This window comes from Anomaloglossus baeobatrachus, chromosome 4 (genome assembly GCF_048569485.1).
Source record: "Anomaloglossus baeobatrachus isolate aAnoBae1 chromosome 4, aAnoBae1.hap1, whole genome shotgun sequence".
NCBI classification, from domain to species: Eukaryota; Metazoa; Chordata; class Amphibia; order Anura; family Aromobatidae; genus Anomaloglossus; species Anomaloglossus baeobatrachus.
The window spans coordinates 689,596,199-689,668,287 of record NC_134356.1 but is presented as its reverse complement, the minus strand read 5'-3'; the positions used below and the strand labels follow the sequence as shown (position 1 = coordinate 689,668,287).

The following is a 72,089-nucleotide window of genomic DNA, read 5'->3' as shown; positions in this document are numbered from 1 at the left end:
GTAGCTGGGTGACAGTTAGAAAGGGGGTAAAGGGAAAAGTGCTAGGAAGGCTAGTCCTGAACTGACACACCCCAATAGGTTTGCAAACTTGGCAGATGAGAGTGATGTCATTACAGGGGTAGCATTGCTGCAGCAAGGCATGACCTCTGAATGCCAGAGGAGTGTCTGCTCCAGTAAGGGGGGGAATAGGAGTGCAGGGCAGGCAAGACAGGTACTGGTAGTGGGGGACTCAATTATTAGGGGGACAGATAGGGCAATCTGTCACAAAGACAGGGATCGCCGAACAGTGTGTTGTCTTCCTGGCGCTCGAGTTCGGCACATCGCTGATCGGGTTGACAGATTACTGGGAGGGGCTGGGGAGGACCCAGCGGTCATTGTACACATTGGCACAAATGACAAAGTTAGAGGTAGGTAGAAGGTCCTTAAAGATGTTTTCAGGGAATTAGGTTGTAAGCTTAAAGCATGGACCTCAAAGGTGGTATTTTCGGAAATACTACCTGTGCCACGAGCCACACCAGAGAGGCAAAGAGAGATCAGGGAGGTTAACAGGTGGCTCAAGAATTGGTGTAGGAAAGAGGGTTTTGGGTTCCTGGAGAATTGGGCCGACTTTTCAGTTGGCTACAGATTCTATGCTAGGGATGGGCTGCATCTTAATGGGGAAGGTGCAGCTCTGCTGGGGCAGAAAATGGCTAGAAGGTTGGAGGAGTGTTTAAACTAGGAATGGGGGGGAGGGTATTCACTTTATAGAAGGGGAATGTAGTGCAGATAGTGACCAGAACACAAGTAATGAAATTGGGGATGGTACGGGGGGAAGGGTTAGGACAGTTAATACAGTAAGCAGGAATACAGGTACAGAGTCATACGTAACGTGCATGTACACTAATGCCCGAAGCCTCACAAATAAGGTGGAGGAATTAGAATTAATATTGTTGGAAGAAAATTATGATATAGTGGGGATATCAGAGACATGGCTGGATGAGAGCTATGACTGGGCTGTTAATTTACAGGGTTATAGCCTATTCAGGAATGACCGTACAAATAAGCGAGGGGGAGGTGTGTGTCTATATGTAAAATCATCCTTAAAACCCATCCTGCGTGACAACATATGTGAGGGTACTGAGAATGTAGAGTCCCTATGGGTGGAGATAAGGGGGGGGAGAATGAATAATAAAATACTGATAGGGGAGTGTTATAAGACGCCGAATATTATGGAAGAGGTAGAGAATCTCCTTATAAAGCAAATTGATAAAGCAGCGAGTCTCGGAGAGGTAATTATTATGGGGGACTTTAACTATCCTGATATAAATTGGGGAACAGAAACTTGCAGTTCCAGCAAAGGAAATAGATTTTTGATAACAATGAAAGATAATTACCTTTCACAAATGGTCCAGGACCCCACAAAAGGGGGAGCACTACTAGACCTTGTACTAACCAATAGGCCAGACCGCATATCAAATATACAAGTTGGGGGTTACTTGGGGAATAGTGATCACAAAATAATATGTTTTCATGTATTCTTTAGTAAGATGTATAGTAGAGGGGCTACAAGGACACTAAACTTCAGGAAAGCAAATTTTAAACGGTTGAGAGATGATCTAAGTGCAATAAACTGGGATGATGTACTAAGTAATAAAAGTACACAAAGCAAATGGGAGACTTTTATGAGCATCCTGAATAGGGCTTGTGCAGAAAATATACCCTATGGGAACAAACATGCTAGAAATAGGAGGAAACCCCTATGGCTAAATAGAGCTGTAAGGGAAGCAATAAAAGAAAAACAGAAAGCCTTAAAAGAATTAAAGAGGGTAGGTAGTGATGAGGCATTATATAATTATAGAAAATTAAATAAAATATGTAAAAAGCAAATTAAGTTAGCTAAGTTTGAGACAGAGAGACTCATTGCGAGAGAAAGTAAAAATAATCCTAAAATATTCTTTAACTACATAAACAGTAAAAAGCTGAAAAGCGATAGTGTTGGCCCCCTTAAAAATAGTCTTGGTGAAATGGTGGAAGGGGATGAGGGTAAAGCCAACCTGCTGAATGACTTTTTTTCTACGGTTTTTATACAAGAAAATGCCATGGCAGATGACATGACCAGTGATACCATAAATTCACCCTTGAATATTACCTGCTTAACCCAGCAGGAAGTACGCCGCCGCCTCGAAATCACTAAGGTTGACAAATTTCCGGGCCCGGATGGCATACACCCCAGAGTACTACAGGAATTGAGTTCTGTGATAGATAGACCATTATTTTTAATCTTCTCAGATTCCTTAATAACAGGGTCGGTACCGCAGGACTGGCGCATAGCAAATGTGGTGCCAATATTCAAAAAGGGGACAAAAACTGAGCCGGGAAATTATAGGCCGGTAAGTTTAACCTCTACGGTTGGTAAAATCCTTGAGGGTTTCTTGAGAGATGCTATACTGGAGTATCTCAAGAAAAATAACCTTATGACAGAGTATCAACATGGGTTTATGAGGGATCGATCCTGTCAAACTAATTTGATCAGCTTCTATGAAGAGGTAAGTTCAAGCCTGGACCAGGGAAATGCAGTGGATGTTGTGTATATGGACTTTTCAAAAGCTTTTGATACGGTGCCACACAAAAGGTTGGTACATAAAATGAGAATAATGGGGATAGGGGAAAATATGTGTAACTGGGTTAAAAACTGGCTCAGTGATAGGAAACAAAGGGTGGTTATTAATGGTACGTACTCGGACTGGGTCTCAGTTCATAGTGGGGTACCACAGGGGTCAGTATTGGGCCCGCTTCTTTTCAACATATTTATAAATGACCTTGTTGGGGGCATGCGGAGTAGAATTTCAATATTTGCAGATGATACTAAACTCTGCAGGGTAATCAATACAGAGGAGGATAATTTTATATTACAGGGAGATTTATGTAAATTGGAGGATTGGGCTGAGAAGTGGCAATTGAAGTTTAATGTAGATAAATGTAAGGTCATGCACTTTGGTAGAGGAAATAACATTTATGATTATGTACTTAATTGTAGAACACTGGGTAAAACAGACACAGAAAAAGACTTGGGTGTATGGGTGGATGGTAAACTTCACTTTAGTGGACAGTGTCAGGCAACTGCTGCCAGGGCTAATAAAATAATGGGATGTATTAAAGAGGTATAAGTGTTCATGAAAAAAATATAGTTCTACCTCTGTACAAGTCACTAGTGCGACCGCACTTATATACTGTGTACAATTCTGGTCACCGATATATAAGAAGGACATAGCTGAACTGGAGAGGGTGCAGAGAAGAGCGACCAAGATTATTAGAGGAATGGGGGGGCTGCAATACCAAAACAGGTTATTAAACTTGGGGTTATTTAGTCTGGAAAAACGAAGGCTTAGGGGGGATCTAATCACAATGTATAAATATATGAGGGGACAGTACAGAGACCTTTCCAAAGATCTTTTTACACCTAGGCCTGCGACTGGAACACGGGGGCATCCGCTACGTCTTGAGGAAAGAAGGTTTAATCATAATCACAGACGAGGATTCTTTACTGTACGAGCAGTGAGACTATGGAGCTCTCTGCCGCATGATGTTATAATGAGTGTTTCACTACTAACATTTAAGCAGAGCCTGGATGCCTTTCTTGAAAAATTTAATATTACCAGTTATGTATATTAGATTTTATGACAGGGTATTGATCCAGGGAACTAGTCTGATTGCCGGATGTGGAGTCAGGAAGGACATTTTTTCCCCATTGGAACTTGTTTGCCACATTGGTGGTTTTTTTGCCTTCCTTTGGATCAACATGTTAGGCTACGGGTTGAACTAGATGGACTTAGAGTCTCCCTTCAACCTTAAAACTATGATACTATGATACTATGATATAATTTTTATATTAGCAAAGCAGATATATGGGTTAAAAATAGAGAAAAAAGTTTTTTTTTAAAAGAAGTCATCTTTTCGTCCCTATATGATGATATTAATTTTCAAAATTATTTTTTTGCCATCTTCAGTAAGAAGTTAGATTGAAATGTTCCGAAAGCTTTCATTATTTGTGCGTTCCTTAAACTGTATATCACAGGATTCATCATCGGTGTCCCAACCGTGTACATCAAAGATAAAAATTTTGTAATATTCAATGATTTTCCTTTGGTTGGAAGAACATAAACACCAAATAATGTTCCGTAGAATATGGAGACCACAATAAGGTGCGAACTGCAGGTGGAGAACGTTTTCTGTCTACCGGTAGCTGAAGGAATCTTTAGTATGACAAAGATGATATAAGTATAAGATATTATAACAATTAAGAATGGGCAGAGAAGAACCGGCACACCAGTTAGCATAATTTCCAACTGGACTCCACTGACATCTGAGCATGAGAGCTCAAGTATTGGTGGCAGATCGCAGAAGAAATGGTCAATGTCATTAGGTCCACAATAATCTAACGAGGATGTTGACGCTATTTCAACTGTCGATATAGAAAAACTCGTTACCCAACTAATAAAGACCAGTTTTAGACATAAACTTTGACTCATAATGGTGGTATACCGTAAGGGGTTACATATGGCCAAATATCTGTCATAAGACATCACCGTCAGAAGAAGACATTCTGAACATTCACAGAAGGCAAATACATAAAACTGAACAATGCAGCCAAAAAAAGAGATGACGGCAACTTTATGAAGAAGATTATGGAGCATGATTGGGACAATATCTGAGGTCAGTAAGATGTCCGCTATGGACAACTGTGTGAGGAAGAAGTACATGGGCCGGTGAAGGTCTCTGCTGTACACCACCAATATTACCATGAGGAGATTGCCACAAAGTGTCATGCAATAGATCAGCAGAAGTATGGGAAAGTATAAAAAATTCACATTTTGTGAGCTGTGAAATCCCAAGAGGTGGACTTTTGTAATCATGGAAATGTTTTGTTGATACATAGCCTAAAAAAAAAAATTCTTATATTTTATTATGCTTACATATAAGGAGTGAAATGAGAGCACTTGCAAAACTATTTACCAGTAAGGTATCAAACTCCTATTCTAACAGGATGGAGGAAAGTTTACTGGACATTGAAAAACTTTCAAAAAAAAAATGGAAAACCGTGACCTTTAGGCATAATGAAATGGATCTTGTAGACACCATGAGCCCCGGCACTATCGGTGGGTAAGCGTATCCAAGGGCTTTGACAAATTTTCCTCCATTCTATTATCCATTATGGTTTAGTTTGTATAATAATCTAGAAGGGAAAACGATTTAAGAAAATCACTAAAAATACAGCGACTCCTGAATCAGTGGACAATAAGCACAAAATATAAAACAACTGCGAATCCATCACACAAATCATTGTCTGGATGAGAGATTGGTCTTGTGGAAGACGTTCCCTTTTGGAGAGGTTTTATTGTAAATTATTATTATTATTATTATTATTATTATTATTTAGACTTTAGTGATACTGTTGATATCATTCTTCAAAAAATATTAAAACAATTCTAAGGTTTCTTTTTAATTTGGATCTAAACAGATTAATAATTTCTGATATCGGTAGAGACAGAAAATAAGTAGTACTTACACATACAGTGTGGCGCGTGTCTGCAGAGTTTTCTAGGTCTTATCTGTTCAGCCTCCATCTTATCCTTTTATAAAGTAATGCAGAAAATAAAAAAAAATCTGTTGGGGAAACAGGGGAGTCTTGACTATTCTCCCGTGCTTTATTAAAATGTAATGAAAGTAAAATCAAATCTCATGAATACAATTATTTATTGATTGAATATTTAGACTCACAATACTTGAGATTTTATTTTTCTTATATTTATTATAGTTTCGTAGTATCTCCTGCTATTAGTACGATGCGGCAAACGTCTTCTCGTGTGTTGTGCTCATTCGCCGCTGTCTTCATTATGGCTTTTGGGCTTTCCATGCAATTTTAACCCTTGTTAAGTCTTCTGAAAATTTTCCAACAATACATTGCTAAGGTTCTCTTTTGGATACCCTGTTACTGACCCGGATTGTTTTCCAGCCTTTTTTACTACCTGTCCTAAACTTCTGCTCTCTTTATGTCGAGAGATAAGTCTGCCTTTCTGACCTCTTTCTACTGTGTGACATGTTTTTCAGTTTACAGTATGTACAAACCATTAAAGTTTCCTACCCATCGGCTGAGACTACACGTATAAGGGTAGCAAGTTAGATGTCTTAAGCAATTAATTTCTTATCCTTATATAAGGGTTAAAGGATTACAAGATAAAAACCTTAAAATCACTTGGACAACGTATCAATATTACTTAAGACCCCGTCACATTTAGCGACTTACCAGAGATGCCGAAAACGATGCGACGTGATAAGGATCGCTGGTAAGTCGCTAGGAGGTCGCTGGGGAGATGTCACACAGTCAGACCTTACCAACGACTCAGTAATGATACAGGTCGCAGTAGCGACCTGTATAACGATCTCTGCTGTCATTGGGACCCTGTCACACAGTGTCAAACACAGCGATGCGTCCTGCTCAGCAGGACATCACCTTTGAAGAAAATGTTCCCAACCATTCAGCAACAACTAGCGATCTCACAGCAGGGGCCTGATCGCTGGTAGGTGTCACACATAACGAGATCGTTGCTGCGTCACAAAAACGGTGATGCAGTAACGACCTCGTTTGCGATCTCGTTGTGTGTGACAGGGCCTTTACACCAGCACTATTCTGTACTCCGTATGACACCGTCTTCTATGATGACCCTCCTTTCCATGCTGAACACTTGTTCAGACCTTACATTTTAGCAGGGGAGGCCAGAACCTCAAGTCGTATTGTACAAGCTCAGACCATGTATTCAGTTTTGCCATCCAGGAATAAATTAGTGCAGAACCATCAGCTAACATTGCGAAACGTCTGGACACATCCTCTTACACTATGTTTAATAAACGTTGACTCTTGGTAATACGCACCATAGCAGATGGTGTTGTTGGATGGTGTGTTGGACAGCACGTGAAATGTTGCCACATTAAGGCCATGATAACCCCCTCTGTTATTATTTATTTATAATTGTAATTTAATTTAATTATGCACTGAGAGGAGGAGCTGGACTTCAGCTGAGAGCCGCGGGACAAATCGGGACCTCTAAATCAGAGCAGTTCACGGAATGAGGCTGCATTGCTCTCTCCTCTCTCTCTCGTCTCTCTTCTCTCTCTCTTTCTCTCTTTCTTTCTCTCTCTCTCTCTTTTTCTCTTTTTTATCTCTCTCTCTTTCTCTCTCTCTTTCTCTCTCTCTTTCTCTCTCTTTTTCTCTCTCTTTTTCTCAGTCTCTCTTTTTGTTTTTCTCCCTCTCTCTCTCCTCTCTCTTCTCTCTCTCTTCTCTCTCTCCTCTCTCATCTCTCTCTTCTCTCTCTCCTCTCTCTTCTCTCTCCTCTCTCTCTTTTTCTCTTTCTCTCTCTTTTTCTCTCTCTTTTTCTCAGTCAATCTTTTTCTCTTTTTCCCTCTCTCTCACTCCCCTCTCCTCTTTCCTCTCTCTCGTCTCTCTCTTCTCTCTCCTCTCTCTCTCTTCTCTCTCCTCTCTCTCTCTTCTCCCTCCTCTCTCTCTCTTCTCTCTTATCTCTCCCTCTCTCTTCTCTCTCCTATCTCTCTTCTCTCTCTCCCTCCCTCTCTCTCCCTCTTCTCTCTCCTATCTCTCTTCTCTCTCTCCCTCCCTCTTTCTCTCCTCTCTTCTCTCTCCTCTCTCTCTCCTCTCTTCTCTCTCCTCTCTCTCTTCTCTCTCTCTTCTTTCTCTTCTCTCTCTATCCTCTTTCTCTTCTCTCTCTTCTTTCTCACTCTTCTTTCTCTCCCCTCTCTCTCCTCTCTCTCTTTTCTTCTCTTCTCTCTCTTTTCTCCTCTTCTCTCTCTCTTCTCTCTCTCTCCCTCTCTCTCTTCTCTTTTCTCTCTTTCTTTTATCTCTCTCCTTTCTCTCTTTTTTTCTCTATCTTCCCTCTCTCTTTTCTCTCTCTCAGACCTGGCGATGATCAGCTGATGCGTTCACCTGACGGCATCAGCTGACAATATAAGTCGAGCAGTGAGGCTGTCGGACAGGAGTCTGCACAGAAGTGTGTAGTTTTTTTTGTTTTTTTTGCACTGATGCATCAGCTGTTTGTATAAAAGCCATTTATACAATCAGCTGTTGTGTCATGTGATTCAGGCCCTTGAACCTGACACATTATCTGATCGCTTTGACTTCCAGCAAACCGATCAGATGATATTGGATCCGGATTGAATGTCGCGGGACCCTTGACCCAGGATTACTGCGGAGGTTTTTTTTTATTTTAATAAAGATGGAGTCACTAATTGTGTTGTGTTTTATTTCTAATAAAAATATTTTTCTGTGTTGTGTTTTTTTTTTCTGTACTAGAAATTTATGGTGGCCATGTCTAATATTGGCGTGACACCATGAATTTCAGGCTTAGGGCCAGTTTATAATATACAGCTAGCCCTAACCCCATTATTACCCAGCGAGTCACCCATCACCAGGGCAACTGGAAGAGTTGGATACAGCGCCTGAAGATGGCGATTCTATGAAAGCACCATTTTCTGGGGCGGCTGCGGACTGCAATTCGCAGCAGGGGTGCCCAGAAAGCTTGGGCACCCTGCGCTGCGGATTCCAATCCCCAGCTGCCTAGTTGTACCTGGCTGGACACAAAAATTGGGCAAAGCCCACGTCATTTTTTTTTTAATTGTTTCATGAAATTCATGAAATAATTTTAAAAAAAAAAGGGTTTCCCTATATTATTGGTTCCTAGCCGGGTACAAATAGGCAGCTGGGGGTTGGGGGCAGTACATAGCTGCTGGCTGTACCTTGCTAGCATACAAAAACATGGCGAAGCCCACGCAATTTTTGGGGGGGGGCAAAAAACTCCTGCATACAGTCGTGGATGGAGTATGCTGAGCCTTGTAGTTCTGCAGCTGCTGTCTGTCTGTATGGAGGAGAGCAGACAGCAGCTGCAGAACTACAAGGCTCAGCATCCTCCATCCAGGACTGTATGCTGGAGGGAGAGGCAAGGGGAGCAGAACTGCAAGGCTCAGAAATCTTCATCCACTAGTGTATAAAAAACAAAAAAGCTAACACTAAATGTGCACTGCAGCACTAAAAATTCCAACTGTACTTATAAATTTGAGATTTTTGGCAAAAAATTGCAATTTCTTGAGCCACCCCGCCACTCCACGGCAAATCTCATTTGGGGCAGTCCTAACACTAAAATATTTTTTATAAAATGTGCCAAATGGCCTCACATATGAAATAGTAGAACTGCTCTTAGCAGCATTCACCTGGTCAATTTCAGTCCCGTACCCATGACTGAATCATGGCTGTGGGCGGGACAGGTCGAAGCAAATGCTGCATGAAGTAAATAGCCTGTGGACAGGGTCTGATGACTGAATGTGAACAGTCACCTATCGCCAAAATCTAGACAGGTGGAATACATCCCAAATTGGAGTGCATAGCAAGGTGGGGGTCAGCCACCGACCAAGTCAATGAAGAAAAAACAAAAAAACTAGCACTAAATGCGCACTACAGCATTAAAAATTCCAACTGTACTTATTATACACTTGAGATTTTTGGCAAAAAATTGCAATTTCTTGTGCCACCCCGCCACTCCACGGCAAATCTCATTTGGGGCAGTCCTAACACTAAAATATTTTTATAAAATGTGCCAAACGGCCTCACATATGAAATAGTAGAACTGCTCTTAGCAGCACTAGCCTGGTCTATTTCAGTCCCGTACCCATGACTGAATCATGGCTGTGGGCGGGACAGGTCCAAGCAAATGCTGCATGAAGTAAATAGCCTGTGGACAGGGCCTGATGACTGAATGTGAACAGTCACCAATCGCCAAAATCTAGACAGGTGGAATACATCCCAAATTGGGGTGCATAGCAAGGTGGGGTCAGCCACCGACCAATTCAATGAAGAAAATAATGTGTGCAGGGGAGCAGACAGCAGCTGCAGAACTACAAGGCTCAGCATGCTGCATCAAGGACTGTATGCTGGAGGGAGAGACAGGGGGAGCAGAACTACCAGGCTCAGCATGCTCCATTCATTAATGTATGCAGGAGAGCAGACATCAGCTGCAGAACTACAAGGCTCAGCATACTCCATCCAGGACTTTATGCAAGAGTTTTTGCCCACCAAAAAAATGACGTGGGCTTCGCCATATTTTTGTATGCTAGCCAGGTACAGCAGGCAGTTACGGCTGCCCCCAACCCCCAGCTGCCTATTTGTGCCTGGCTGCGAACTAAAAATATAGGGAAGTCCTTTTTTTAATTATTTCATGAATTTCATGAATTAATTAAAAAAAAAAAAATGACATGGGCTTTGCCCCATTTTTGTGTCCAGCCAGGTACAACTAAGCAGCTGGGGATTGGAATGCGCAGCATAGGTTGGCCCGAGCTTTCTGGGTCCCTCTGCTGCGAGTTGCCGTCATAGAAGCGCCATTATATGGCGTTGCATCCAACTCTTCCAGCAGCCCTGAAGCCGGGTGGCTTGCTGGGTAATAATGCTAGCTTAGTTTTACTAGCTAGTATTAAGCCAGAGATTCTTAATGTCAGGTAAGTTTGACCCGGCCATTAAGAATATCCAATAAATTGTTAATAAAAAGACACCACACAGAGAAAAAAATAGTTTAATAGAAATAAATACACAGACACACTTAGAGACTCCAAGTTTATTACTCCCTCTCATTCCTCCACGATCATGGTCTTCTGTCTTCTTTCTCCTTCAACCCATGCAGCTCTGCTAAATCAGACAGCACTGCATGGGAGGAAGAACGCTGCTGCTCTCGGGCAGTCTAATCACTCAGTGAGGGAGCAGAGGCTGTGGGCTGTAAGCGGTGACGTCACCGTTGACACGCGGGTTACTATAGCAACGGTGATCTCCGATACTCACCAGATGTGGGCTGACTCTGTAAAGAGCGCCCACATGCAGGAACAGGGAAGCCAACCATGTGCCAGAGCATGTCGCCGGTACACGGAGATGCTGGAACGAGCACCGCGTTCCGGAGAGATGCACTGACAGGACCTAGCATGATGTCTAGCCATGTAACCAGTCTGTAGCCAATGAGATAATACACACGTGACTGGTCACATGCTATTTTGACATCACGGAAGGTCCTATCATGAGTGCTGGTTACCGGGAGGACGCAGCGATTATCGGAAGGAAAAGCGGCGGGAGACCGAGTGCAGGAGCCTCCGTTCGATGAACCGAACCGAACTCGAACGCTAGGGGATGGCTCATCTCTAATTGTTAGTAACATCAGTATTAGTGGAAGCAACAGAAGACACGAGACAGACTGTAATTATGTGAGATCAATTCAGTACACTGAAAACTTCACCATCACCTAATCTTCACAGTCTTTAACTGGGGGGGGGGATTTGGAGATCAAATTTTGAGCTGGACAACAGATATGGCACTTTTCAGATGCTGGAATAAATATTTTGAACTGGACAACAGATCGGGCACTACTTCAAATCTGAAATAGCAAAATTTAGCTGAACAACAAATTTGGCAATATTTTGATGCTGAAATAGCAATTTTGAGCCAGACAATGGGCTGACGAGGCCTTGGGGCTCAGTTACATTGATCAATGCGATTGCTAAATATCTCCTTTTTCCTAATATTCATGGCAGGTATGCAATTCATTATTCACATGTTCAAATTAGCAAGTAGCATTTTTCATTGTATATTCCAATATTTTTCCATATGCTTGAGGCATTATACCATTATCTAAGTTTGATGTGCAGCCTTATTCTTATATATAGTATGTATTTTTGGCTTGCACTCATATATATATATTAGTGCTCACTTCAGTTATCCTATTCAGTTATATGTGGTTTTTTTTCTGAATGTGAACACAGCTCCGCCCTTTTCGGCCATGTTTTTTCCATCTCCTATATAAGAAAGTCCTTAGTTACCCCTCTCCACCCATAGCAGTTTTTAATTGCAATGAGATGACACACAGTTAGGGTCACAGAGCTAGGGACCCCAATATAGAGATATGCCTTGACGAGGCCTTGGGGCTCAGTTACATTGATCAATGCGATTGCTAAATATCTCCTTTTTCCTAATATTCATAGCAGGTATGCAATTCATTATTCACATGTTCAAATTAGCAAGTAGCATTTTTCATTGTATATTCCAATATTTTTCCATATGCTTGAGGCACTATACCATTATCTAAGTTTGATGTGCAGCCTTATTCTTATATATAGTATGTATTTTTGGCTTGCACTCATATATATATATTAGTGCTCACTTCAGTTATCCTATTCAGTTATATGTGGGTTTTTTTCTGAATGTGAACACAGCTCCGCCCTTTTTGGCCATGTTTTTTCCATCTCCTATATAAGAAAGTCCTTAGTTACCCCTCTCCACCCATAGCAGTTTTTAATTGCAATGAGATGACACACAGTTAGGGTCACAGAGCTAGGGACCCCAATATAGAGATATGCCTTGACGAGGCCTTGGGGCTCAGTTACATTGATCAATGTGATTGCTAAATATCTCCTTTTTCCTAATATTCATAGCAGGTATGCAATTCATTATTCACATGTTCAAATTAGCAAGTAGCATTTTTCATTGTATATTCCAATATTTTTCCATATGCTTGAGGCATTATACCATTATCTAAGTTTGATGTGCAGCCTTATTCTTATATATAGTATGTATTTTTGGCTTGCACTCATATATATATATTAGTGCTCACTTCAGTTATCCTATTCAGTTATATGTGGTTTTTTTTCTGAATGTGAACACAGCTCCGCCCTTTTCGGCCATGTTTTTTCCATCTCCTATATAAGAAAGTCCTTAGTTACCCCTCTCCACCCATATCAGTTTTTAATTGCAATGAGATGACACACAGTTAGGGTCACAGAGCTAGGGACCCCAATATAGAGATATGCCTTGACGAGGCCTTGGGGCTCAGTTACATTGATCAATGCGATTGCTAAATATCTCCTTTTTCCTAATATTCATAGCAGGTATGCAATTCATTATTCACATGTTCAAATTAGCAAGTAGCATTTTTCATTGTATATTCCAATATTTTTCCATATGCTTGAGGCATTATACCATTATCTAAGTTTGATGTGCAGCCTTATTCTTATATATAGTATGTATTTTTGGCTTGCACTCATATATATATATTAGTGCTCACTTCAGTTATCCTATTCAGTTATATGTGTTTTTTTTTCTGAATGTGAACACAGCTCCGCCCTTTTCGGCCATGTTTTTTCCATCTCCTATATAAGAAAGTCCTTAGTTACCCCTCTCCACCCATAGCAGTTTTTAATTGCAATGACATGACACACAGTTAGGGTCACAGAGCTAGGGACCCCAATATAGAGATATGCCTTGACGAGGCCTTGGGGCTCAGTTACATTGATCAATGCGATTGCTAAATATCTCCTTTTTCCTAATATTCATAGCAGGTATGCAATTCATTATTCACATGTTCAAATTAGCAAGTAGCATTTTTCATTGTATATTCCAATATTTTTCCATATGCTTGAGGCATTATACCATTATCTAAGTTTGATGTGCAGCCTTATTCTTATATATAGACAATGGGTTTGGCCTTATTTAGGTACTAAAATAGCAAATTTTGGAAGGACCACACATTTAGCAATCACTAGATGATGAAATGCCAATATGTGCACACAACGTTCCCTTCACCACATGCCCATGGACTTCCCTATTCTATGTGATCGCCCACCTAAGTATATCAACTACCTAAAAATAAACTCCCTAGCTAAGGTAACTAGTTGTGCAGCAGCAGTGATAGCAGTACCATCCATAAGCTTTAGCAATCACAAAATGGCAGCAATGCTGCATGTTCGCATTTTGTATGCAAAGTGACATGTGACTTAGGCATCCATTGACATAAACCCAAAAAAAAAGGGGAGCCAGCACTGCTTACGAGTGGCATGCAACAATGAGAAAATAAAAAGTGTATATTCACAAATTCATTCCTACTGTAACAATTCAATGAGATTTTTTTGCAAATAATTGATCAATGATTTGAGCCCCCCTGCCCCGTCATGGCAAATCTCTATAAGGGGGGTCCCTACACTATATTTATAATTTATTTACGTACCATGAGGTCTCGTGTAATGCGCAGGACCATATAAGAACATCACCTACCTGAGAAATGTCAGAACTGCTCCCATGCTGCAAGGGCTGACAACTGCGAGTAAAAGGGCAGCCCAGGTGCCAGTGTGTGGCTCATAAGCTCATAAGCTCATAAGCAGTGCTGGCTCCCCTCCTTTTTTGCGATTGACATAAACCCTTGTGTCTGAATTTTGTTGATGCTTTTTGGGGACTGATTTGCTGCCAGAATCTAAACACAAAAAGTTAACAGAAAATTATAAATCAGTCCGCCGCACCTCTGACCTCTTTCTACCCCCTCCCCTTATCAAAGACGTCTTCCTCGTCATAGAGCACCACTATCATAGCTGCAGTCAAGTTGTCCCGCAAGATTCGGAAGGATCCCCATGCACATCCATCTTTTGCGGTGCATTCTGTGCATTCCATCCTGCCTGAAGAACAGTTACCACCTACACCAGAGTGTACCGCTGACCCCTGCACCATAGATGCCCCTGTTGGATTGTATGGCCTCCGGCCTTTGTCACCAGGTTCTCCTACTGCCTTCTCCAGAATGCACATTGGAAGGAGTATGACGCAGAGGAGATGTTATCGATGTAGGCAACCTGGGCATTTGCAAAACACTTGCCCTGCTGGTCGATTGATGAATGACCTTGCACCAAATGGACCTGTTCATTCTCTACAGCTGAACTACCATCAAAGTAAGCACTTACAGGAGGTTGTGCTGGATGGACAGAGAGTCATTGGATTTTGTGACTCCGGGACATTTCTCACAATAGCTAATCCCCGAGTGGTTCAGCGAGAGGCGATAGATCATGGACCAGGGATTGTTATTGAATTGGCTGGAGGGCAAAGGAGGAATATCCCAAAGGCGACTGTAGATCTGGTCTTTGGCTTTGGGGTCAAGCAATGTGTGGTTGGGGTGATGAGCAGCCTGCCTGCAGATATTCTCCTAGGAAATGATGTGGGAGATCTACAATGTTGATTTGTGGGTGCAGGAAACACAGTTTGAGTGGAGGACACAAAGGGAAGCTTGTCCTTCCAACCCTACTGCTGTACAAGGGACTATCCACAGCTGAGCAACATGGACTTAAGTGAGATGGCCAGAGGTCTGTGTAGACCTCATGGCATACTCACTAACTCAGAAGGAGGGAGAAGTTGGGATGGTGGAATATTGTGGATTATGTACCATTTTATGTGGGTTAATGTTTAGGTGTGGTTCACTGTCCATTCTGTATTCCTTGTGTGTACATTGTCATGTTTGCAGGTTTAATTCCTTCCCTGCCTGGCGTTTGTCAGGGGAGGGGGCATGGGATCAACCTAACTTGTTTGCTTTCCTAAGGGGATGAGTGTGTCTGCTTGAGAACTTCAGGAGAGAAGGATTGATCCTATGGGAGAAGCTGTGGCTTTTCAGAGAGACCAGGAGATTTATCGCCTATTGGACTATATTTGTGTTTCTTTACTAATTTTACCCTCTGTTTTATGGATTATGTTATGGACCGTCTGATTTTGCTTGGAATAAATGCTCTTTGGATTGTACATCCATCTCTCACTCTGTTGATTGTGTAATATGGGAGAAGGACCCATCACAAAAGCTATATCCGGCATAGAGCCCCAGTCTCCAGAAGCTTTGAAAGGATGAGGGCAGCAGTTAGTGATTAGCAGCATGGCCTACCATGGCAGAAGATCACAAGTCAACAGGAGTTAACTCCCGCTGAACTGGAGAGAAGTGAAACCAGAACCAGCTGACGTCCAGTACACCTGTGTACCTAAGTGATCCCAGGCTGTTTGTCAGACTCTGCAGTGTGAACAGAGTGTGACGCCGCCAAGACACCCAACAAGTGTAACGCAGAACATTGCACAACAGCAGATTTTTTTTTTACTTTGTAAGCAAAAAAATCTTTGTCACCTAAACCTCTGTGTGACTGTTACTTCTTTCTTTTTTTGTCACTGAACCACCTACAGTGATAAGGGTGCTTTACACGCTGCAACATCGCTAGCAATCTCGTTAGCGATGTGACACACCAGATCGCAGATACGATTTGCCAAGATCGCACATAAGTCGTTTTTATAGCGCCGGTCACATGTGCGATCTCGGCAAATCATATCTGCGATCTGGCGTGTCACATCGCTAACGAGATTGCTAGCGATGTCATAGCGTGTAAAGCACCCTATAGACTAGTGTGCACTACTCGATCGAGCATCAAAGTGCTAGGGCACGACTGGTAACCTATCGAGTAAAAAGTCCTCATCTCGTATATTTCGTGACTGTTAGAAAGCCAATCAACATGCAGGGATTTCCTGCCATACTCATTTATGCCGTAGCTATGTCTTATATAAGACCGGGCACATGATGTTCGGCACACTTTTTTCTGGAAACAGTTCAGGGAGGCTTGATTTAGCAGAGAGAGCTTACTAAGAGCAGTCATATATGCAGTGTTTAACCCCTTCACCACCCTTCCTTTTTTCACCTTTCTAACCAGGCCAATTTTGTTTAATTCTGACCAGTGTAAGTTTATGAGGTTATAACTCTGAAGCGCCTCAGTGGATTCCATTGACTTGAAGATTGTTTTTTTTTTCATGACATGTTATACTTCATGATAGAGGTAAATTTATTTATTTTTTAGTTTACTTGTGAAAATATCACAAACCAAGAGAAAAGTTTTAGGCTCTGTGCGCACTGGGAAGTGGAATTTTCTTGAGAAAATTCCGCATGCCCTCAAAGATTACCGCACCCGCGGTAAAAAACCGCGGGAAACCGCACCCGAAAACCGCATGCGGTTTGCCGCGGTTTGCTGCGGTTTTACCGCGGTATTGTTCGCGGTATTGCCGCGGTTTTGCCGCGTGCGGGTTGGGATGTGCTTTATTGCTTTCAATGCAATAAAGCACATTGAAGAAAAAAAAAAAAAAAAAAAAAAGTCATTTAATTCTGAGAGTAGATAGACAGAAGAATAGATAGAGGGATAGATAGAGAGAGGGATAGATAGATAGATAGATAGATAGATAGATAGATAGATAGAGGGATAGATAGATAGATAGATGACAGATCGCTGCATTTCCCACGGTCGGCAGTGAGTTCACATTACCGGCCGTGGGAAATGACCGGTAATTACCTCTGCTGCATTCAGCCTGTCTCTGTGACAGTCGCGGCTGGATGGAAGCAGCGCTGGACGTCGGACCTGGATTATGCCGGAGCTTTGGTGCGGGAGGGGTTAATAAAATGGTGAACGAGGCTTGTTTGTTTTATTTAAAATAAAGGATTTTTCTGTGTGTTTTTTTTCACTTTACTTACGGGTTGATCATGTCAGCTGTCACATAGACGCTGCCATGATCAAGCCTGGGGTTAATGGCGGTGGTCCCCCACCATCATTAACCCCTTGTATTACCTTGCCACCACTGCTACACGGCGGCAGGAAGAGCCGAGGACACGCCGGTATTGTCGCATATTGCATGCGACAGTGCCGGGGCAGCTGCGGCTGATATTCTCGGCTGCCGGAGGGGGAGTGAGGCGGGGGACATTATCCCTGCCCCTCTCCCTCCCCAGCCTGAGGATACCGGGCCGCCGCTGTGTGCTTACCTCGGCTGGAAGGTAAATATGCAGCGGAGCCCACGTTCTTTTTTTCCTATATTTCCGTTTTCTTTCTATGTGTGTTCTATGTGTCTGTGTCTATGTGTTCTATGTCTGTGATGTCTGTGTCTGTGATGTGTTTGTGTTTACTCTCTGCACGGCTTCCTCTTCCTGTAATGACATCACTTCCCTGCAAAACCGCAGACAAGCGATGCACATTACCGGAGGTAAACCGCGAAATACCGCAGGGAATAACGCAGGAAAACGCAGTGAACCGCACAGAATTTGCTGCCTGCGTTATTCCCTGCAGGATTTCATGATTAACATTGAGTCAATGGAGAGAAATCCCGCAGCGATGTGCGGAAAAGAAGTGACATGCACTTGTTTTTGCTGCGGGATTCCCGCAGCAAAACACGCAGCTGTCAAATTCCGCCCAGTGCGCACAGGATTTTTTTTCTCCATAGGATTTGCTGGTGATTCACTGCAGAGATGTTATGAACATTTTCTGCAGCGAAACATGCAGCAAATCCGCGGCAAAATCCGCGAAAAATCCGGTAAGTGCGCACATAGCCTTAATCAAGAAATCCCGCAGGGAATAACGCAGGCAGCAAATTCTGTGCGGTTCACTGCGTTTTCCTGCGTTATTCCCTGCGGTATTTCGCGGTTTACCTCTGGTAATGTACATCGCTTGTCTGCGATTTTGCAGGGAAGTGATGTCATTACAGGAAGAGGAAGCCGTGCAGAGAGTAAACACAAACACATCACAGACACACATCACAGACACATAGAACACACATAGAAAGAAAACGGAAATATAGGAAAAAAAGAACGTGGGCTCCGCTGCATATTTACCTTCCAGCCGAGGTAAGCACACAGCGGCGGCCCGGTATCCTCAGGCTGGGGAGGGAGAGGGGCAGGGATAATGTCCCCCGCCTCACTCCCCCTCCGGCAGCCGAGAATATCAGCCGCAGCTGCCCCGGCACTGTCGCATGCAATATGCGACAATACCGGCGTGTCCTCGGCTCTTCCTGCCGCCGTGTAGCAGTGGTGGCAAGGTAATACAAGGGGTTAATGATGGTGGGGGACCACCGCCATTAACCCCAGGCTTGATCATGGCAGCGTCTATGTGACAGCTGACATGATCAACCCGTAAGTAAAGTGAAAAAAAACACACAGAAAAATCCTTTATTTTAAATAAAACAAACAAGCCTCGTTCCCCATTTTATTAACCCCTCCCGCACCAAAGCTCCGGCATAATCCAGGTCCGACGTCCAGCGCTGCTTCCATCCAGCCGCGACTGTCACAGAGACAGGCTGAATGCAGCAGAGGTAATTACCGGTCATTTCCCACGGCCGGTAATGTGAACTCACTGCCGACCGTGGGAAATGCAGCGATCTGTCATCTATCTATCTATCTATCCCTCTATCTATCTATCTATCTATCTATCTATCCCTCTCTCTATCTATCCCTCTATCTATTCTTCTGTCTATCTACTCTCAGAATTAAATGACTTTTTTTTTTTTTTTTTTTTTTCTTCAATGTGCTTTATTGCATTGAAAGCAATAAAGCACATCCCAACCCGCACGCGGCAAAACCGCGGCAATACCGCGAACAATACCGCGGTAAAACCGCAGCAAACCGCGGCAAACCGCATGCGGTTTTCGGGTGCGGTTTCCCGCAGTTTTTTACCGCGGGTGCGGTAATCTTTGAGGGCATGCGGAATTTTCTCAAGAAAATTCCACTTCCCAGTGCGCACAGAGCCTAACATTGAGTCAATGGAGAGAAATCCCGCAGCAATGTGCGGAAAAGAAGTGACATGCACTTGTTTTTGCTGCGGGATTCCCGCAGCAAAACACGCAGCTGTCAAATTCCGCCCAGTGCGCACAGGATTTTTTTTCTCCATAGGATTTGCTGGTGATTCACTGCAGAGATGTTATGAACATTTTCTGCAGCGAAACATGCAGCAAATCCGCGGCAAAATCCGCGAAAAATCCGGTAAGTGCGCACATAGCCTTAATCAAGAAATCCCGCAGGGAATAACGCAGGCAGCAAATTCTGTGCGGTTCACTGCGTTTTCCTGCGTTATTCCCTGCGGTATTTCGCGGTTTACCTCTGGTAATGTACATCGCTTGTCTGCGATTTTGCAGGGAAGTGATGTCATTACAGGAAGAGGAAGCCGTGCAGAGAGTAAACACAAACACATCACAGACACACATCACAGACACATAGAACACATAGACACAGACACATAGAACACACATAGAAAGAAAACGGAAATATAGGAAAAAAAGAACGTGGGCTCCGCTGCATATTTACCTTCCAGCCGAGGTAAGCACACAGCGGCGGCCCGGTATCCTCAGGCTGGGGAGGGAGAGGGGCAGGGATAATGTCCCCCGCCTCACTCCCCCTCCGGCAGCCGAGAATATCAGCCGCAGCTGCCCCGGCACTGTCGCATGCAATATGCGACAATACCGGCGTGTCCTCGGCTCTTCCTGCCGCCGTGTAGCAGTGGTGGCAAGGTAATACAAGGGGTTAATGATGGTGGGGGACCACCGCCATTAACCCCAGGCTTGATCATGGCAGCGTCTATGTGACAGCTGACATGATCAACCTGTAAGTAAAGTGAAAAAAAACACACAGAAAAATCCTTTATTTTAAATAAAACAAACAAGCCTCGTTCCCCATTTTATTAACCCCTCCCGCACCAAAGCTCCGGCATAATCCAGGTCCGACGTCCAGCGCTGCTTCCATCCAGCCGCGACTGTCACAGAGACAGGCTGAATGCAGCAGAGGTAATTACCGGTCATTTCCCACGGCCGGTAATGTGAACTCACTGCCGACCGTGGGAAATGCAGCGATCTGTCATCTATCTATCTATCTATCCCTCTATCTATCTATCTATCTATCTATCTATCTATCTATCTATCCCTCTCTCTATCTATCCCTCTATCTATTCTTCTGTCTATCTACTCTCAGAATTAAATGACTTTTTTTTTTTTTTTTTTTTTTCTTCAATGTGCTTTATTGCATTGAAAGCAATAAAGCACATCCCAACCCGCACGCGGCAAAACCGCGGCAATACCGCGAACAATACCGCGGTAAAACCGCAGCAAACCGCGGCAAACCGCATGCGGTTTTCGGGTGCGGTTTCCCGCGGTTTTTTACCGCGGGTGCGGTAATCTTTGAGGGCATGCGGAATTTTCTCAAGAAAATTCCACTTCCCAGTGCGCACAGAGCCTAACATTGAGTCAATGGAGAGAAATCCCGCAGCAATGTGCGGAAAAGAAGTGACATGCACTTGTTTTTGCTGCGGGATTCCCGCAGCAAAACACGCAGCTGTCAAATTCCGCCCAGTGCGCACAGGATTTTTTTTCTCCATAGGATTTGCTGGTGATTCACTGCAGAGATGTTATGAACATTTTCTGCAGCGAAACATGCAGCAAATCCGCGGCAAAATCCGCGAAAAATCCGGTAAGTGCGCACATAGCCTTACAATGTTTCAGTTTTCAAATGTAATATTTATGCTTTTCAACTTAAGAGTTATTGTCACACAAAATAATTACTAAATAACATTTCCCACAAGTCTACTTTATCATTTTTTTAAGCAGCATTTTTTTGTTAGGAATTTAGAAGAGTTTAATATTTAACAGCAATTTCTCACTCTTCCAAGAAAATTTACAAAACAATCTCAAGTGAAGTGACTTTCAGAGGCCAATGTAACAAAAAAATACCCCAAAGTGACCCAATGCTCAAAAACACATGCAACAGGTTTATTAACCCTTTACGTGCTCCACATAAACTAAATTAATGTGTAAGAAAAATATGAAAATTTAAAATTTTTCTACAAAAATGTTAATTTATCCCCAAAGTTTGAATTTCTTTAAAGGGAAAAGGAGAAAATGCACCACGTAGTTTATTATGCAATTTCTCCTGAGTTCGTTGATATCTCATATGTGGTGAAAAACTACTGTTGGGACGATCGGCAGGGCTCGGAAGGGAAGGAGTGCTGTTTGACTCTTGGAAAGAAAAATTTGTCAGTGATCAATAGTGGACCCTATGTTGCGTTTCTAGAGCCCCTAATGTGCCTTAAGAGTAGAAACCCTCCACAAGTGACACCATTTTGGAAGCTAGAATCCTCATGGGACTTATCCAGATGTGTGGTGAGCACCTTGAATACCCAGCTGCTTCACAGAGTATTTTAATTTTGAACAATGAAAGTAAAAAAAAAATCATATTTTCCCCCAAAAAATTATGTTTTAGCCCCAAATTTTTCATTTTCCACAAGGGTAACAGGATAAAATGAACCAAACAATTTGCTATTGAATTTGTCTTGAATACATGCACTGTATATTGGTGTACAGCAGGGCTCAGAAAGGAAAGAGCATCATTTGTCTTTTAAAACACAAAATTGACTGGAATTGATAGACTACACCATGTAACATTTGAAGAGCCCCTGACATGCCAAAACAGTAGAAACCCCCACATGTGACCTCATTTTGGAATTTACCCTTCTCAATGAATTAATCTATTTAGAGATGGGTGAATAGTCAAATATTTGGGTTAGGATCCTACGTGCCCAACAATTTCTATTATTCGTACCAAATAACAAGCCTAATGCTAGTCAATGGGAACCTCAACAAAATTTCTGAAGGACCTTGGAAGTAGGTCTTGGAGGTCTGTAAAACTGCTGCAATGGATGGGAAAGGGATGAAACTAAATGGGAACAGCATGAGGAAAGATGCCTGGATGCAATTCTGACTCACATTTGGTTTCTGGAAAAAATGTTGTCAGAGTATTATGGGGATCAAAGCAGGAAAAATATACTTACTGTGTTTCTCGCGGCTGTCACACTGCTTCCTGGACTGATCATAAAAATTCATGAATATACACTGAATCTCCCACCCACCTTCTCTGACAGTGTCTGTTATTAGTTGCAGTCCTGCTTCCCCCGCCCAACCTCTGTGCTTGCATCTGTGATTGGTTGCTCTCACAGTATCTTTCTGGGTCCCCGAAGTGGAGTATAAAAATAAATAAATAATTGGAAAAAAATGGCACAAGGCCCCCGTATATTGATGCCTAGGGCAGATAAAGCAAACAGCTGCAGGCTGGGATGTAGGGTGTGGTGGTGTGTGACCTGTGTCCCCTGGCTTGCCCAGGGCGACACATTCCCCCTTAGCAAAATGCAGACCGTCCGCGGGCTGCCGTCCAACACCGGTTTTATTTTTCTGTAAAAGATAACATGGTAAAATAATAACTTATGTACATTTTTAATAAATCTTCCCTTAACGGGAGGCACATTTACTTTAACGTTGCATACGGTTTACGGTCACGGTTTCCGCTCTCTCCCACCCAAGCAACCTGGCCCTGATGCTGCCCCTAAAACCCAGGCAGCACCCCTTGACCCACAGTCCAGCACACGGTACCCGAGCGGGATCTGTCCTTCCCTCCAGAGGGTAGCCACCGGTTCCTTTGGTGGCTGGGCCCCAGCCTGCTCTGCTGAGGGCCCTCCCTCCAACCTGCCTCTCCGGAGGCGGCATTGCGGAAAACGGTAACGGCAAACAACATATTTACAAGCCACTTAACGTTTGTGGGTGCCCTGCAAGTTCACGGGCTTGTCCATGGATAGTTCCCATGCAATACTTTTTAAACGGTCCCCACGAGAACAACGGTGCCGGCTCCAGCCGGTTGCAAATCACAAAGCAAATCAGGTTAAACTTCGGTAATCATTTTCATCTTATCATTCTTTCAAACTTTTCAACAAATAAAGTGGTGGTTCCAACGGGGACTGGACAACGGTGCTCCGCTGCCCTACTCCAGGCCTTCAGCTTCATCCGAGGGAGGGGGTGCCGAGCTCACTCTGCTCTCCTGGCTGCCCCGTAGTTTCACATCCAGGGCAAACCACCCCCTCTCTCCGCAGTGTCGGGTGTACCGCACAAGGTCTCCCGGCATTAGGTTGCGGCCAGGATGCTACTCGGGCAGGTGGGTATTCACATCCCGCCGGGCTACAAACACTTCGGCCTCCAGACCCGGCTCATAGATGAACCCGTAGCCCCGGCGGACATCAAACCGCCTCACCTGCCCCTCGTACAACGGTCCCCGGACACGAAACGTGGCCTGGCGGAGATTTTCTTTTTCTCGGATAGCTTGGGCCACCAGCTCGGCCTTCTTCCGCTCCCTCTCGGCGATCTCCAGGCCCAGCGGTATCGGCTCCCTATCCCAATATGGCACTGCTGCCAGCGCCGGCGCACGGGTTGGGCCCCGCGGGACATCCTGGACGTTGCCCACTGTCAGGAATTGGGGCGGCATGTCCCGCGGTGTCTTGGCCTTGGGCGCTGCTTTGCAACAACAACCCGGCGCTACCTCAGCTGAGGTGTGGGGGATGGGCATAGGGGCTTTCCGCTGCTGGGCCTTCGGCTCGGAGCGGGTCATCGGCTGCGGCTCGGGGGATTTTTCAGGGGATGCCTCCGGTTCAACTTTCGGAATCTTCCACGGTAACACCTCCGGTGTACTGCGGGCTCCGGCTACAGGTTGACCCGCCTGGGCGGGGACGCTGGGTACTGCTACCGGTTGCGGTGGTAGCAGGCCTAGTGGCGGGGTCACGGCCTCCGGGACGGGTGGCGAGGGAGGCAACGGGGGGAGAGGGCTTGGACCGGGCCCCACAGCCGCGATGACCGGCCCTTCAAGGGCATCGGGACGTGGGTCACTCACCCTCCCTTTCTCCGCCTCCTCCTCGCGTCTCCGCACGGTGGCTACAACGTCCGCCATGTCGGCCTCCCACTCCTCCATGAGGAGCTGCATCCTGACCTGCAGCCTTTGGTAGAGCTGCGCGGTTTGGATTTCCACCCACGCCGCGGTTCCAGGCGCCGGGGCTACGGTGTCGCGGGACGGCATCCACATGATGGCTTCTTTTTCCAGGAACGGTATGTCTGCAGAGTCCTGGCGTCCCTGCTTTTATAGCTGCAGCTACATGCGTCCAGCCGCCATCGCATCCCCCTTAGCTCTTTCCGGCCCCTCCTCTCTCAGGGCGGGGTCTTGGCCATCGCGCCTCTACTACTCGAGAAGACGCTCGAGCGGGAACTTTTCGCGACAAAGATGGCGGCTTCTGAAATTTTCCTGCCGGATACCTCCGGCGGTAACAAGGCGCACCTCTACCAGACGGCAGAGCGGTAAGATCCTGTTCGTGACGCCAAGTTGTCGCGGGCGGGGAGGAGGGTGTCAGCACACTACGCTCACCCCCTTCTGCTCGGGTCCGGCGGCCGCTGCTCAGTGGTGGCTCAAGCTGTAGGCCGGATCCCGGGGGTTCTCAAGCGGCACTCCTCACTCGTGAGTGAAAGGGGGGTGTTGGGTGTGGGGATTGATTATTGTCCGTGACGCCACCCACGGTTGTGGTGATTTCACCACCGCTGCTCAATACGGGGATCCCGGGGATGGTGATGCGGAGCAGCCAGGTGTTATGTTGCGCCTCCGTGGGTAGGGGTTGGTGATCCCGGGGCCCGGTGATGGCTTGGGAGGTGCAGGGCCTGGTGGGCGCAGGGACGCGGGGGCAGCGCTGTGCCTTGCGGCACTGTGGTACTCACTCAGCCTGAGACGTTGACACAGTTTTTACGGTAAACCAAACGGCTGGTAAGACGGTCCCACGGACGGCTGCACTTGCTCTCCCACTAGGTAACGGTGATGTCCCTCTTCCTAGCACCTTTGTGTACTTGTTGGTTGCGATGGGTCCCCACCGGTAACCCGCTCCCCGGCTTCAAGCTGGACCGGAGGAGCTCTACTCTTTGCCCGCAGGCGCTGGCCCTGAGAAACTGGTGCCTTGGCGGTGGCAGTGTCTCTCTTACACTGGCTGGGCTGTTGCCTTCAATCGGGACTTGGTTGTTGGGGGATCTACGTCCCCTTCACTGACGGATTTGGCAAATTCTGGCGACTCCAAGCCTTGCCGGGGTCTGAGAGGCCCCTGCCCTGGTGCTGACTGTCCTTCGGAACACTGCTCCAGACCGCCGGGCACACAGCCTCCGGGGTCCTTCCAGGAACTTCCAAACGGTCCCCCTACATCCCAGTTAGGAACACCGAAGCTAACCAAAAATCCTTGTTGCCTTCCTCCAGAGGCTGATGATACACACCAGGGGGTGGGCCAGGTGGTTGGCTCCACCCACCAAGGAGTTCACAGCTCTGGAGGCAGGAAGTACCAGGCAGTTGAGCCCAGGCAGGGCTTGTGTGAGGAGTCTAGTTAGAAGGGTGAAGGAGTAAACAGCTAAGTGAAAGTGAAGGAAGAAAAGTAGTAAAGGAGGAAAGCAAGAGTGGTGACAGAACAGAAAGAGTGTGCAAAAGCCTGAAGTAGTCCAGCTGTGTGCAGGACAGGTCAGCAAGGTCAGCAACGGCGGTGACTGTCTGGAGGGGGACCGTTTGGAAGTTCCTGGAAGGACCCCGGAGGCTGTGTGCCCGGCGGTCTGGAGCAGTGTTCCAAAGGACAGTCAGCACCAGGGCAGGAGCCTCTTGGACCCCGGCAAGGCTTGGAGTCGCCAGAATTTGCCAAATCCGTCAGTGAAGGGGACGTAGATCCCCCAACAACCAAGTCCCGATTGAAGGCAACAGCCCAGCCAGTGTAAGAGAGACACCGCCACCGCCAAGGCACCAGTTTCTCAGGGCCAGCGCCTGCGGGCAAAGAGTAGAGCTCCTCCGGTCCAGCTTGAAGCCGGGGAGCGGGTTACCGGTGGGGACCCATCGCAACCAACAAGTACACAAAGGTGCTAGGAAGAGGGACATCACCGTCACCTACTGGGAGAGCAAGTGCAGCCGTCCGTGGGACCGTCTTACCAGCCGTTTGGTTTACCGTAAAAACTGTGTCAACGTCTCAGGCTGAGTGAGTACCACAGTGCCGCAAGGCACAGCGCTGCCCCCACGTCCCTGCGCCCACCAGGCCCTGCACCTCCCAAGCCATCACCGGGCCCCGGGATCACCAACCCCTACCCACTGAGGGGCAACATAACACCTGGCTGCTCCGCATCACCATCCCCGGGATCCCCGTATTGAGCAGCGGTGGTGAAATCACCACAACCGTGGGTGGCGTCACGGACAATAATCAATCCCCACACCCAACACCCCCCTTTCACTCACGGGCGAGGAGTGCCGCTCGAGAACCCCCGGGATCCGGCCTACAGCTCGAGCCACCACTGAGCAGCGGCCGCCGGACCCGAGCAGAAGGGGGTGAGTGTAGTGTGCTGACACCCTCCTCCCCGCCCGCGACACAACCCCTAGCTATGTGCGCTGTCTTGGCAGTGTATCTAAATACAAGGGACTCCATGAGGTTTTTTTTACATTTTTTAATAAACAATAGAAAAAAGTGAGGTCCCCACTATTTTGATACCAAGTTAAGATAAACCAGAAAGCTGGGACTTAGTATTCCTTGTCTGGGGAACCAATGGTTATTGGGCCCTCCCAAGCCTAAAAATAGCAGCCTGCAACCATCCCAGATTGGAGTATCATATAGACTGCTATCCTCCTGTACCTGTCTGTGTCCTGTATTGTTTATGAATATTGTACATGTCCCTATTATGTATACCCCTTTCACATGTGAAGTGCCATGGAATTGATGGCGCTATAATAATAAATAATAATAATAATAATAATAACAATAGAGGTGCTACTTCTAGTGGTTACCTGGCTCAGTCCAATTGTGGTGGCAATCGGGGAAGTATGAAGAGTTAATGACAGCTTTGAATTGGCCAAAAACCACAGGTGTCATCAAGTCAGAGGTTTTTAATGGGGAATGCGTCTATGAGACCAACCATTACTAACCCTGTAAGTCAACAGAAATAAATACAAAATACAGAGAAAAATCCTTTATTTAAAAAACCTTCTCTTTCTCCAATTTATTAAACTCCAAAACACACTTGCATATCCGTTGTAATCCATACGATGTCCCAGGATGATCCCGGCTCTGCTACCTCCTGAGGTCATGGTGTGCCGTCACATTAGTAAACCCCAATGATCATTGCGGTGTCAGGGACACAATAATGGTGCTGCAGCTGTGAGAGCGGTGACATCAGTGAGTTCACATGACATAACAGCTGGGGTTACCATGGTACCACAACTGTGACCTTCGGTGAATTGACCTGAGGTGAACTCATTAAACTCAGTGACCTCACCTCAGGTGAAGTTATTGAACTTAATGCCAGATTACCAGATTAGGTGGTGTGTGCACACTATTTGGTTGCAGATATTTCTACACCAAATCTGCAAATCCTGGCAAAAAAATAGACAGAAACCACATCAAAATGCATGTGTTATTAGTGTGTTTTCTTGCCAGGAGATGCAGAATTTGTGCACATAACCTATTCTGGTAACCCGGAATTGAGTTTAATGACTTCACCTGAGGTCACAGGGTTCCCATGGTACCCCAGCTGAGACATCAAGTGAAATGACTTGAGGTGAGCTGACCTCAGTGACCTCACCTCAGATGAAGTTATAGAACTCAATGCCAGATTATCGGATGTGGCTATGTGCACACACATTCAGTTTGTGGTTGCAGACATTTGTGCACCAAATCTGCATCTCTTGGCAAAAAAACCCCCAAAAATCCAGCAAACGTACATGTGTTTTGATGCGGTTTTGGTGCATTATTTTTGCCAGGAGCTGCAGATTTGATGCAGAAATGTCTGCAAAACAAAAATGTATATAATGGGGGGAATCACTGAAAAAAATCATTGTGAGGTCCTTTAAATTGAACCATGAAAACAAACTTTTTTGAATGGATAATAAAACCAGGTAAGGAACAAATGCACTAACACAATGTAGGATACAAAAGGAGGTGATGCACGGTAGTGATTGGTGGAGGGTAGTCTCACAACAGGTGCAAAATAGAAATAGCTGCACAAAAATTGATGGAAAAAAAATAGGTATACGTATACAGTATGTTGGTAGCAGTAATGATGGCCACTGAAGTAAATAATAAATGTAATAAACACAATAGTAAGCTTACACAACATAATTGTAATCAATGGAAAAAAAATAGACAAAGATCAGAGCAGACGACTAAAAAATTCACAGTGAAATGTTAAATATGTAAACTAGTTGGGCCATGTGTAGACAGACCACAAGGGGGCAGTCGATGCTCAAATAATATGACAATGCTGCCACAAGAAAATGACAGGAGAATGCAGCAGATGGAAGAGTCAATTGCCAAAGTGCCTGCGGTGCAAAAAAACAGTGAGATAGTTATCACAATAAATAGCAAATGAAAACTGGAAGACTAAAGCAGGCTCTCAATATAGTAATGGTGGCAGCAATCAACATAAGAATAGAGGAAAAATGTATATTACCAAGTATATGGCAGCACATGAGCAGATATAGTAACATACTAAATAACAAAGGAAGCCTCCATTGTAGACCGATTTGAACATTGAGATGTAAAATGAGCTACCTGTTCAGTGTCCACCATACATGTGCATCACCCACCCCGACGCGCATTTCGGCATACCTTCATCAGGGGTTTGTCATGCCATTTGAGAGGGGATTTAAATAATGACATGTGTAAGACATAAAATGGATAAATAGCAGGGAGACCACAATAAGGGGGTCACTGGATGAGACGAGGTGAAAGCGAGAGAGGGTTTGGAAGGTTGTAAGAAAAACACACCCCAAAATTTTTTTTACACAGTAATACAATTAAGAAGGCTTTCTGTGCTCATACATGCATGTACACATACTGTATATGATCATGCATGCTGATATATACACAAATACACACACATGCATGTACTCAGGCACAAGTGCATATGATGAGCAAGACATTGTAAATGAGCCAGACTTTGTCAGAACTCCAACAAGTTCCTAAGATGGAATGCAAAATCAGTAAGTATGTCCGCCGACAGCAGGAAGGAAGCAGCAACTATAGAAGTGCATCCTAAGCAACAAACACACAAAAAGAACTGTTACTACTGTACATAACAAAAAACACAAACCTAAAAGTATCCGGCATAAAAACAAAATCAGCAGATTAATTAAAAACTAAATAATGAAATTTTACTTTGTAAAAAACAAAAAAAAAAACATGTAGAGACAGATGTGTAGATCCTAGCAGGTTACAGAAAAGGAGATAAGCTGTTCTGCTCATTGAGACCAAGGGGGTGCATGATATTCAATCTCCAGATCCATCTGGATTCCTTCTGGGCCAGTGTCTGGCTTATGTTGCCACCTCTGAGGTTGGATGCCACTTTATCAATTCCTCTCACTCTCACTCCAGATAAATCACAATTGTGAATTGTTTTTAAATGTCTTGTGATCGTTTTAGACAATTAATATCTGTTTCATATACTGTTAACCTGTTCTCTAAAGGTGGTGTCACACACAGCGACGGCGACAACGACGTCGCTGCTAAGTCACCATTTTCTGTGATGTAGCAGCGACGTCCCGTCGCTGTCGCTGTGTGTGACATCCAGCAACGACCTGGCCCCTGCTGTGAGGTCGCCGCTCGTTGCTGAATGTCCTGCTTCATTTTTTGCTTGTCACTCTCCCGCTGTGACACACACATCGCTGTGTGTGACAGCGAGAGAGCGACGAACTGAAGCGAGCAGGGAGCACAGAGACGGCTTCTGGCAGCCTGCGGTAAGCTGTAACCAAGGTAAATATCGGGTAACCAAGGGAAGACCTTTCCCTGGTTACCCGATATTTACATTAGTTACTAGCACCGCCGCTCTCATGCTGCCAGGCTCCATCCTGCACACGTAGCCGGACTACACATCGGGTAAATAAGCAAAGGTTTGCTTATTAACCCGATGTGTACTCTGGCTAGGAGTGCAGGAAGCCAGCGCTAAGCGGTGTGCGCTGGTAACCAAGGTAATTATCGGGTAATGGTTACCCGATATTTACCTTAGTTACCAAGCGCAGCATCACTTCCACGCGTCGCTGCTAGCTGGTCACTGGTCACTGGTCACTGGTAAGATCTGCCTGTGTGACAGCTCACCAGTGACCATGTAACGACGCAGCAGCAATCCTGATAAGGTCAGGTCACCCATCGTGATCGCTGCTGCATCGCTATGTGTGAAAAGGGCTTTACCATTAGTTTCAACTGGTGACCCCACGTATATCTTGTTTTATGGACATGTGTCCAAATAAAGAACTCCATAAGTATTGCAGGTGATGTGATGTCTAATCTGAAATGTCTTGCTACCAGAGTGATCATAAAAGGTATTTGTCCATTGTGTGTTAGGGCATGCAACACATTTGTCACAAGATTTTGAACCGGGTATGGGTTTGTGGGAATCCAAAAAAAGATGTTCTATGTACTAGTAGTTCCCGCAAATTCTTACTCATCCGAAAATTCATGTTGGACTTCGGGGTAATGTATTTTGCTAAAGTCGGATCAGCCAGAACAATGGTCCAGGATTCCTGGAGCCTCTGTCTGATCATCATACCGATGTAAGACGTGTGTTGAAGAAGTGTTGACATCAGTGGAGAGTGAAATGGGGGCACATGCTATATACCTTGTCAAGTAGCTCAGGCAAATCTAGGTAGGATTTCAGAAAGCACTGAACCACTAATTTGAGCATGTGGGCCAGACATGGTATGTGTGGCTTATTGCCAAGCTTCAGAGCCGCCAATAGGTTATAGCCATTATGACACATGACCATGGCTAGTTGGAGGTTTAGAGGAGAGAGACACAGATCTAGGGCGGCACTGTGGCTCAATGGTTAGCACTGCGGCCTTGCAGTGCTTGGGTTCTGGGTTCGATTCCCACCAAAGACAACATCTGCAATGAGTTTGTATTTTCTCCCCGTGTTTGCGTGGGTTTCCTCCCACACTTCAAAAAACATACAGATAGGGAATTTAGATTGTGAGCCCCAATGGGGACAGTGTTCCTGATGTATGTAAAGCGCTGCGGAATATGTTAGCGCTATATAAAAATAAAGATTTATTTATTTTATTTATTTATCATTGATGACTGAGAGTTGAAGTCAGTAATAAAATGCACCGGATCATTCTTCACAACCTTCTTTTGTGCCTACAGCAACCATACTTCATCTGAATGATTTGCTCTATACAATGAGGTGAATATACATAGATAGCCTAGGTAATATGAACAAAATAATATCCTAATACAAAAAAATATAATTCTAATCAACTGTAGCAAATACACCTTTTACCATCCTGGGTGCACCATACAGATTGATAAATTCTTAAGAAAGCAATATCCCAATACAATAATTAGTAATATGAATAAACCATAACTTAGATATGGTTGTGCTCAAAAGTTTACACACCCCAGCAAATATTTTGCTTTCTTGGCCTTTTTACAGAGAATATGAATGATAACACAAATTGTTTTTTTCCACTCATGATTAGTGGTTGGGTGAAGCCATTTATCGTCAATCTACTGTGTTTTCTCTTTCTAAATCATAATGACAACCAAAAACATCCACATGACCCTGATCAAAAGTTCACATCCTCCAGCTCTTAATACCGTGTATTGCCTCCTCTAACATCAATAACAGCTTGACGTTTTTTGTGGTACTTGTGGATGAGACTCTTTATTTTCTCAGATGGTAAAGCCGCCCATTCTTCTTGGCAAAAAGCCTCACATTCCTGTAAATTCTTGGGTTTTCTTACATAAACTGTGTGCTTGAGAGTGGCTCAATGATATTGAGGTCAGGAGACTGAGATGGCCACTACAAAACTTTCACTTTGTTCTGCCAATGACAAGTCCACTTGGTCTTGTGTTTTGGATCTTTGTCAAGTTGGAACATCCAAGTACGTCCCATGCACAGCTTCCGGGCTGATGAGTGTAAATTTCCCTCCAGTATTTGCTGATAACGTGCTGTGTTCATCTTTTCTTCAACTTTGACCAGGTTTCCTGTGCCTTTGTAGCTCACACATCTCTACATCATCAGCGATTCACATCCATTCTTTACAGTAGGAATGGTGCTCCTTTCATCATAGACCTTGTTGACACCTCTCCAAATGTAACGTTTTTGGTTGTGGCCAAAAAGTTTGATTTTTGGTCTCATCACTCAAAATTACCTTGTTCCAGAAGTTTGGAGGCTTGTCTCTGTGCTGTTTGACATATTATAGGTGAGATACTTTGCGGCATTTGTGCTGTAATGGCATTCTTCTGGAAACTCGCCCATTTTTCTTCAAGTTTGCATCTTAAAACAGCCACACCGCTAGTTTTCAGTGAGTCCTGTATTTAAGCTGATGTTATTTGTGGGTTTTCCTTTCCCAAACAATTTTCCTGGCAGTTGTGACAGAAATTTTTGTTCGTTTACCTGTTTCAATACCGCTGACTGGCATTTATAATTTCTTGGATATCTTTTTGTATCCCTTTCCTGTTTTATACAGTTGAACTATCTTTTCCCAAAGATACATTGCCATTTATTTTGCTTTCACCATGACTCACAATACAGAAACGTTAGTGGCTGGATGAAAGATGCAAGAGACTGTCGGGATCCAGAAACTCACTCAGCTTTTATGCACACACACTGATTACAAGCAAACAGGTCACAGGTGAGGATATTACCTTTTATAGCCATTCAAACCCATTTGTGTCAACGTCTGTGCATGTTATCAGGCCAAAATAACCAGGGTATGTGAACTTTTGTTCAGGGTGATTTGGATATTTTTGGTTGTCATTATGATTTAAAAAAAGAAACCCCAGTAGTTTGACAATAAATGGCTTCACCCAACCTCTACCTATGAGGTGAAAAAACATCTTGTGTGATTATTCATATTCTCGGAAAAACAGGCCAAGAAAGCAAAACCACTGTCGCCATATATAAATATTTGAGCACAACTGTACCCTCAATTATCGCATGATGTGTGGAGGACAGTAACGTCAAAGCCTCGAGGAGCCACAGAAGGACAGGCGGCTGGATGGCACAACTTCAGAGGGAAAATAAAATAAAAAACACAATCGGTGGTGCTCACAATACACCACCGAGCACAGGACTTCCCCTGTTGACATCGCAGGGCGTCTCAGAGAACACTGACCGTGTGCATATGGGGGCATACCGGGCAGTAGAGACAGCTCAGTTGGACTCACTGAGCTGCTGCTGAATCACAGGGACAGTAGACCTAGAGCGGGGTAACTGGCCTGGCTGTGCCTCGCCGCGAATCTTGGCACGACCGGCACCGGACACTTAACCCTGCCTACTGCTCCTAGTAAGGCTATGTGCCCACGCTGCGGAAAATGCGCAGATTTTGCCGCGGATTTCTCGTGGAAAAGCCGCGGATTTTCCAGAAATCTGCAGCACAGCTACTCCCCAGCCATTTCTATGGCATTTGGGAAATGCTGTGCCCACGCTGCGGATTTTTCCGCAGCGGAAATCGTGCGGATTTTTGTGCGGAAAAATCTGCAGCATGTCAATTATTGTTGCGGATTTCTCCGCAGGGTCCCATATATTTACCTGCCTTGATAGAGACCCGAGACACTTTCTCTGTCCGGTGTAGCGGAAGCGGGAGCAGCGCGGTGGATTCAGCCAGGTACAGGAAGGAAGAGGTGGGTGGGGCCTGCATGAGCTCTGGTCATGTGACAGCCGGAGCTAGTTCAGGCCCGCCCACCTCCAGCACAGTGAACCAGATGCTGCCTGACAGTGACCCGGCCACCGGAAAGCGAGGTGCTGCATGATGGAGGTAAGTATGAGCACCACGATCACTGCAGCACTTGTTCTGCATTGATGATGCAGTGCCGAAGCCATGGTACTGTATCCTCAATGCAGAATGTCCGCACCATATCCGCACGACATTCCGCTGTATATTCGCAGTATTGAAACAGAGAAAGTTCTGTTGCGGATTTTTAGGAGCACCTGCGGAATGTCTTGGGGATATATCCGCAGGACAATGTCCCCGTGGGCACATAGCCTAACACTAGCAACCCTGCCTCAGACACTGCAGGGCTGTGTGACGCTATAGCCGCTATGGCTGCACTGTTCAGAAAACACACTGAACCAGAATGACGCTCGCGCAGCCATGGACATCGTCCAAGGTCCTTTATAGCCTAAGCCCTTCCCCAAGCCACACACCAGATGGCAATAGCGCCGGCCGCGGCCACTCAGGGACTGCCAAGTCATCAATGACGTCGTCGACGACCAATCAGAAGCCGCCACGTCACCGCTGACATCATCGATGGCCAATCAGTGGCCTTAGTGTCATTGCTGACATCATCGACGGTATCATCGACGGTGAATCGGCGGCCACTTCATCACTGGTGATGTCACACGCATGTGCAGTAGCAGGAATGTCGTACTTAGAACCTAGAGAGGCATCGGGAACCTGCGCATGCACGGAGGGGCAAAACAGGGACTTAGGATCAGAACAAACCCAAACCCTGGACACCTGACGCCTAGCAGCCAAGCACCTAGAGCGGCGGACAGGTGGAGCAGGGGAGTCAGCCAATATCTCTGCAGGGGATGAGGATGGGGCAAGAGCGGTTCAAGGCTCATAACAAGTGTGGTGTCACAATTCTCCTATATGTTGTAGTAGAAACCCCCTTCCTGGGAGAGCTAATTTGTAGTGAGAAACAAAGGATCTACAGAACTTCCAGTGTTTGTCCAATTAATTATGATGCATTGGAGAAAAGAACAAACAACCTGTTTCTGTCAGTGCATCAGTCTTGTCTGAACTTTGGTCACAACAGACAAGTATCTATTACATCTGTAGCGCCAAGAGAAGGGGGTATTTGGTCCCAGGTGGTAACAAGTGGGAATATCACTCTGGTGACCGTTGCCTGGTCCCGTGCTCTGGGCCCCTTTTGTTAATGGAGGGTATTTACAGGGGACATAAGAGTTTTTGTCAGGTGACGCCACCTGCGGGTTGTGGTTAGGGATGGAGAACCGCCGCTTCTTAATGTAGGTACTCCCAGGGCTGTAGATGGTAGGCCCTCTGCAGGTAGGGCTGTGCCTGGGAGATGTTGAGGGGCAATAATGGAGACCATACCAGGTTGTCTTTAACAGTCTCTACTCACTGTAGACCCAAGGGTTGCTGGTTTAGGTCCCCGGAGGACCAGTGCCAATGTAGTGACCCAGGTTGCTCTGTCCCCGGCACTCTCTGTAGATTGAGTCCCCATAGCATGGAGCATTTGGGGACCCCGAATGTCCCTTGTGGGGTACAGTCTCCTTCTCCGTACGGCGGGCACTGCGAACTCTGCGGGGAGTTAAGTGTCCGAAACCCGATCCTAGTTTACTGCTGATGTCCCCGGATTATTTGGTTTGGTGAAGTCCGTAAAGGTGTCTTCACTGGGCAGGTATTTGCCAAACAGTCTAAAACTTGCGCTTGACCTAGGGCCCTTTGCCCCGTGCGTGCTCCGGTCTGCTCCAGTGGTATCTCGGTACCCGTCCTGGCGACCTCTCTCCTGTGCCCCAGGGTCACCGTTATACGGACCCAGCTCCGGCACGTCCGCACACATCTCCTGTGTGCTCCTGACCCCAGACTACTTTCTGATTGACCCCTCCCACCAGGCTGGCTGAACCCAGTGACTCGTTCCCTTGGCGACCATCCCCTTACGTGGTTAACCCTCTATGCCCAGTGTGGAGAGGAGAACTAGGATTTAGATTGTGTTTTGGTCGAAAAGTACTCCAGGTCCCAGGGGATAGGTCCTGCATCTCCAAGAATATTCAGTTCCCTGTAGTGCCCTGAGGGTCTCAGGGGCGCTACACATCCACAGAAGAAGGGGATGGCTTAGTATTATCCAAAAGCTTACAAGATCTACTGCAAAAAGACCATAAACCATAGACACTGCTGAATTTGTTTAAAAAAAGATGAAAACTGCTTAAGAACCGGCCATAAATGTAGCAACACAAAGTTACTACACAGTCATTGCTTTTCTGGATAACATAAAACCTAATACAACACGAAGTTATCAAATATATTTATAAGTTGCTTAAATTATAATCAGTACAATATATAAAATATTGAGCATAGCAATGTGTTATAACTGTGTGCTATCTTGGTGACATTTATGCACCTTCTCTATATGTGGTAAGTGTCACGCTGTACAAAGGCTAGTAAGACATAATACAGCGTATTCCCCACTAGGTGGCAGCAGAGTAGTGAAGGAGAGACAAAGAAACACTGTAACGGAAAGGCAGCTGAAGAACAGCCGAGTAACTTTAGCAAGCAGTTAACAGGCAAGCCACCAGGGGGCAATAGAGTAGTCAAACAGTCAGGGCCTAGTCAGAAAAGGGAGGATAAATATCCAGTCAGAAAACAGAACCGAGTCGGAAGCCGGGAGATCAGGTATGCAGAGGGAAACACAAACAACTGACAGGAGCGGGAAGTCAGGGACCGGGACAGGCAGACGGACGGGGGAGTGTACAAGTCAGGACACAGTAGCAGGGAGGAAGACAGATCAGGAACACTCACCAGAGCCAGTATACCAGCTGCAAGGCAAAAATATCACTGCCACGGAATCATAGGTAGAGAGGCAATACATAGCGTCCTGTGATCCAGAACGAGGCAAGGGAAGTTAACCCCTGACATGAGGAGGCCAGAGCTGGGTGTAACCGTCAGCAGGGAAAAGCCGGCCTGGATCATGACAGTAAGTATGTGAATTATGCACAGACTACTAAAAAAAATAAAAAATTGGGACTCAAAAACAACCCAAAGTTCCATGACGAAAGTTAAAATTGACAATTAATAAATACATACATATCAGTATATAAGAGAGACAGAACGTGAGGAAATAAACACATCCTCAAATCTCCGTGCAACAATAAACATAAGTAGAGACCCAATAAAATACGGATGTATCCCACAACGTTCAGCATATGAACCTATCTCCAGACCGTGCTCATCTTCCAACTCACCTTGTAACCCGCAGATCGTTTCTGGTCTGTTTCCTTCTTCCCTTGTCTGGTCCTTTAATATATTATTGTATTAATATTGAACAATAAATATCATGTTTTTACATAGTTTTAATGATTAACCCTAGAACGCATACCTGGGGCCTCTCAGTCCTGCTAGATTACTTGTTTTTTATTTTCTGCAAGAATATTTTAGTTAGAATTTTGAAACGCTAGGTATTCCTCAGGTACATAGTTGTTAGTAATTTCCAGTTGTTCATATATTTTTATGTTATAGCCATTTTGATAAAACAACTCTTTTTTGGGACTACCCCATACTCACATACCAGGGGCCTTTTAGACCTGTACATGGTTTACATGTGATCCTCAGTCTTTTTGTCTGTACTGTTGCTGGGGAAGTCTTTGTCTTTACTACTCAGTCTTTATGACTCTGCTGCTGCTGGGAAGAGTGTGGCTTCTGCCTGACTACATGGTCACGTGATCTTGGGAGGGAGGCTCCAACACAAAGCCATGCGTCTCTGACATCATCGCAGGTCATGATCACACAGGAACAGGAGGACAGACAACATCCTGTTCTTTGTGTGCTACTTGCTGGAAAGACTTTGGAGGAAGGAGTCAGCTTTCTTGTTTCTGGAAAAAGAAATTTTCTGAACTTCAAAAATACAGAGGCTTCTACTGCACCTAACAGAAAGTGGTGACCTGCTGAAGGTAAGAGGAGGGGGCTGCACTTTACCTTTAACACACACACTAATAAAGAGTGCATAACCCTGATTGTAATCATTGTTTTTTTTTTTATTTTAGTTTATTGACATGTAAGGTTACACTGGCACAGTCTAGATCCAGGGGTTTGAGTTACCATGAAATCAAGGCAATCATTTTTGATAGTGATGAAGACAGTGAACTTTCTTTGTCCGATGAAGAGCACATGCCACCAGCTAATGTCTCTACTTCATCGTCCAGTGATTCTTCAGATGATGAAGAAGTATTGGATCCAGCAGAACGTACAAATAGAACATCCAAAACGAATGATTTATGGAACAGTACTGCTGGGGTTCTTGGACTCACCCCATCACATAATCTTATGAGAGTTGCTGAAGGTGCTGTAGGAATTCCCCAATTATTATCCAAAAGAGATGTTTTCTGTAAAAAATGTTCAGATGATATTGCATATGAGGTAGTTGTGTGTACTAACATAGAATGAAAACATATCGCTTTATGAAGAAAAAAAAACATGTAAAAATATAACATAGAGGAACTATATGGTTATATTGCCCCTACTCTTCTGGCAGGGTGTACAAAATTGTACGATGTTCCAATCAGAGAATTAGTTCTTGACCCTTTTTCAGATCCACACTGCAAAGCTACAATGTCAGTCCATAGATTTGAGAATATTCGGAGAAGCCTTCGTTTAGATGATAAGAGAACTCGTTCTGTGAGGATAGAAACAGATAAATTAGCCCCTATTAGCTACATCTGGAATCTTTTCATCAAAAACTGTACAAAACTTTACCATTCTAATGACAATGTGACAGTGGATGAGCAACTTCTTACCTTTAGGGGATGTTGCAAATTCATTCAGTATTGCCCAGTAAACCTGCCAAGTATGGCATAAAACATTTCTGGATGTGTGATTCTACAAGCTATTATGGCATGAATGGTCTGATTTACTGTGGCAAAGAAGCTGATGCTCCAGTCCAGAAAGACCTATATTCTGACATAATAAAAACACTTGCAGTACTAATTTTCAAGTCTGGAAAAAATATAACAATGGACAACTACTTTACCAATCTGGAACTGGGCAAATTTTTGCTTGAGAAAAAATTCACACTTGTTGGTACTATGAGGTCAAACCGCCGCAAAATTCCTCCAATCACGGAGCACAAAACCAAGCGACCACTTTCTTAGAATGTCTTTGGTTTCTGCAATCAAGCAACAATGGTATCTTATAAAGCAAAGAAAGAAAAATCCGTGATATTACTGCATACAATGCATCATGATGGAAGTATTGACACTGTCTACAGGAAACAGAAACCTGAAATCATACTGCATTATAGTAAAACAAAAGGGAGTGTGGACAAGATGGATGAAATGATTGGAGATTGGAGATTCGTGCAAGAGGCAGACAAAACGTTGGCCTGTAGTAATTTTTTATAATATCCTTGATGTGTCAGCCCTCAATAGCTATATTGTTTTTAATGAAACTCATCCAGAATTCCATGCCGACAGGATGGACAAGAGACGTCTATTCTTGATGGAACTTTACTATGAACTTTTGATGCCTACCATGATGGACTGAAGCAACACGAAATGCTTGCCAAGGCAAATTACGGAAGCTATGATCCAATGTGGTATACATTTTCAGGAATATCCAAAGCCAAGAGAAAAAAAAAGAAAGCGCTGTTATATTTGTCCAGCAAAGAAGGAAAGGAAATCTGAGTGTTTCTGTACTACTTGTGGACAAAATGTCTGCAAAGAACATTCTTCTGAAAATTGGGAATATGCGAAAATTGTCGGGGTAATCAGTAAAGTTGAAAAGGAAAGTTTTTGAAAAGAAATATTCCTGCACCATGTTTACTACAACTTTTATATAAAAAATGTTTAAACAAAAAAATCGCTATATATATATATATATATATATATATATATATATATATATATATATATGAAGAATTACATAGAATGCATATATTGGGCGTTTTAAGCCGGTGTAATGACTTTTTTTTGTTTTATGCACATAATTATAATGTTTTGAAATATTCACATCTCAAATAAACTTTGAAAGGTGTTTCTATTTGAGTTGCTCCATGTTATTTGCACAAAAGGCCTAAAAGGCCCCAGGTATGTGAAAGTGTAGATTTCTATGGTTGCACATTCTTGGGTTAATAAAGCTTATTTTTCTAGAGGTTCACACAAGTATTACCGACGTTTTATGATCATAGAAATGATGGACAATAACATTTTATTTACAAAACATATTTTTAGGAGTAAAGGAGGTAGATGTTTTCTGGTTCACCGCGCTGCTATTGGAAAAATAGCTACTCCACGCTGTTGTACTGTTTAATAGTAGCTTTATTACACATTTCAAGTTTGAACCAAACTCTTTTTCAAAAAATAGACACATACAGAGATCAATGCAACAGTGTGTGGTTTAAATAGACAAAGAAGAAAAGTCCGCATTCAAAAATACACCCCAATAGGCATGCATGAAGTGTTGTATATAATGATGACAATGATGACAATGATGACATAAAATATATAAAATGAAAAAAAATAAAATAATATAGACATAGATAAATAATTATCCCAAGTGCTACTGTGAACAGACAAAAAGCAAAACATATATAAAAAATTTTATATTCATAAAAACAAATAAAAAAATGTTGTAATGTGAGTATATTCCTGTGTTATAAAGTGCAGAAATAATATTTGAGCTAAGTATCAAGCAGTGAGCAGTAACAAGATGCTGCATCAGGGTTAATGAGGACGAAATTGGTTGAAATGCTTATAGGGTTATGTACGTGTGAAAAGTGTCCATTTTTAGTTAAAAGAAAAAGGTTTTCTTACCGTGTTAGCCAGTTGAAAAATGATTGATTGCTCTCAGTGATTTTGTCTCTCTCACTGAGAGCAATCAATCAAAAGTGTCCATGTAATGAAGTGTTCAGGAAGAACCCAGTGATTAGATATAATAAATTATTTAAAAAATCTTAGTATAAAGTAGATTTAAATACAAAAAGAAATATTTTGCACATAAAGCAGTTATAATATTATTGTTGTTTGTTGGGCACAATTAAATGAGTGTCATATTACCAAAAAACAATTCATATGTGCCCTCCAAGGGACCAGACAGTTATTAACCTCTATATAATATATGTTTTTCTTTTTGTATTGAATTACTGAAATAAATTAACTTTTTGATGACATTCTAGTTTATTGAGATGCACTTGTAGTTACTGCTAATTTCTCTCTAAGTGACAGAGGTCAGAGATGATTTTTTCTGCCGCACTCCGCAAATCTTTGTTTCGAAGACTGTATATAATTGGATTCATTATTGGAGTCACCACTGTATACAGTAAGGACAGGAATTTGGTAACGTTCCAAGACTGGTTACTGTTTGGAACCAAGTAAACACAGAGAAGAGTCCCATAATACATGGACACTACAAACAGGTGAGCACTACAGGTGGAAAAAGCCTTCTGCCTTCCAGTGATTGACGGAATCTGCAAAATGGTGACAATAATATACACATATGAAATAATGATGATGAAGAAAGGGATGACCACCAGAAGAGCACTTAGCATTGTAACTTCTATCTCTACGGCAGTGATATCTGAACACGAAAGTTGAAGGATTGGGTCAAGATCGCAGAAGAAGTGATCAATTATATTTGGTCCACAGAAGTCAAGTTTGGTTATTGTTAGAGTGTGAATTAATACAACACAAGCGCTCGTTATCCATGTCGCGAAAACCATTCTCAGACAAAACTGGTGATTCATAATGTATGTATAGTGAAGAGGTCGACAGATGGCCAAGTATCTATCGTAACTCATCACAGTTAGAAGAAGACATTCGGCCGTTTCTGAGACATCAAAGAAGTAGAACTGAGCAATGCAGTCCATGAAAGATAATATGTTATCCTCAATCACAATAGCCTGTAGGATATTAGGAAGGATATCAGAGGCCAGGATAATGTCTGACAAAGAGAGTTGTGTGAGAAAGAAGTACATGGGAGTGTGGAGGATTTGGCTGTAGGACACCAGGACAATAATCAGAAGGTTCCCACATAATGTCACACAATAAACAACAAAGAAGAGGAAGAAGACCATGAAGGTTACTCTATGGATGTCCTGAAACCCCAAGAGATGGATCACAGTTATTGAGGACCGATTTATCTCCTGCATCATCTGAAAACAACATAAAAAATTGAGAGGTATTGACATATCAATAAAACAATGTTTACCATGAGTATTCCAATATTAAGAGTTTTGTAAGTGGAAAACAATTAAGGAAGCACATCTATGGGGTAACATTTTTAAGAAGTTATAATTTTCTCAAAGTGTTTCCTGAAGAGAGTTTTAAGAGGTTTGCAAGGGCTGTATTTTATTGTCTATTTTTATTTTTTGCTGACTTTTGACTTCATAGTGCGGATGCTGTCAGGGCAGACTTCTCATGCACTTTTTTATTTCTATTTGTGTATTTCAAAACGTCTTTACAATGAAAAGAGAAAAAAAAATACTTAAACTTAAAAATAGCCAAAATTGTATATTGTGTCCAGTTCTGGGCACCACATTTTAAAAAAGACATCAACAAACTGGAGCAAGTTCAGAGAAGAGAGACCAGAATGGTGACTGGTCTGCAAACCATGTCCTATGAGGAACGGTTACAGGATTTAGGATTGTTTAGTTTGCAAAAGAGAAGACTGAGAGGAGACTTAATAGCTGTCTACAAATATCTTAAAGGCTGTCACACTGAAGAGGGATCAGTTTTATTCTCATTTTCACAAGGAAAGACTAGAAGCCATGGGATGAAACTGATGAGGAGGAGACACAGATTAGACATTAGAAAAAAACTTTTTGACAGTGAGGGTGATCAATGAGTGGAACAGGCTGCCACGAGAGGTTGTGAGTTCTCCTTCAATGGAAGTCTTTAAAAAGAGGTTAGACGGACATCTGTCTGGGATAATTTAGTGAATCCTCCTGTAACGCCTGCCTGGATCTACAGACTCAGATGGGCTGTAATGGACAGGCTAGAGGGAAGCCAGTCACAAATCAGGACCCCCTAGAACCCTGAAACCCTTTAACCCCTATACAGGGATTTGGAATTACACAGGGCCCTGGAGATCACTACCTTTGGAAGGCTGCAGTCTGAGAGCAGTCGTTAGGCAGGGTCAAACCAGGAATTGCGGAACAGGGACAGAATCGGCAGGCAAGGACGTAATCAGAAACAAGCAGAGGTCAAAACCGGATCAGGCAGCGAGGTACAAAAACAGCAGGCAGGAGGGTAGTCAGGAAACAAGCGGTAATAAGCACACAAAATCATAGAACAGGACGAAACGGGAGCCAGAATTTTCAGAACTATCTCTCGCAGTGGTCAGCAGACAGGAGGGGCATTAAAAAGGGTGTGGTGCCTTCCCATAGGCTGTAGCTGAATGATGGTTCTTCCGCTGGGAGACACCCACCACCTACAGCCAGTGGCACTGCAGATCCCCAGGAAACCCAGACCAGTGGATGAGCGGAGCCTGCGCCCACCGGCACCACTGGCATCGACTCCTCTCCCATCACCAGCACTATCCACGGCAGGCACATGGTGTCACCTGGCGATCGGAGTAGAAGTCGATGGAGTGGACTCTGGTGGTGACGTAACACCACCTTTGATCAGGTAGTTGGACTAGATGACCCAGGAGGTCCATCCTAACTCTAATATTCTATGATTCTATGAAAATAATTTCCCAGAATAAATTGAACAGAAAGAGATTTCCAAGGACTTTTGAAGGGATTAGACATGAGCGGACCCGTGGAAGTTTGCTTCTGTGGGTTCAACCGGACGTTAGATAAAGTTAAATTTTGGACTTGGACTTGACTTGAACCCCAATGGAAGTCACTAATTCTGCAGTTAATGTCTCCACACACATGCAGCTAGCCATAAACAGATCACTTCTGGGAAAGGGTGGATGGGGTTATTCCCTAAAATTTAGTGCACACTACTTCCGATCATCTTGTTGTTAATCCCAGTGTGAGCTGATCAAACACTGCAAGGGGCTCACACTTGGTTGAGCACTGAGCATACCAGACCACAGCATTGCTCAAGCATACTCCAAACCCGAACTCTGTTTTTTTGTGAAGTCTGTGTTTGGTTTGAACACTGAATACCTAACTTCAGGTTCATTCACCTCTAGAAGTGATCTCTAGGGGGGAATTATAGAGGATCCTCTAAAAAACACACTCCTCAGAAAACCCTCCCGAAACATATCCAAGCCTACAGGCTCATACACATCAGTATTGCAAATATTCCTTTAAATACTGATTATAAGGTCAGTCCCACATAATTAGTTTTACATGCCATGGCGCTCTTTCCGTAGTGACTCTCAATAAATGGGTAATTGATAACATACACATAGAAAAAGCATGGATCAGTACACTATCAGGGTACAGTGGCTAGGAAACTCCAAGTGTCAAAAATGTATAGAGAACTGATCCTAGAAAATCATCAATGTGGATACATGAGAGGAAGAGTAACAAACAGGGTGGATCTCCCAAAGGCAGATCCATTACGAGGGCACAAGGGGTAGAACAACTAAATGGCAGAGAAGCACATCAGAAGGTAGTAACTAGATGATCAAGACATTACCGTTATGTGGAGCGGTGGGAGGTTCCCTAACGTACATTTCGCGGCCCATGGCCATGAGGCCAGCCGCTTCATCAAAGGGAGAAGGTAGGAACTCAATAAATGGGTGGATTACTCACTACACTATCATGCCTATTTGCTATTGTGTAGTTATTGATGGCACATGATACAACTGATGACAACTCTTCTGATTTCATTTTTAAATTATTCATTGAAATCTATCTGTAGCAAGATGTAAGGAAGCTTTACCTTAAGAGAATCCATTGGCGCAGACCGGTGGAGCCTGAATGGACATTCCCGGCACTAAGGAGCTTCAGAAGCCGCTCTCAACAGCTATAATGACCCAATGTGCAAAGGCCAAATATAGAGCTGTAAAATATTAGTCATTATTTTGTACGAAAGGAAAATCACCAGTCACCCCAGTGACTTGTCCAAAAGATTCATAGTATTTCACTAGCCATGATAAGAATTTTGCAGTGTAAATGATTGCAACAAATTACACTGCTGCAAAGCCCAGGTATCCAAAAGCCCTCAGCGTGCAAAAAACATCTGCAAGGTCTTAGCCCCAGTGTGGGAGAACTGCTTCAAGGTAGGAGATTCTGCAATAATATGGCATCTGATGGACAGAGCTTCAGAAGATCCAAGTTTTTTGGTCAAATAGCACCACTCTAAATTCTCCATTACCGGCTGCAAGAATGAAGAGAAGGTGGAAGCCTCTTACCTTCTGCTAAAGTCACAACAAACTGTTACTGATGCAGAATGGAAAAAACAAAGTCAGAATATATTAATCAGAAAATATGTCCAGAACCTTGGTTTTCATAGCATAAACTTTAAAACCCTTCCTAAAACCTCTCCTTCATAGAACAGGAACTGTTTTTTGTTAATTATGAAATTCTTATGTGAATGTTGTGGAATATTTTTTTCCTAATTATGAAGAATCTCCGGCCTGGGTGACTTTTACTGATTAAGGGAAAAATACGATTCCCTATTTATACATCCTGAGGAAAACTGGGAATCGCTAAGGAGCAATAAGGCGCTCACAGGGGATTGTATTATCTGTGATAAATAAAGAATAAAGTACATGAGACATAGTAATGCGGAAACCAACAGAAATGTTCTCAATTAAGAAAAATGTATTTATACATAAATAACAAAGTATATAACAAAGATGAGTACACCACTGACATTTTTATAAATATTTTATTAGATCTTTTCATTGGACCACATTGAAGATCTGACCCTGTGATACAATGAACAGTGTCAGTGCGCAGCTTGGATAACAGGGTAACTTTGGTGCCCTCTAAATCTCTCACACAGCCTTTAATGTCTAAACCACTGGTAACAAAAGTGATTACACCCCTAACTGAAAACGGCCAAGCTGTGGCCAACAAGACATTTTCCCTCCATTAAGATCTCAGGTGTGAATGGGCAGCAGGTGTGTTACATTCGATGTTATCGCTCACACTCTCTTGCTGGTCACTGGAAGAAAACATGGCTACTCAGGGCAAAGAAATCTCTGAGAAAAGGAAAAAAAGATTAATTGCCTTACATAAAGGTGGCCTAAGCTACACCATGTGCAGAATTATTAAGCATGTTGTATTTTAGAGGATTTTCTTATTATTGATCAATCAACCCAAAAGACTCATAAATATATAGGCTTAATATTTTTGGAAGTTGGTGGTTGGTTTTTTAGATTTGGCTATCTTAGGAGGATATCTGTTTGTGCAGGTAACTATTACTGTGCAGAATTATTAGGCAACTTAATAAAAACCAAATCTATTCCCATCTCACTTGTTTATTTTCACCAGGTAAACCAATATAACTGCACAAAATTTAGAAATAAACATTTCTGACATGCAAAAACAAAACCCAAAAACATTAGTGACCAATATAGCCCCCTTTCTTTATTATGCAACTCAACAGCCGACCATCCATAGATTCTGTCAGTTGCTTGATCTGTTTAGGATCAACATTGCGTGCAGCAGCCACCACAGCCTCCCAGACACTGTTCCCAGAGGTGTACTGTTTTCCCTCCCTGTAGATCTCACATTTTATGAAGAACCACAGGTTCTCTATGGGGTTCAGATCAGGTGAACAAGAGGGCCATGTCATTATTTTTTCATCTTTTAGACCTTTACTGGCCAGCCACGCTGTGGAGTAGTTGGATGCATGTGATGGAGTAATGTCCTGCATGAAAATCATGTTTTTCTTGAACGATACCAACTTCTTCCTGTACCACTGCTTGAAGAAGTTGTCTTACAGAAACTGGCAGTAGTTCTGGGAGTTGAGCTTCACTCCATGCTCAACCCGAAAAGGTCCCACAAGTTCATCTTTGATGATACCAGCCTATACCAGTGCCCACCTCCACCTTGCTGGCGTCGGAGCCTCTGCCCTTTACTGATCCAGCCTCTGGCCCATCCATCTGGCCCATCAAGAGTCACTCTCATTTCATCAGTCCATAAAACCTTTCAAAAATCAGTATTCAGGTATTTCTTGGCCCAGTCTTGAGGTTTTATCTTATGTTTCTTGTTCAGAGGTGATGGTTTTTCAGCCTTCCTTACCTTGGCTATGTCCCTGAGTATGGCACACCTTGTGCTTTTTGATACTCCAGTAACGTTGCAACTCTGAAATATGGCCAAATCGGTGGCAAATGGAATCTTGGCATCTTCACGCTTGATTTTCCTCAATTCATGGACAGTCATTTTGTGCCTTTCTTGCCCAACACGCATCATGCAACCCTGTTGGCTATTTGCCATAAAACGCTTGACTGTTCAGTGATCACGCTTCAAAGGTTTGGCAATTTTAACACTGCGGCATCCCTCTGCAAGACATCTCACAATTTTGGACTTTTCAGAGCCCGTCAAATCTCTTTTCTGACCCATTCTGCCAAAGGGAAAGAAGTTGCCTAATAATTAAGCACACCTTATATAGGGTGGTGATGTCATTACACCGCACCCCTCCTCATTACAGAGATGCACATCACCTGATTTACTTAATTATTAGTTGGCTCTCAAGCCTATACAGCTTGGAGTAGGACAACGTATAAAAAGCATAATGTGATCAAAATACTCATTTGCCTAATAATTATGCACACAGTGTATAAGAAGATTGCCAAGACCCTGAGACTGACCTGCAACACGGTAGTCAAGACCATACAGTAATTTAATAAGAGAGATTCTACTCAAAACAGGCCTCACCATGGTTCACTAAAGAAATGGAGTGCACATGCTCATCGTCATATTCAGAGGTGAGTGCTGCCAGAATTAATGAAGAGGTTACAGAGGTTGAGGGTCCGCCTGTAAGTACTCGGACCATATGGTGCATAATGCATCAAATTGTTCTGCATGGTTCTAATCCCAAAAGGAAGCCTCTTCTACAGCCACTGAAAAGAAAACCTACAGTTTGCTGAAAACAAACAGACACAGGACATGGATTACTGGAAACATGTCCTGTAGTCCAGTGAGGATTAAAAATATACTGTAAGTGTGTCCTGAATGCGTTCAAGCATGGTGATGGGAGTTTCATGGTTTGGAGTTCATTGAGGGAACCATAAATGTCAACATGTACTGGGACATACTGAAGCAGAGCAAGATCCCCTCCCTTCAGAAACTTTTGACAATTGGCAGTACATAATAACCCCAAACTCACCTCCAAGATGACCACTGCCAAGGTAAAGAAACTGAGGATAAAGGTGCTGGTCTGGCCAAACATGTCCAGAATTAAACATTATGGAGCATCTGTGGGGTCTACTCTAATGGAAGGCGGAGAAGGGCAAGGCTGCTCAGTGATGTCATCAAGGAGGATGAAAGAGGATCCAGTGGCTCCTTTGAAGCTCTAGTAAACTCCGCGTAATTGAGTTAAGCAAAGAAAAAAGATCACAGAAAAGGACACAAATTCAAAAGAAGTTAAGAAAACCTCACCAAAAACAGCCATTAGCAAACAAAGATCAAACAGCAAATATACTCACAGGATACAGCCAGCCTCTCATGATAAAGGTGGGGGCAACATAGGTGCAGAATACCAATGAGACAATCACTCTTGGGCCTACCATATCATGGAGGTCGTGGTTGCTGATACTAAACATGCACACAGATGGCGTTTGCATAGGGTGCCAGTCACACAGCTACGCGAGATGCCAACTGGTGACAAGTATAATTTTGGAGAAGAAGGAGGAGGAGGCAGCAATCCATTAATTTATTGGGTTTACAATCTAACATTATATTTAGGGGTTACTCTATTTTTGGAGCCCCCAAAACAATGGGTATGACAAATTAAGTATACCACTGTTTGTTTGCGGATCATCTAGTTGTTTGCTCAACGAAAGGTATGGACAAGTCTGGTGTAATACAAGACATTAATTTTAATCAAAGTCAGCTTGTCCATGTTAGCTGAGGACAGATGGACGCTCCTGTCTGTGTTGACCCCAAGCATGCAGAACATACGTTTAGACAGTACACTTGCAGCAAAGGAGTCCAGCACCCCCAAGGCATAGTGTGAAAGGCCATGTCTTCAATTTTGCAACCCAGAAATGATGCAGAACCATCAGCTAGCACTGAGATACATGTGGACACGTACTCTTCCTTCATGTTTGTGTGGCGCCCTGGCCTAGCCAGGTCGTCACAGATAACACATAAACACCCCCACCCCCATTAGACAGGGACACCAGCCAAACAAAAATCCTCATTGCCTCCCTCCAGTGACTGATGTCCACACCAGGTGGGGTGGGGCTAAGCGGTTGGCTCCACCCACCGAGGAGTTCACAGGCCTGGAGGCGGTAAAAGGGTCACTTAGAAGTTGGAGAACAGTTTAGGAATTGAAGGGAGAGGAACAAACACTTGGGTGTCTGGGTTTGTGGCCCAGGCACTGACAGCAAGGTTGGCAGACGGTGGTGGCCGTCTGCAGGAGTGGTGGAGCAACGCGGAACCGTAGGACCGGGAACGGGTGATGGCCATCCGGTACCGACCGGGGAGCAAAGTGAAGCCAGCACACACAGGCAGGGCCATCGGACCCCGACCAGGCTTGGAGCCGCCGACAATAGTCAGATCCGAATGTGACTGGAACCCCAGGGGTTTCACAACAGCAAAAGTCCCGATTGAAGGCAACCGCCCACACCATGAGGGTATACAGCTACCGCCTAAGGCTAGAGATCCAAGGGCCAGCGTCTGCGGGCAAACGGGCTCCTCCAGTACCCATACATCGGGGAGCGGACTACCGTTGGGAATCCATAGTAGTCAGAAAGAGAACATCAAGGTGAAGGGAAAGACAGGCGCCATCACCTGTCCGGGGAGAAGCATTGCAGCCGGCTGCGGGACCCGTCTATCCATCCGTTTGGTTTACCGAGGACTTTGTACCTTTCTTGCTGAGTGAGTACAGCCGTGCCATCCGGCACCGCGCCGCGCTGTTCCTGCAACCCTGCACCTCACCAACCCTGCCTCCCCGTCACATCATCGCCGGGCCCCGGGACCACCAACCCCTACCCACGGAGGGTGAAAACAACGTCCCAGCTGCTCCCTACCATCGCTCCCGGGATCCCCGTCACCAGCAGCGGTGGTGCCCATCTTCACCATGACCCGTGGGTGGCGTCACGGACTAAATCCCCCAAACCAACCACCCCTTTCACTCACGGGCGAGGAGTCCCCGGATCCAGCCCACCGCTCGAGCCACCGAGCAGCAGCAGCAGCCGAGCAGCGCCGGACCCGAGCGTTAGCGGGAGCGCAGTAGCGACGGCGTCCTCCCCTCCCGAGACATTTGCTAAATGCTGACTCCTTAAAATAGGAACCATAGCACATGGTATTGCCAGATGGTGTGGTGGACTGCACAGGAACTGTTGTCACATTGCAGCCATGATGACCCTCCTTCCAGAGGTGTGGCCATCAGTGAAACCGCTGTGTTGTTCACATCCTCATCTTCCTCCTCCTACACTGCTTTGCTTTTCCACCGAACCCACAATGTCTGGTTGAAATTCCATAAGTACAGCTTTATACAACTTGGCTTTACATTTGTGTTTTTTTCAATCCCGCTCCAGGGGCAAAAGTAGCAATGTCTTGGTAGAGTAGACCCAGTAATCACCACTGGTCAGAATCCCTGAAACTTGAGCGCCGTTGCACAGGCACAACTGCATATATTAGCTCGTGTGTGCCAGACTTCCCAAAGTGCACAACAAGCTGTCCTCATTCGTAGTGGTGTGGACTGGCTCCTCTATATCCCCCCAGTCATGCTGCAGTGATGCCCATGACCTAACTTCCACCCTTCTGGACAGATGGTTCCTCCTCCTCCTTCTCCTAATCTGTCCCCTGGCTGGCAAGTTGAGGTCAATTCCACCTTCGGCACAGAAACTGTACTTCTAACCCCTGTGTGGATGATAGCACAGATAAATAGGTCAATGTCTTCTCCTGCTCCTCTTCTTCCCAAGCCACAACCTTATCCATCATGACCTTCAGCGTTTTTTGCAGAATGTATAAAATTGGTATAATGATGCTGATTATGACATCATCAGCGCTAACCATGTTAGTAGAGTATTCAAAGCATCATAACATGGCACACAAGTCCTGCATGGAGCCCACTCACTAGTAGTGAAGTGGTGTTTGTCTACAAAGTGATTCTGCCGTGCTTGCTACAGCTGAAGCTCCACTATTTCCTGTGGTTGCTCGCACCGTCTCTTCACCTTATGCAAGTTGGAATTTCACCTTGTTAGTAGCAAATTCATAAAGGTAAAAAAGAAGAAAGAAAGAAAAACCCAAGAGCGCCCATTGATTGTTCCTGATTAGTTTTATCCATTTATCCAAAGACGCGATATCTGCTGAGGATGAAGCGATTTGAGCAGGGGTGACCTTAGCCTGAATGGCGCCCTGTGCAAAACTGCCCTTTGGTGCCCCCCCTACTGATTTTGTACCCAGTTTTCAGGAAACAAATGAGGATCAGAGGCCATTTTTTTTATATCCTAAGAAAATTGATTTCTTCAAATGTACAATAAAGTCCTCCAGATTTGTACTGGAGAATCTGATTCTCAATCCACATTAATTCCACCACATCTAAAATTATTGTTATTGGGGTCTTCTCATCTCGTACATGCTGTATGCCTGTATATTGCATTATGGGTGGTACATATGGATCCCCCCCCCAATGGGGCGCACATGTATCTGCAGAATGAGGTGCTGCTGTTCTTTGTGGAGAGATGGTATAAATTCCTATACACTTAGAGCGGCGCAGGTCGTGGTCACATTGGTGGGATCAACATCTACTATACAATTCCTGAGGATAAATGTACCAGATGATAGCAGACAAGGCACCATGGAGCCGGTGGCCGATGCTGTGTGTACGCCGGACCAAAAAGTCCAAAATACAGATGTTAAAGGGAATGTACGAAATTAGAAAAAAATCTCTGCTTTCTATGTAATAAAGAGTCCTCAGGATATATGTGTCGCTGCCTCTCAGCTCCACTGACCTGAACAGACTGAGGTGCAGCACCACATACACACCATAAGGACGGGGGCGCTGTGTATGTGTCGCTGCCTCTCAGCTAAAATGACCTGAACAGACTGAGGTGCAGCACCACATACACACCATGAGGATGGGGGCGCTGTGTATGTGTCGCTGCTTCTCAGCTCCACTGACCTGAAAAAACTGAGGTGCAGCGCCACATACACACCATGAGGGAGGGGCACGGTGTATGGAAGAACTACGGCATATATATTGTAATCCCTTTATTAACCAGACTGGGCACACCCCATTTGGCAATGCTGCAAATAATTTTGTTGGAAAATTTGTAAGATAAATCCACACCGAATAATGTAATATTTTCTAGAACTTCATAATGCACACCTCAGCTGCTGCAGAACCTCAAAATACACACCTCAGATGCTATAGAACCTCATTATACACATCTCAGCTGCTGCAAAATCTCATAATTCACCTCAGTTGCTTCAGAACCCCATAAGACACACCTCAGCTGCTGCAGAACCCCATAATACACATCTCAGCTGCAGCAGAACCCCATAATACACACCTCAGCTGCTACAGAACCCCATAATACACACCTTAGCTGCTGCAGAACCCCATAATACAAACCTCAGCTGCTGAAGAACCCCATAATACACACCTCAGCTGCTACAGAAGCCCATATTACACACCTCAGCTGCTGCAGAACCCCATAATACACACCTCAGCTGCTGTAGAACCCCATAATACACACCTCAGCTGCTGCAGAACCCCATAATACACACCTCAGCTGCTACAGAAGCCCATAATACACACCTCAGCTGCTGCAGAACCCCATAATACACATCTCAGCTGCTGCAGAACCCCATAATACACACCTCAGCTGCTGCAGAACCCCATAATACACACCTCAGCTGCTACAGAAGCCCATAATACACACCTCAGCTGCTGCAGAACCCCATAATACACACCTCAGCTGCTGCAGAACCCCATAATACACACCTCAGCTGCTGCAGAACCCCATATTACACACCTCAGCTGCTACAGAAGCCCATAATACACACCTCAGCTGCTGCAGAACCCCATAATACACACCTCAGCTGCTGCAGAACCCCATAATACACACCTCAGCGGCTGCAGAACCCCATAATACACACCTCAGCTGCTGCAGAACCCCATAATACACACCTCAGCTGCTGCAGAACCCCATAATACACATATCAGCTGCTGCAGAACCTCATAATACACATCTCAGCTGCTGCAGAACCGCATAATACACAACTCAGCGGCTGCAGAACCCCATAATACACAACTCAGTAGCTGCAGAACCCCATAATACACATCTCAGCTGCTGCAGAACCCCATAATACACATCTCAGCTGCTGCAGAACCCCATAATACACACCTCAGCTGCTGCAGAACCCCATATTACACACCTCAGCTGCTACAGAAGCCCATAATACACACCTCAGCTGCTGCAGAACCCCATAATACACACCTCAGCTGCTGCAGAACCCCATAATACACACCTCAGCGGCTGCAGAACCCCATAATACACACCTCAGCTGCTGCAGAACCCCATAATACACACCTCAGCTGCTGCAGAACCCCATAATACACATATCAGCTGCTGCAGAACCTCATAATACACATCTCAGCTGCTGCAGAACCGCATAATACACAACTCAGCGGCTGCAGAACCCCATAATACACAACTCAGTAGCTGCAGAACCCCAAAATACACATCTCAGCTGCTGCAGAACCCCATATTACACATCTCAGCTGCTGCAGAACCCCATAATACACACCTCAGCTGCTGCAGAACCCCATAATACTCATCTCAGCTGCTGCAGAACCCCATAATACACACCTCAGCTACTGCAGAACCCCATAATACACATCTCAGCTGCTGCAGAACCCCATAATACACATCTCAGCTGCTGCAGAACCCAATAATACACATCTCAGCTGCTGCTGAACCCCATAATACACATCTCAGCTGCTGCAGAACCCCATAATACACACCTCAGCTGCTGCAGGACCTCATCCTACACAACTCAGCTGCTGCAGGACCTCATCCTATACAACTCAGCTGCTGCAGAACCTCATAATACACCTCAGCTGCTGACGATGCATTACATTGATAGAATGGCGTTCATAACAACATTAAGGCTAAGTTCACACAGGACATCTTTTGTAGCATTTTTGAGGTCACACAGATGCCCCTATATGCAGCATTTCCTCCCCCCAGCAAAGTCTATGGGATTTCTCTTTTGCTGTCCACACTAGGCATCTTTTGTTGGCTGCGTTTTTGAAGATGCAGCTGTCAGTTCTTTTTGCGTTTTCATTTTTTAACCCTTCCAGTCAATAGATTAGACTTAAAAACCGCATTAGCCAAAACGCGATAAAAATGTGTCAAAAACACATTGTGGATTTTTATGCGTTTTTGTCGTGGTGTGTTTTTGGTGCTCTCTTGGGACAAAAACACTGCATATTTGTGGTAAAATAGATGTCGCGTGTGAACATCCCCTAAACCATTCCATGTGATGTGCAGACGGCAGCGAAGCCAGGTAACATACGAGACTCCACTGTTATTTGCTACCAGGTAAGGAATCTGACCGCTGATTCCTGCACGACCCCCGCGTGGAGGGAATTAGACGCCGGCTCCATTATTGCAGTCCTGTATATTTTACTCTGATGCTTCCACATTTCAGATAAAACACATTTTATCTCTGCCGAGGACCATGCAGTCAGGATGAGGTGCCCGGGAGGCCGGTGCCCAATGGCTTCTCCCTGCTCTGCTGCACAATGACTGGTCGAACCCCCAAAATGTGTAATACACACTGTTAGGATTTGATTTGCCAATGAAATCAATCACCAGTGATTTGCAGACTCGGGGTCATCTGCTGATGATGTCTCCTCCTGCGTCTCTCATTGTTATCATTTTCAATTTGAGAGGAACAGGAGGAGACGTCATTCTGCAGATGACCACACATTGCAAATAGCATGTGAGTGATCAGGTGACAACTACTCGAATCAGCAAGTGAAATCCTAACAGAGCGCATATTACACACCTATAGGATATGGCAGGTCAAAATTCAGAATTACATTACACACTATAAGTGACATGTACAAGGCATATGTAGGGTGTACAATCTAATATATAAAGCTGAGTGTGTGTGTGTGTGTGTGTGTCTGTGTGTGTGTGTCTGTGTGTGTGTGTGTCTGTGTGTCCGTCCAATAAAGGAATCCGCACCGTCACATTTACAATCACAAAATTTTGCACAGACGCCTCATGTGACTCAGGGAACGTCACAGACTATGTTTTGATGAGAAATTTTAACCCCGCACTTTACAGATATTCGCTGCAAAAACCTGCTTACACTAAAATCAATGGTGCTGGGAACTACAGGTCATTAATAAGAGCTGTAATTGGTTGCTATAGGCAACAAGGACATTCTTTTTTTAAGACAGGTAATGTGTCAGATAATATGATGTCAATAGAGACAAACACAGACACAGACAGAGACAGAGACACACAAACACAGAGACAGACAGAAACGGAGACACAGAGAGAGAGACACACAGACACACACACACAAACACACAGAGACTGATGCAGAGACACACACAGGGACACACACAGGGACAGGGACACAAATAGGGACAGGGACACAAACAGGGACAGGGACACACAGAAACAGACACACAGAGACATAGACACAGACATAAAATCACAGAGACTGATATAGAGACAGAGAAGAGACACACAGAGACAAAGAGAGAGAGACACAGAGACACACAGAGACAGAGACTGATACAGAGACACACAAAGACACACACAGATACAGACTGATAAAGAGACACACAGAGACATAGACACACAAAGACTGATTCAGAGACACAGAGGCACAGAGAAAGATACGGAGACACAGACATAGACAGAGACACAGACAGAGACACACACACAGGGACACACAGAGGCACACATACAGAGACAAAGACACGGACACACACAGAAACACAGACACATACAGAGACACATTCACACACAGAGACAGACAGACAGAGACACAGAGGCAGAGACACACAGAGACAGACACATAGACAGAGATACACAGACAGAAACACACAGAGACCCACAAAGACAGAAACACACAGAGACACACAGAGAGACAGACACAGAGACACAGATATAGTCACAGAGACAGAGATACACAGAGAAAGAGACACACAGAGATACATACAAACACAAGCACAGACACACAGATACAGAAACAAACAGAGAGAGAGACAGACAGACAGAGAGGGACACAGAGAGTAAAGAGAGGGAGAGAGACAGTTACTATCCCGGGCACCGCCAGGTACTACAGCTAGTAAATATATATATGTATCTATTACCCCTACACATGCTCTGCACCCACTCTGGCTGCAGCTGCAGGGCCCACTGGCATCACGTCCCAGGCTCCCCCCGATGTCATTACACCTATCCGGGGCCCACAGCTGCAGAGCAAGGGCGAAACAGGGAGCCAGTGCCCATCCAGTTCCCAATGGTGTTCAACCATGCATCCGAGGAAATAGCAATGGCCACCATCACCAACAGGCCCCGTCATTTTGCCACTGCGTAAATTACACCATATACATGACACATACACAGATACTATGGAAAAGATAGATGGGTTGGACTGGGGTGTCTGGGGTCCACAGGAGGAGTTAACTCTAGAGGCCACACAACTACCGTATATGCAAATCGCTGCAGGAGCCCCCATACAGCCTCCTATGCATAGCAAGAGCCCCCACACAGCCTCCTATACACAGCAGGAGCCCCCACACAGCCTCCTATACACAGCAGGAGCCCCCACACAGCCTCCTATACACAGCAGGAGCCCCCACACAACCACCTATACACAGCAGGAGCCCCCACACAGCCTCCTGCACACAGCAGGGGCTCCCACAGAGCCTCCTGCACACAGCAGGGGCCCCCACACAGCCTCCTGCACACAGCAGGGGCCCCCACACAGCCTCCTGCACACAGCAGGGGCCCCCACACAGCTTCCTGCACACAGCAGGGGCCCCCACACAGCCTCCTGCACACAGCAGGGGCCCCCACACAGCCTCCTACACACAGCAGGGGCCCCCACACAGCCTCCTGCACACAGCAGGGGCCCCCACACAGCCTCCTGCACACAGCAGGGGCCCCCACACAGCCTCCCATACACAGCAGGTGCCCCAACACAGCCTCCTATACACAGCAGGGGCCCCCACATAGCCTCCCATACACAGCAGGTGCCACAACACAGCCTCCTATACACAGCAGGAACCCCCACACAGCCTCCTATACACAGCAGGAGCCCCCACACAGCCTCCTGCACACAGCAGGAGCCCCCACACAGCCTCCTGCACACAGCAGGTGCCCCCACACAGCCTCCTATACACAGCAGGAGCCCCCACACAGCCTCCTATACACAGCAGGAGCCCCCACACAGCCTCCTATACACAGCAGGAGCCCCCACACAGCCTCCTATACACAGCAGGAGCCCCCTCACAGCCTCATATACACAGCAGGAGCCCCCTCACAGCCTCCTATACACAGCAGGAGCCCCCACACAGCCTACTATACACAGCAGGAGCCCCCACACAGCCTCCTGCACACAGCAGGAGCCCCCACACAGCCCCCTATACACAGCAGGAGCCCCCACACAGCCTCCTATGCACAGCAGGAGCCCCCACACAGCCTCCTATACACAGCAGGAGCCCCCTCACAGCCTCCTATACACAGCAGGAGCCCCCACACAGCCTCCTATACACAGCAGGAGCCCCCACACAGCCTCCTGCACACAGCAGGAGCCCCCACACAGCCTCCTATACACAGCAGGAGCCCCCACACAGCCTCCTATGCACAGCAGTGGCCTCCACATAGCCTCCTATATACAACAGGAGCCCTCACAGATCCCATATAGACATAAAAAAAATTATACTCACCTAATCCTGATTCCCAGCACCGCAGCATCCATCTTCTCTTCTATGGTGGCCTGCGGAGGCAGCGCGATGCAATGATGTCACTGCTCTGCCCTTGTGGATATACGGTCTCCTAAGACACAGGCCTGCAGCGGTCTGTGGCTTAGGAGACGGGCAGTAATAGAGAAGGGAGCTCTTGCTCTGTCACAGGATTGAACTGTATCGGGGTGACGCCGACATAGTTCAGTGCGGTGGTTGCAGAAGACTCGGGGCTCCGGCCAAGAAGTTCTGGGTCGGAGCTCTGGATCTTTGATGCCAGTGGTGCCCCTGCCGGCGGGTCCCTTGTTCAGTTAGGCTGCTTTCACACGTCTGGTTTTTGCTGAGCGGCACAATACGGCGCTTTGCAGAAAAAACGCAACCGTTCTTCTTTGCCGATGGTTGCGTTTTTTCCGCATACACTTGCATTAGCGCCGTATTGTGCCGCATGGCCTTGCGTTGTGTCCATTTTTTGACGGATGCGGCATATTTAGCCCATGCGGCGGCCGGATGGAACGATGCCTGGCACTTTTTTTGTGCGGCGCAAAAAACACACTGCGCCAGATCCGGCAAGAGTTACAATGCAAGCCTATGGATGCTGGATGCGGCGTCGTGTAGCAAAAACCGCATCCGGTCGCTGGATGCGGTTTTTTACACTGCGCATGCTCAGTAGCAAGCCGCATCCGTCAAAAAACGGACGGGTCGCATGGAAAAACTTATGCAACGGATCCGTTTTTTTCACCGCATGTGTTGCATAGCTTTTTGAACCGGATTGAGCCGCACTGCAAAAAACGGATGTGTGAAAGCAGCCTTAGAGAGCTTTCTGGGGCATTGACTGGTGTCTGTGTACCAGACCGACGCTGGATAGATGATAGGCAAATAGATATCAGACAGATCGATAATAGAAAGATAGATAATAGAGATACATAGATATAGACAGATATATAATAGAGAGATAGGCAGACATAATAGATAGATAAAAAGGAAGGGGGAGGAGGGAGAAAAAAGCGATCAAAAGCCCAAAAAAATATATAGAAATCAGGTATTGGCAAAATTGATTTAATTATATTTTAATTTTTATTTTCATTTTAATCATAACAGGTGTATGTGTGAGCGAAACATATGCATATTTATACAAGCAACGGAACCATATATTCATTTAAATACAAATATTATGAAGCTGAGGCTGTATGGTTTCCATATGATTACAGTTTACGTATCCATATTATGACCTGTATCCACACTAAGTGCAATGCAACCAGTAGTGAAGTACAGAATAGACAGAAGGAGGCTGTCACGCTCCCCGTGTCCCAGCACCACTCCTTACCCACTGATCCAGTCCACGTGTCCAGCAGTCATGGCTGCCGCTCCCGCTCTTGCTCCCCTGAGTCCTGTTCCTGGTCTCAGGAGTCTGACTCTGAGTCTTAGCCACATGGTTCTGTATAGGACCGGGCCGCGCCCACTCTCCTGGTCTTATAGGCCCAGCACACCTGCAGCAGGAAATGACCTGAGGCTGTGCTGAGTATATAAGACTGGTCTTTCCATATGGGCGGGGCCTGATCATCGTTTGTGTTTCTATGCCTTGTCTTGTGAGCTAGGTGCTCAGGTCTTTGTTCCTGTTTCCTATTACTGCCTTAAAGTACGCTGTGACCTTAGTGACCTGGTCCTGTCTTTGCTTCCTGATACCTGCACCCGTTCCTGCCACGTTAGTGCTCCAGCTACCATGTACCCTGCCTTCCAGGTGGGGTGCTTGGTCCAGTGGATCCACCTCCTGGGCCTACCAGTCCTCCCCGGCCCTCACAGTATGATCAGGCCATGGATCCCGCTGGAGCACAGGCCATGGATCCCGCTGAGGCACAGAAATCAGAGCTGGCTGAGCTGCGCCAGGAACTGGCACAACAGCGTGAAACCCTGAACCGGATGCTGAAATTCTTGGCATCCGTGGACGACCGGTTATATATGCTGCAGACCGCCGCCTCGTCCACGCAGCAACCAGTCTCCAGGTCTGAAACAGGTTCCTCCACAGCCTCACAACTTCGCCTTGCTGCTCCACCTCGCTACGCAGGGGATCCCAAGTCCTGCCGAGGCTTCCTGAACCAGTGCTCCCTGCACTTCCAGTTGCTCCCGCACTTGTTTGTCTCAGACCAGGCCAAGGTGGCATTCCTGATGTCACACCTGGAAGGCGAAGCCCTGGCCTGGATTAACCCCCTGTGGGAAAATGAGGACCCGATGATCGGAAAGCTTGCAGGAACTGCTGGAAGTTGGTGAAGTACCTTCGATGAGCCCGGACGAACTACCGCAGTGACCTCTTCGCTTCTCCGGCTACGCCAAGGGACCCTGACCGTTGGCCAATACGCCATCCAGTTCCGCACACTCACCTCTGAGCTGGGCTGGAACAATGAGACCTTGACGGTGGCCTTTTGGGGAGGTCTCTCTGGCCGCATCAAAGACGAACTAGCCGGCCGTGACGTTCCACGAACCTTGGACGCTTTGATTTCCCTGGCCACTTGGATTGACCTCCGTTTTCAGGAGCGTGCCCAGGAGGTAGTCCGGGAGAAGCGACCACCTCGCCACATCTTGCCCCCACAGAGGTCTGCCGCTCCCTCGTCCTTGCCTTTCCGTGACTTATTGCCAGAACCCATGCAAGTGGACCGTCTGACCCAAGCCAAGCAACACCGTGCAGAACGGCTCGCTCGGGGCCTGTGCTTCTATTGCGGAGACGGTTCACATATGCTCCGTTCTTGCCCGGAGAAACCAGGTAGACCCCAGGTCCAAGGGATGGTGGGAACCGCCACCCTTGCCACCGAAATCCATTTGGTTCCAGTTAAACAGACTGTCCGGGTGACGACAGAGGGACCCGGTTTTCAGCTGAGGCCCACATCGATTCCGGGGCAGCAGGCAACTTTATTCACCAGGCCACGGTAGACAAATACCAGGTCCCTGTCACCCCGCTGAAGAAGCCTCTCTGGTTCACCTCAGTGGACGGCAAACCGCTCTACAAACCTGTCCGGTTTACCACCGAGCCCGTGAACCTCCAGGTTGGCACTTCGCATACGGAGACCATCGCCTTCTAGGTCATCCCGAGGATGGCTCCTGAGCTCCTGCTGTCTGCCCTGGCTTCAAATCCATGACCCTGCCATTAGTTGGCGCTCTGGCGCTATTTCCCGCTGGGGACCCTTGTGTCAGGACCACTGCCTACAGCCTGTTCCTCAGTCCCTGTCACCTGAACCGTTGGAACCACCGACCCCTGAAGAAGAGACAACGCTATCCAGTGTCGTTCCATCGTCCCCAGTCTGAGACCTCGATTCCACCATCTTCTGGAGATGAGACTTTGATTTCACCGCCTTCTAGAGTTGAGACTTTGACTCCACCGGCTGCCCAGGATGAGACATTGTCTGATACCCGATCCGAGACGCCCGATCCGGTCGTCCAGGATTCCAGTCCTGCTTCTGACTGTCCTTCCCTTTCCGTTGCTTCCGTTGCCACTGCTCGAAAATCTTCGGTTAAGCGTGTTGCGGTCCGGAAGGGTGCATGGGGTCAGCCGTCCTTCCTTTCCTTTGCGCTGGGTTACGGTCCGGGAACTCGGTCCCGGGTGCCCCGGGGGTCCTTTGCTCGGAGAGGGGGGCTTCAAGGGGGGGGTACTGTCACGCTCCCTGTGTCCCAGCACCACTCCTTACCCACTGATCCAGTCCATGTGTCCACCAGTCATGGCTACCGCTCCCGCTCTTGCTCCCCTGAGTCCTGTTCCTGGTCTCAGGAGTCTGACTCTGAGTCTTAGCCACATGTTTCTGTATAGGACCGGGCCGCGCCCACTCTCCTGGTCTTATAGACCCAGCACACCTGAAGCAGGAAATGACATAGGGATGTGCTGGGTATATAAGACTGGTCTTTCCATATGGGTGGGGCCTGATCAACGTGTCTTGTAGCATAGTCTTATGAGCTAGGTGCTCAGGTCCCCTGGTGCCGTGTCCTGCTGACTTCTTGTCCTTGCTCCCTGGTACCTGTGCCTGTTTACTTTACTGTCCTAAAGAACTCTGTGACATTGGTGACCTGCTTATACTTGTCCCTGCCACGCCAGTGCTCCGGCTGCCGTGTACCCTGCCGTCCGGTGGGGTGCATGGTCCAGTGGATCCACCTCCTGGGCCTACCAGTCTTCCCGGCCCTGACAGTGGCTCCGGTGTTATATATATAAGAATTCAATCTATTTCTATTTGTATTTACATCTAACAACCACCAGATGGCACTCCTATATACTCCTTCCACGTGGTTGCATGCACGGGGATACAGAATGTCACTACAATTATAGGGTACCGTCACACTTTAGCGACGCAGCAGCGATCCCACCAGCGATCTGACCTGGTCAGGATCGCTGCTGCATCGCTACATGGTCGCTGGTGAGCTGTCACACAGGCAGATCTCACCAGCAACCAGTGACCAGCCCCCAGCCAGCAGCGACGCGTGGAAGCAATGCTGCGCTTGCACGGAGCCGGCGTCTGGAAGCTGCGGACACTGGTAACTAAGGTAAACATCGGGTATGGTTACCCGATGTTTACATTAGTTACCAGCGCACACCGCTTAGCTTAGCGTGTGCAGGGAGCAGGAGCCGGCACTGGCAGCATGAGAGGTGCGGAGGCTGGTAACGAAGGTAAATATCGGGTAACCACCTTGGTTACTCGATGTTTACCTTGGTTACAGCTTACCGCAGGCTGTAAGATGCCGGCTCCTGCTCCCTGCACATTCAGGATTGTTGCTCTCTCGCTGTCACACACAGCGATGTGTGCTTATCAGCGGGAGAGCAACAATAAAAAAACGAACCAGGGCTGTGTGCAAGAAGCAGCGATCTCACAGCAGGGGCCAGATCACTGCTCAGTGTCACACACAGCGAGATCGCTAATGAGGTCACAAAAACCGTAACTCAGCAGCGATCTCAGTAGGGATCACTACAATTAAATAGACTTAGATGCTATTATAACACAGAAAACAGCAGCTACAAGACACAATGTACAATAGATAGTTGCAATGATTAATGATTCTCACCCTGACGAAGGAATAAGAACCGAAACGCGTGTCGGGTGCTTTTACACCACCAACGGTAAATAATCATTGCAACTATCTGTGGCGCCCTGGACAAGCCAGGGGCCACAGAGAACAACACCAACACACCCCACACTCCCAGCAGGCACACAGAGGTCAGACACAAAACCCTTGTTGCCTTCCTCCAGGGGCTGATGTTCACACCAGGGGGTGGGCCAGGTGGTTGGCCCCGCCCACCGAGGAGTTCACAGTCCTGGAGGCAGGAAAAGTAAACAGATTCATTTTGGAGGTGAAGGTGGAAGGAAGAGAAGTGGTAGTGGAGCAACTAACTGACGGCGTCCGGGTGTGTGGCCCGGGCGGTACAGCAAGGTTGGCAGACGGTGGTGACCGTCTGCAGGAGTGGCTGATTGGAGTCTACCGTAAGGACCGTGGACGGACTTATTTGCGTAATAAACTGTGAGACCAACCTCAAGGACGCAGAATGTTTTCACTTAGAGACGACTGAAAAACATCTTGTTATTTAAGTATAAGTCATTATATTAATTTCTCTTGCTGGGAATATGTAATTCACGCCTTTAATGAATATGTATGTTGCATAGTTACGCTCTAATCAACTTTGTATAACTTTGTAATGTAAACAATATCAATACACTTTCTATTCGGAGCCGCACATCTCCAGTCTTATGTGTATAACAGCGTCCGCTTGTTTTCATTGAGACGGAGTAGCAGAGGGGGGGGGGTCACCGGTACCCTCTCTGCATTCGGACATCGCTGGCAACAGCTGTGACCGTTAGGTCAACCTAACATTATCTGGCGCCCGAAAAGCAGGGACCCGTGTTTGTAATCCCAGGACTAGAGATGAGCGAACCGGTCCCGGTTCGGCTCGAGGTCGGTTCGCCGAACGGAGGTCCCGTTCGAGTTCGGTTCGTCGAAAGGTGTCCAAAAGGTGACAAATAACTCACAGCACAACACAAACACATGGGAAAGTGACAAGGACATATACTCATGCGAAAACAAAGAGCTGGACAAGGAAAAAGAGGAGGACACACAGATATGAGTATATGCAAGGAAACATCGATTCCATTATTGTGCAACTTGAGCCCTGCTCATTTTAGGCTTCCAATCTGGATAAATTGCCTGAGCTCGCCACGTATGCCTTGGGGATCTTGTCGTGTCCTGCAGCCAGCGTTCTCTCGGAACCTGTCTTCAGTGCTGCTGGGGGTCTGCTGGCAGATAAGCACACGTGTCTGTCCACTGACAATGTGGACATGGCTCTCAGAGGACTTTTCTTCCCCTGGGTCAGCCAGGGGACGGGAAAGGCACGCGTATTTTTGAGAGTGCTTCATGCAAAGCATGTTTTTCATCTTGAAAATGGGGGTCAACGGATGCCATTCAAGTGGGGTGTGTGTGGCCCAGTTAGTGGCAACGAGGGAGACTGTGGTTGGAGTCCCCTCGCTGTGTTTCTAAAAGAACCAAGATGAACAAGTAATGGCTCTCAGAGGACTTTTCTTCCCCTGGGTCAGCCAGGGGACGGGAAAGGCACGCGTATTTTTGAGAGTGCTTCATGCAAAGCATCTTTTCCTTTTTCAAAAGGGGGGTCAACTGATGCCAGTCAAGTGGGGTGTGTGTGGCCCAGTTAGTGGCAACGAGGGAGACTGTGGTTGGAGTCCCCTCCCTGTGTTTCTAAAAGAACCAAGATGAACAAGTCATGGCTCTCAGAGGACTTTTCTTCCCCTGGGTCAGCCAGGGGACGGGAAAGGCACGCGTATTTTTGAGAGTGCTTCATGCAAAGCATCTTTTTCTTTTTCAAAAGGGGGCTCAACCGATGCCAGTCAAGTGGGGTGTGTGTGGCCCAGTTAGTGGCAACGAGGGAGACTGTGGTTGGAGTCCCCTCCCTGTGTTTCTAAAAGAACCAAGATGAACAAGTCATGGCTCTCAGAGGACTTTTCTTCCCCTGGGTCAGCCAGGGGACGGGAAAGGCACGCGTATTTTTGAGAGTGCTTCATGCAAAGCATCTTTTTCTTTTTCAAAAGGGGGCTCAACCGATGCCAGTCAAGTGGGGTGTGTGTGGCCCAGTTAGTGGCAACGAGGGAGACTGTGGTTGGAGTCCCCTTACTGTGTTTTACATGCTTTTAGAAGGGCGTGACATGGCTTAGAGGTTGACTTTCAGCATCTGGAAACTGTTGGCTACCAAAATGCTGCCTTTCCAACCTTTTTAACCGAGGATTTACGAGACCTTATGCCCATCGCAGTGCCCCAAGAGCCGATGCCCAGGCGCCACTCCTTCTCCAACAAAGGCGTGCACGCGCTACACCAGCATGTCGCACTAAACATCACTGATTCCTTGAGAAACTCTGTGTGACAGGGTGCATTTCACCACAGATAATTGGCCCAGTAAGCATGGACAGGGGCGTTACATGTCGCTGACTGGGCAATGGGTTACTGTGGGGAGAGATGGAGAAGGGTCTGCTGTACAAGTCTTGCCGTCCCCACGAGTTGTTTCAATCCTTCTTCTGTATGTAGAAGTTAATACACTGCTTCTGCCTCTTCAACCTCGTGTGGGTCCTCCACCTTGGCGCAAACCCTGTGTGGTCAGGCCACCCTTCCTTGTAACTGCGCACAAGGAATACCACACACCTCCTTACTATGCTGGCAGCAGAGCTCAATGCCATCAGGCGGTCAAAGGTTTACTTTGAAATGTATGGGAAATGTGAGTCACACCGCTGAGAAGTTGTGGACGGTTAGCTCTGGAGACCGAGTTTCATCAATGGTTGTCTCCACTCAACCAGCAGCCAGGGAAGGCCGGGTGCGACAATGATGCAAACATGGGTGCGGCCCTTCGCTGTGACAATGTGACACACGTGCCTTGTGTGGTTCACGTGTTGAACCTGGTTGTCCAGCAATTTTTAAAGCACTATCCTGGCCCACATGGCCTTCTGCAGAGAGCACGGCGTAACGCCTTCCTTGATCCACACACTCAGATGGGCTGTAAATGATAGGCTAGAGGGAAGCCACTCACCAAGCAGGACCCCTAGAACCCTGAAACCCTTTAACCCCTATACAGGGATTAGGAATTACACAGGGCCCAAGGTGATTAATACCTGTGGAAGGCTGCAGTTCCAGAGAATAGTAGTCAGGCAGGGTCAAAACATTAATTGAGGAACAGAATGGGATGGCCAGGACTTAATCAGAAAACAAGCAGAGGTGAAATGCGGATCGGCCAACAAGGTACATAAACAGCAAGCAGGAAAAGTAGTCAGGTAACAAGCACACAAAATCATAAAACTGAACTGGGGGTAAAAGTAACCAGAGGTTCACAGCTATGTCTGGCAGTGGTCTGCAGACAGGATGGGCATAAAAAAGGGTGTGGTGTCTTCCCATTGGTTGTAGCTGAATGATGGTATTTCATCTGTGAGATACCCACCAGCTACATTCAGCCAGAGATTCTGCATCTGTCAAGGTAATGCAGCCCAGTGGGTGAGCATAACCTGCGTCCAACTGCGCCGCTGGCATCGACTCCTCTCCCATCATCAGCACTATGCATGAAAGGAACACGTTGTCACCTGGCGACTGGAGTACAAATTGACGGAGCGGACTCCGTTGGTGACTTAACAGCCGTGTGCGGGAATGATGCAAACCTGGCTGCGGGCCATCGTCAGGGCAATGTGACACACGTGCCTTGTATGGCTCACGTGTTGAACCTAATTCTCCAGCAATTTTTAAAACACCATCACGGCCTACATGGCCTTGTGCAGCGGGCACGCTCGCTATGTGCTCACTTACAGCAGCTCAACAACTTTCGTCGCTACAGAAGTCTTTAGGTCTGGTGGTTAAACGCCTGAAATGCGATGTGCCCACACGCAGGAATTTGAATCTGCACATGTTGCAGCGTGTGTGGCAGCACCGCCGAACCCTGCTGCAATACGTTATGACATATAGCCTGGCCTAACTTGATCCAGAGGTGGTGCAGATCACGCTGCTGGAGTGGTGTCAGATCAAGGACCTATGCACCCTGCTACACAGTTTACAAATGTCGACGAAGATGTTTAGCAATGGCAATGTCATTCTCAGCGTGACAATTCTGGTCATCTACATGATGGAGCACACTGTAATTATTATTCGGAGTCAGGTGTTGGGACAAGAGGAAGGGGAGGAAGTACAGGAGAAGTCATATGCGGAAGGGATAACAAGATCTACGAGGTCCAGATGGTCAGCGGCACCTATGCGGCAGTCATGGTGAGGGAGAGGGATTAACAAGGGCGCATAGTATCAGCAAAAAGTGTTGAGGAAGGTGCAGGAGCCATGAAGAAATGGAGGACGAACTGGCGATGGGCATGGAAGACTCAGCAGATGTGTGAGAGCTTGCTCACATTTCGGTTGTGCGAGGTTGTGGGGAGAGGGCAGAGGAAGGAGGCACGATTCTCACCTCTCTGCCACCAACACACCAAGGACTTGGTCCTCCTGGATGCACAAGACACATGAGCGCCTTCTTGCTGCACTTCCTACAACATGACCCTCGGATTGTACGAATTCAAAGTAATCCTGACTACTGGGTTGCCACACTGTTAGATCCCCGGCACAAGACAAAATTTGGCGAAATAATTCCTGCCATAGAAATGGACGCACGTATACAGGAGTATCTGCAGAAGGTGGTACGCAATCTTACATCTGCTTTTCCACTAAACACCAGTGCTGCACAGAGTGAATCTCAACACTTTGTCATGGATAGGAGGAAATGGTCTTTTACTTGTCCACATCTGAGGGACCGAGGGGTGGCTGCTGTGCTGAGATGCCATTGAGTACGGTGTCCCTGCAGAGTTGCACTTTTGGTCATATACCAAAATGAGTTGAAAAAGGACAGATGCTGGTGGAAAGGGGAACAGGTGTGTTGGAAAGGGGAAAAATGTTTTGGTCCGTGGGTTTGGTGGTTAAGCAACAGTAACATTTAATGAAGAAACAACATCTGTTACAGTGGGACTGGCAGATTTGGATAAAGTGGTATATACTATGTTACCACTATATAACGAAAATTTATAAGAAAGGAAAGAGAAAGGTATATATCCCCATCAGCAGTCAGTGTCCACCGTGCTCCCAGATGGAAAAGGAGAGGTTGGCAACTGGAAGGTTTGGTGGAGGATACAGAGCTGTGTGGCTATGAAACTAATAGTAGCCTGAACCGAGTTAGACGCCATTCGGATCTGGAGACTGGGAGCCCTGTTAGCGTAACAGGGTCCACACGCCCACCCAGCCCAGGAACTCCCTGTTAACATCACAGGGGCCATTGAGTACGCTGACCGTGTGCGTAGGGGCACACCTGTGGACAGCAGGCGCATCAGCAGCAGCAGGCCTGTTAATGCCACTGGGCTGCACAAGCAGGACTGGTAGGACAGGAGCTGGTCTTAACCGTTCTGCGTTACCAACTGTGGTGGTGGCCTGCATCGACACCCTATCCCTGCCTACCTCTGGCCTAAAGCCGCAATGGGTTCAACACATGGAGGTGTGCTCTTTCGGAGCATAATAGAAGACTGCGCACCTCCTTGTTGGCTCCAGCCCCTTTTATAACCTGGGTCCGCCCCAAACCAGGGTGGACCACAATGCACCTCCTGGAGACAAAAGCAGAGTGACACGTCATGAGTGGCATAACTAGCGTCCTATTTGGAACTGCAACTTCAATAATGACCTCATGGCTGCCATGACCCAAACACCTCACCAGTCATCGTCTGACCATCAATAATGCGGTGACAAGTCATAGGGGCGGGCCTCTGTAAGCCATTTGGGAGTGGCCTGGCCACATCGTCAGGACACCTGATGCCCTGTGGTCTATATGGGCCCTCCACATCAGGGGCAGGGCCAAATAGTTTATTACCGGACCTAGTCTCTGATGCAGTAAGTGCCTGACCATGGTCAGTTGCATGAAATACAGTCTCTGAAAAAAGACTATCAGCTTTAGCATGGTGTCTAGGCACAACACAGGACTTACACCCGGCACGGAGTGCAAGCACCTGTGCAAAGAGGCTTTTCACACTTAGTGTGGGAGCATGCGCTGTATCCCGAAATGAAGACTTAGCCTCAGGAATGGCACAGTCAGGCTGAGCATACTCACTAGGCGAAACACTGTAGTTAGGCTGCAGCTGGGGTAAATCGGCACACGCATGCGCACTAGCTGCCTCTCCACACTTAGACGTGGAGGAGAAATTGCTCTTCGGGTGTGAACTTGGAGATGCTGTCTATGAACAGAAGGAAAAGCTAAAGGAAGCCTGACTTTCTATCCCTCCGAATTATCAAATGCAGCAATGAATTCCCTGAGTTTGCTATAACATTAGCGTAGCAAAATCTGCATGAGGGTGTCATGTAGAGGTGCTAGAAATAGCTTGTCACCAGTGGGGCACTAATGGAATACAACAGCCAGTTCTATGATGCCACTAAATGGCAGTATTTTTTGCTAACATTATAGCTCATTAAAAACAGAGCAGGAGGGTGTCCTGCAGAGGTGCTGCACATAGATTTGCACCAGTGGGGCACTAATGGAGTACAACAGCCACTTCTTGTATGCCACTAGGTACACTGAGTGTTTGCTAGTATAATGGCTTAGTAACAATGAGTTTGAGTGTGCAATGCAGGCAGACATGCTGCAAATATCTTTCCACTAGTTTGACTACACAAAAGTACAATAGCCACGTTTAGGATGCCACTAGGTACACTGACTGTTTGCTGGTATAATGGCTTAGTTAAAAAAAGTTTGAGTGTGCAATGCAGGTAGACGTGCTGCAAATATCTTTGCACTAGTTTGACTAGACAAAAGTACAATAGCCACGTTTAGGATGCCACTAGGTACACTGACTGTTTGCTAGTATAATGGCTTAGTTAAAAAGAGTTTGAGCGTGCAATGCAGGTAGACGTGCTGCAAATATCTTTGCAATAGTGTGACTAGACAAAAGTCCAATAGCCACGTTTAGGATGCCACTAGGTACACTGAGTGTTTGCTAGTATAATGGCTTAGTTAAAAAGAGTTGGAGTGTGCAATGCAGGCAGACATGCTGCAAATATCTTTCCACTAGTTTGACTACATAAAAGTACAATAGCCACGTTTAGGATGCCACTAGGTACACTGAGTGTTTGCTAGTATAATGGCTTAGTTAAAAAAAGTTTGAGTGTGCAATGCAGGTAGAGGTGCTGCAAATATCTTTGCACTAGTTTGACTAGACAAAAGTACAATAGCCACGTTTAGGATGCCACTAGGTACACTGACTGTTTGCTAGTATAATGGCTTAGTTAAAAAGAGTTTGAGTGTGCAGTGCAGGCAGACGTGCTGCAAATATCTTTGCAATAGTGTGAATAGACAAAAGTCCAATAGCCACGTTTAGGATGCCACTAGGTACACTGACTGTTTGCTAGTATAATGGCTTAGTTAAAAAGAGTTGGAGTGTGCAATGCAGGCAGACGTGCTGCAAATATCTTTGCACTAGTGGGACTACATAAAAGTACAATAGCCACGTTTAGGATGCCACTAGGTACAGTGACTGTTTGCTAGTATAATGGCTTAGTTAAAAAGAATTGGAGTGTGCAATGCAGGCAGACATGCTGCAAATATCTTTCCACTAGTTTGACTACATAAAAGTACAATAGCCACGTTTAGGATGCCACTAGGTACACTGACTGTTTGCTAGTATAATGGCTTAGTTAAAAAAAGTTTGAGTGTGCAATGCAGGCAGACGTGCTGCAAATATCTTTGCACTAGTTTGACTAGACAAAAGTCCAATAGCCACGTTTAGGATGCCACTAGGTACACAGACTGTTTGCTAGTATAATGGCTTAGTTAAAAAGAGTTGTAGTGTGCAGAGGACAGGAGGGTACAGTGCCAGGGTTGTGAGGCTCTGGGTAGAGGAATGGAAGCCTGCCTTTCTATTCCCTCCTAATGGTGAAATGCAGCGACAAAATCCCTGACCTTAGCTACACAGACGCTGTCGCTGTTTTCAGGACCTGTCACCTATGGCTCTGACCCTGCCGGTTTGAGCCCTTAAAAGGACTTATAGAAAGTGCTCTCCCTAAGCTGTCCAGCGCTGTGTATGGAGCGCATACAGCTGTATCAGCGATAGGACAAAGGACGGAGCTGCCCCAGTGATGTCTGACACCAAGGACGCAGAAGAGATAATGGCGTCCTGGAGGAAAATGTCCGGTTTTATAATGCAGGGACATGTGACATGGACATCCTATCACTAGTGATGAGCGAGTACTAAAAAGCTCGGGTGCTCGAGGCTCGGGCCGAGCATCCCAAGATACTCGTGTACTCGGCCCGAGCACCGAGCCCAATGTTATCCTATGGGGGACCCGAGTATTATTCTGAAATGACCACCGGCAGCATGTAGAAACCATAAAACTGTAAATTAAAAAAAAAAAACGTGCGTGTGTGTGTAAGCGTGCATATATATATATACACGCGGAGTGGAGTGCGGGAGGGGCCGTAGCCGAGCGGGGAAGTGTCGGGCTAAAGGCACGGTCATGCTGTGAGGGCCGGCCAATCACTGCAATTCCACAACAGGGCTGTGGCATTGCAGTGGTCTGCCAGCCAATCCCTGCATAAGGGCTGGCTCTAAAAAGAGCGCCAACATGAAGACCACGAGTACAGCACGAGTATTGCGAGATTACTCGGTCCCCGCCGAGTAGCCCGAGTACAGTGATACTCGTGCGAGTACCGAGTAGTAACAAGCATACTCGCTCATCACTACCTATCACACATGCCGTTGCTTCTCTGGCTAAAAGTCCACTTAGCTGTGTGTGTGTCTGGGATTGGCTGACATGCTGGCCCGCCCCACAAGACGCGCGTGCTTAGGGAAGGAAGACAAGGAAA

The 72,089-nt window shown here is 45.9% G+C and overlaps 2 protein-coding genes across 2 annotated transcripts; both read right to left on the bottom strand.

Annotated features, from left to right (window-relative positions):
* Nucleotides 1-3,965: 3,965 nt before the first annotated feature.
* Nucleotides 3,966-4,913, bottom strand: LOC142302921 (olfactory receptor 11L1-like). The gene has a single exon (XM_075344025.1). The coding sequence runs from the start codon at nucleotides 4,911-4,913 to the stop codon at nucleotides 3,966-3,968; it is 948 nt and encodes a 315-aa protein (XP_075200140.1).
* A 36,475-nt stretch (nucleotides 4,914-41,388) lies between these two features.
* LOC142302920 (olfactory receptor 11L1-like) lies at nucleotides 41,389-42,333 on the bottom strand. The gene has a single exon (XM_075344023.1). It carries the CDS (start codon nucleotides 42,331-42,333, stop codon nucleotides 41,389-41,391), a length of 945 nt encoding a protein of 314 aa, XP_075200138.1.
* Nucleotides 42,334-72,089: the final 29,756 nt, after the last annotated feature.

Excerpts from the sequence above, each read along its gene's own strand:
- LOC142302921 (XM_075344025.1), bottom strand. The coding sequence starts at position 4,913 with ATGTATCAACAAAACATTTCCATGATTACAAAAGTCCACCTCTTGGGA.
- LOC142302920 (XM_075344023.1), bottom strand. The coding sequence starts at position 42,333 with ATGCAGGAGATAAATCGGTCCTCAATAACTGTGATCCATCTCTTGGGG.